This window comes from Bombina bombina, chromosome 6 (genome assembly GCF_027579735.1).
Source record: "Bombina bombina isolate aBomBom1 chromosome 6, aBomBom1.pri, whole genome shotgun sequence".
Lineage (NCBI taxonomy): Eukaryota > Metazoa > Chordata > Amphibia > Anura > Bombinatoridae > Bombina > Bombina bombina.
This window is the reverse complement of record NC_069504.1, coordinates 702,869,923-702,942,011: the sequence shown is the minus strand read 5'-3', so window position 1 is coordinate 702,942,011 and position 72,089 is coordinate 702,869,923. Positions and strand designations below refer to the sequence as shown.

The window sequence follows — 72,089 nt, the reverse complement described above, 5'->3', positions numbered from 1 at the left end:
AAACCCCTCCCACCTTACAGGAAACTAGCCTTGTCTTTGGTGCTGTGTCTGTGAGAAGGGTTCTCAGACTGATTTGAGGCCCAGTTTCCCCTTAGAGAGCTTAGTCACAGGGACCGGACCCTAGCTTTTAAGAGCCAGGTTGTATTAGTATTATGGGCATATCTGTGTGATCGGCCTGTTGCTGTGTTAGCGGTCATCCGATGCTCTATGGGTTATCAATGCTCCTAAAGCCCGCTTTAGTCTCTGGTGAGGGGGTAAGGGGGGTGCCTTGCCTATTATAGGAAAAAGGAAAAGGAAGGTTAAACATGACTCTTCTGGGGTTAGATCCAGTAGTTCTCTGAAAACTACTGTGATCAGTCATGTTCAGCTTTCTATAGAGGAGGCTTTCTCTGACCTCTACGCTGAAAAAACTCAAGATTCAGAGGAAGTACATTTCAGGTTTAAGGTTGAACACCTGAGATATTTACTTAAAGATGTGTTGTCCACTCTGGACGTCTAAGCCAGCTGAGGGAAAAAACAGACTCACAAACTGAACTTTTATATAGACCTATGACAAAGAACCCTGAAGTGTTCCAAATCCCCTCACTGGTAGTGGACATTATTTCAAAGGAATGGGAGAAGCCTGGGGTTCTTTTTTCACCTCCAACATTTAAGAAAATGTTTCAGGTTCCAGATAATCATTTGGAGTTGTGGACTACTGTCCCTAAGGTAGATGGAGCCATTTCCACTCTGGCAAAACGGACTACTATTCTCCTAGAGGATAGTACCTCATTTAAAGATCCTATGGATAGATAACTAGAGGGGTACCTAAGGAAGGTCTTCCTTCAAATTGGTTTATTTTTTTCAGCCTTCTGTAGGTGTGGCAGCAGTGGCTGGGGCTGCCAGTTTTTGGTGTGATTCCTTCACTGAAATCATTTCGGGTGAGTCGCACCTGCAGGATATTCATGATCGAATAAGGGCTCTGAAAACGGGCAATTCTTTTATTTGTGACGCATTTATGAGGGAGAGAGAATATATAGAATATGAGAGCGAATATATAAAATATGAGAGAGAGAATTTATAAAATATGAGAAAGAGAACCTTTCTGTTCCAAACTTCTCATCCTGTGCCAATTACTTAACCTGACTAATTGTCTGCCCTCCGAGGACGCACTCCTCCACCTAAACCTTCAAAAACACACCCTGCCTCAATGCTGTCTACTCATTTTGATTTTAATGGCAGAAACCTAACCCCCCACAATGGAGGGGTCTGATACACCTAATTAATTACTTTTAATCCATGGAAGGATATGTCTACAGCTCTAAACAGCAACAAGACCTACACTTCCTTATCTGGGAACCCTGGGATGCCCTTGGGGAGAAAAATTAAAATGTCTCTTTCCTAATCCTACTCCCTTAGGGATAAAAGTAAATTCTCAGCTAGAAAACAGAGGCACATATATCCCCTATCCTACCCCCTCCCCAATTCAGCCTTAATAAACAGTTCCTTCCCCCTCCTCCCTTTTTTTCTTCTTCACTAGCTCCCTCCCCTTTCCTCCCTCCCTATCCGCCCTTCTTCCCCACTCAACCAGACTCGTAAAGTCCTTCCGCCTCATTCTAATCCACTCAATACAAATCTGGCCAAACATTTGTACAACCCTTCACTTCCTACAATGTTTACCTAAACATTGTGGGGGGGGAGTTAGAGCTTTACAATTCGGAAACTTAAAAGAAAGGGTTAATGGCGAGGCACTGCAGTAAAAATTTGCAGGTAAAGTAATTAAAGTACATATTATTATATTTTGTCTCTATCCAAACTTGTTTTATGTCCCTTTAACAAAAAACTGAAAAATTTGTGCTCTCTTGGTACATTTACCTTACTAAGTTACAGGACCCCATGATTGGAACTCTTAGCCTTTGCAGAAGAAGGCTCATTACAGATGACTGGCCTACTACAGGCCTCAACATCTAGACTAAAGTGTCTTGTATAACTGCCTGTTTTGATATTTTCTGTACTGTTTTGAATCTTTCAATAAAACTCTTACAAGAAAAAAAAAATTAGAGAAAAGAATATATAAAATATGAGAGAATATATAAAACATGATAGGGGGAAGGAACAGGTATAACGCATTATCAAATTGTGCCATATAGTGCACACTTTCAATTTGTTTTTCCCGCACCATCCTTCTCTCCTTTTCGCACACCTTGCGCCCTAAATTGTGCATCAATAGGGTTATACTAGCTAGAAGGCTACGTTATATTATTGCAACTTAAATGTCTTTCTAATTGCAGTGAGAATCCGCAAATTTATGCATTACTGTTGGGCAATACAACACCTGGCCACCAGGAGGAGGCAAAGACACCCCATCCAAAGCTACAGGTATCTCTCCCACTTCCCCTACCTCCCCAGTCATTATTTGACTTGTCTACTAGGAGGAAAGCAGAGAACGTGCTCTGAAGAAATTGGAGTTTAGGCTCCTTAATGGATTGTTTCCTTCAAGAAAGCACTGGGGTATGTTTAGTAGCCATGTAATTCTCTTAGTAAGAGAAGTCGCAGGGAAGCTGCTAACATCCCGCCTGACAACCAGTGTAAGCGTACACTGCTTTCCTTTGTGTCCCTGTCAGAGGAAGGATGGTGCTGTCAGACCTGGAGGTGCTGTGACTTCTCCACAGCAGAGAACCTGGAGGGTAAGTCCTTTTTCTTTATTTAACATTCCTGTGGACTCATACCCTATATTGGAGCATAGGAAGAGGACTGGGAATTATATGGTTCACCGGGTGGCACTTATATCCCCTTCATAAGGTTTATTTGAGTGTTTATTATATCCACATGTAGGGATATCACAGCGGCTTGGGGAGCAGCCTAAGAGTTATAACTCCAGGGTGTAGGGACTTAGCCGTGATTGGCAGTTTTTATCAAGTGATTACTTTTCCTGTATTTCTCTACCACTTGTTGGGAAATGGGACATTTATGGGGGCAATAACATATTTAGGGCTCTTAGCCTTTATTTTTTTTTTAGTATTTGTGGAGTTGGATCGCTGATAGATGCAGCATAGTCAGAGCCCCTCTGCATGCTTTCTTGCAGGGGGCAGGGCCTCATCAGGAGCGTTACAACACAATGTTTGTTGCTCTCTGTTTTTTTCTCAGATTGTTGTCAGAGGTCTTGGCAGTGGTGGCTACTTTCTCATTCGACTGGGAGTCGTATATCTCAATCCGGGAGTTGGTGAGTACCAAGGTCTCAGTACAAGGCAGATAGAGGTGTTGAGAACCGATAAATAATTATTTTTTATTTAATCTCTTGGGTCCCTACATCCAAAAGCTATGGAGGACGATTTTTCTCTTGAGGATGCTAATCCTCCTATTTTAAATAAGTGTATGTTATGTGATGAGGTCAAAGTTTGTCCCCCCGCACAGTTATGCTCAGTCTGTCTGAGTTCTGTTTTGCAATCTAGATCTAAAGGGTCCAATACTACTTCAGCTCCTACTAATCTGATTAACCCTTCAGAGCCCTCCATTTCTCAGGACAATGTTGTCCATTACATGCCGACTCTTTTGGCTCATCCCCTTCTCCTAATGTGTCACATACAGTACCCTGCTAATCAGCTTCTTCCTCCTCTGGGGTTATTTGTCTACCCATGGATTTTGCAGCACATCTCCAGTTGGCTGTTTCTGCAGATCTGAGTGCTTTTTCTGGCCCAAGAAAAAGGAAAAGAAAAATCAAACATGTTTCTTCTGACACAGGAAACAGTAACGACAGGTAGCCCTCAGTTTACTCCGGGGTTAGGTTCCAGAAGGAATGGTTGTAAATCGAAACCGTTGTAAATTGAAACCAAGTTTATATTGTAAGTGAGGGAGTTAGATTCCAGGCCCCTCTCAAAATTATCATAAGTAACACCTAATACATTATTTTTAAAGCTTTGAAATAAAGACTTTAAATGCTAAACAGCATTATAAACCTACTTAAATAATCACACAACAGACTGTATCATCAAACTAAGTTTAGTGAACAAAAACATTTTCTAATATTCACACAACAGACTGTATCATCAAACTAAGTTTAATGAAAAAAACATTTTTTTACTTGCATTTCTTTCATGTAATTGGCAAGAGTCCATGAGCTAGTGACGTATGGGATATACAATCCTACCAGGAGGGGCAAAGTTTCCCAAACCTCAAAATACCTATAAATACACCCCTCACCACACCCACAATTCAGTTTTTACAAACTTTGCCTCCTATGGAGGTGGTGAAGTAAGTGTGTTCTTAGATTCTACGTTGATATGCGCTTCTCAGCATTTTGAAGCCCGATTCCTCTGAGTACAGCGAATGTCAGAGGGTTGTGATGGGAGTATCACTTATTGAATGCAATGGTTTTCCTCACGGGAGATCTATTTCATAGGTTCTCTGTTATCAGTCGTAGAGATTCATCTCCTACCTACCTTATTCAGAACGACGATATACTCTCATATTCCATTACCTCTACTGATAACTGTTTCAGTACTGGTTTGGCTATCTGCTATATGTGGATGGGTGTCTTTTGGTAAGTATGTTTACATTACTAAAGACACTCTCAGCTATGGTTTGGCACTTTATGTATTAATATAAAGTTCTAAATATATGTATTGTACTTATTTGCCATGAGTCAGGTTTATGTGTATTTCCTTTTGCAGACGGTCAGTTTCATATTTGGGAAAAGCATATTTAGGAAAATATTTTTTCTTACCTGGGGTATAGTCTTTTTTTCTATTGACAGTTTTTTTCATTAAATTTCGCGGGCAAAATTAGGCTCGCGACGGTGCAAAATGCAGAAGATTATTGCATAATTCTTGGCGCAAGAATGTTTTTTTTTTTTTTTTTTTTTTTTAATAGTTTTTATTGAGGTTCATTTGTAGGCATACAAACAATTATTATTGGTAAGTAATAAATCAAAACAAAACAACATTTTTCAATGTACATCCAAAATAAACATATAGGGACAGCTCTTGTTCCTATGGTGACTTATACACTTAGTACAAACTATAGTAGCCTAATAGTCTGTATACCCCCCCTGATAACACATGAGGTCACTCTTGGACCTCTTAGGTTTACGAAGAATGTAACACTATGGGAGCAATCTGAAATAAAAGGAGACCACTTATGGGTCCCAGTTGGTGAACCTCTTTTTTTTTATATATATATATATAAGTATAACTTTATGTAACCTAAATGTATATGATCCACAGTGAAATGTACCAGTTGTATAATTATATGAAGTTGGTGGGTTTTCACAGATAGACAGAACATTTGGAAACAATCTGCCACAGAGTATGTGTATCATGCTAGATAATAAGGAAACTAACTATATAGCTGAGTGGGAGCCAGAAGAGATTTAACAGGGTTTAGCCTATATACAGTACCTATGAGAATGTAGAGGGACCTGGAGCTTGTTAATATAGATAATGAGGTGATGAGCATAGTATATTAGGGGTAAAAGTTGATGCTTCTAGTGGGAGGAAGTGCATTGAATTATATCTCTAGACAATGATACCCATTGTTTCTTAAGAATATACACACAGGGCCGGATTTACCATTAGGCACAGTAGGCATGTGCCTACAGGCGCCTTGCAGTGAGGGGCGCCTGCCTGTCAGTAATTTAAAAAAAAAAAATTATTTTTTTTTTGTGAGGGCATTAATTTTAGTAAGAATTGTGCTGCCAGGTTCTTACAGAGTCGAGTGTTTCATTGGGAATATGTTACAGCAGTTGAGGGAGCCATGAAGGAGAGAGGGGCAAAGATTAAAACTATATTTTAGTTATTTTATGTACTTCTGTTGCCTCACACAGCCAAGCTCCATGCTGATGTGTAGCAGACAATTTTTGTTGAAGGAATGAAAGCTTCAGAACAACAGGTTAGGACTGTACAAGGCTTCTAATGCTGCCTAGAATGACAACATAACAAGCAGAGCACTTTAACCCCTTGGCTACCAGAGAGGGTTGCAGTGTATTCACTTGTTATGTGCTGTAGTGCATTTTGATAGCCAGGGGGTTAAATTCTGCTTCAGGATGAATGTTTTTGTTCTATAAAGGCCTTGGAGGTGAGGAGGTTATGTGGGACTAGCTGCTCTGCTCTTTATTACAAGCTGCCAATAGTGATTTACAGCCTTTAGGGCACTTTGACAACAAAGTTTGTAGACTGTAAGGCTGTAAAATGTGTATGTGTGTAAACCACTCACATGGCATATTTGTTTGTTTGTATGTATGTATGTATGTATATGTATGTGTGTAAACCACTCACATGGCATATTTGTTTGTATGAATGTATATATATATATATATACATATATATATATATATATATATATACATACACACACACACATCACATTAAAAATTGTTAATCAGTTCTTCTATCAAGTAAGTGTGGTATGTTTGTGTTTTGTGGTAAATTGAATTTCTAATTTCTAATTTTAAACACATTTGTTGACCCCTGGATTACATATAATCTACAACATTCCATTTTTTCCTTTGAGAGCAACATCATATTATATTTATATTTCAGAACTAAATAAATGTAAGATCTGTGTGTATTTGTACCAAAAATATCAGAGTTCACAAGATTTTTTTCATGTAGTGGAAAAAAGACCTACATTTTATATTTTCTTCCACTGGCTGCACAGGTTGTTGATGAGCTTGCATGCTGCTAGTTTTAATATTGCTATTGTTTACACAAAACTGTGTTTAACTCCAACAAAATGTTAAGCACATAGTCAAAGTCATCTCCAGAAAAGCAATACACTAATGGCTTGTAAGTAAACATGTCCTCTGAGCCCATCTGGGTCTGCACAGATGTGTATTGCTGTCTCAGAACTGGCATTGACTATGTGTTTAACTCTTTTGCAAGAGACTAACACACTTCTGTGCAAGCACTAGTGCAATAATAAAATGCCCTAGCAAACTGTCACATTTTATGTCCCTTTAAATAGGGTTTTCTTTAGAATATTTTGCATTAAAAGTTTAACATGATTTGTTTATGTTATACATAATAGAAATTGTATGGCCATTTGAGTTAAGTGAATATAGATTTTTGGTGTAGCTTCCATTACAAATATTGCAATTGGTGTGTGTATTTGTGTATCTCCATAAAAGGGAAAATGTAATTTTACATCTAATATTTATTTTAGTTGTCCTAAATAATAATAAAAAAAGTCCTCATTTTTTCCCACTTTTTTTTGGGGGGGGGGGGTAGGGGGGGCGCTTCAGGTTTTTGTGCCTACAGGCACCTGAGATGTAAATCCGGCCCTGTATACACAGGGCTGCAAGTTAAGCCATAGTAATATGCAAACAATTATGGCACATCTACAACAGTAAAGGCATCAATTGATCAGCACTGCGAAGGGAAAAAAGCAGCATATTAAATATCACACATTCCTTACAGAGCAACCAGTCAAAAGGTCATATACATGCAAATAATGTCCCACAGTGCTTGAATGCATCTGGAACCCAAGACTGAGCATAGTTCGGTAGCGTAGTAGTGTATAAGTATATGGATATGATCATGTATGGCCCAGATCTCTATGTAAGTACAACATAATTAAAGGCAGGGATGAATATATAGGGGAACAATCTCCCAGACAGTCTGAAGCAAACTGAGAAACATTGAAGGACCACGCTAATGTTAAATAGTCCTGAGCGTGTTAGCAGGTTTTTGGACATGATGTATAGGAATAATTCAGCCGATACCTGCTTTGACAGTTCTGGAAGTATACCAAGAATCTGCCCTCGTTGTCAGATGGGATCTAGTTCCGGAGAACAAATTTCCCGGGAGACCGGGCCCTGCTGATCGCCACAATGCCACCTCTGTCGCGTGGAGTGAAGGTAAGGCGTCGTCACTTAGATTTCTGGGCAGATTAGGTGGGCTACCTCGGAGTGACATCCCGGCCCTCACTGCCGCAAGTAGATGAATGACGAGGACGGTTCTCCCTTCCTCCCCAACAGCCGCTTCCATTGGGATGTTTGTGGACCTGTGGGGCTCGCAGCAGCCAGCGACTGTGCCGCGTTTCAGCGCTTGTATGTTTAGGTGGGTCTCCGGCCAGGTATCCATAGCAATACTTGGAAGCTTCACACGCCGGTCTCCATACTTTATGGTCTGCGTGCTGTCCTCCATATCTACCAGCTCCGTCAGGTGGGGCAAAGTATCAGGCTCCTTCCACCGTCCCACAGGGTCACTAGTGATTAGGACCAGCTCGCAAGGGAGTCGCCGCAGCAGCGCTGCATCTCTAGGTATGCACAGTGCAGGCTCCTCGGCTGAGGCCTGAACAGTGGGCTGGTTCGTCACATCATTTGGGACAGAGATAGATTTGCCATCGTCCTGGCAGGTATTAGAGCCTATTGTCACTTCTGTTACTGCCTTAGTTTCCCCATAAGGGCTGGATGAGTTTGCTGCCTGCGGCTGCTCCATGATTTTCCTACCCTGGGGAGGCTCTGAGCGGAAAGCCCGTTCTATAACATTGCAGAGTCTGAGTCTGTGTTCTTCCAAGAGTAAGGCCAGCTCAGCAAAACAAATGTGAGTGTTCTCCATTAGATCGTGAAGGCTGCGCACTATAGGCACAGTTATTTGTGGGGACAATGTTGAGGCTTCGGTTGTAGGGGAAGGCCCCAAAGTAAGCAGTCCGGTACTGAGGGCTATTAAGCCGTGCCCCAATCCAATACCCTAAATCTCGGATCGGGTCACCAACAGACAAGTCTCTCCACTACTTTAAGTAGAATATTACCCAATCTGCTTGAGAAAATTTATATAATATGGAGAAAACTTGAGGAGCTGAAGCTCAGTGCGACCATTAAGATGGCCGCCGCCGCCCGGAAGTCCCCGCGCAAGAATTTTTTTGGCGCAAAGTTACGTCCGATGACTCAAATTCATAATTTCCGGTGTTTTAGTTGACGCCGAGTTCCTTGCACAAGGTTGCGTCTTCAATGATGCGAGTATGTTATTTCCGGATGTGGTTAGCGCCAAAAAAAAATTCAGTTACGTTGTGCATCTTACTTGATGTCAAATAATTTCATTATTTAAAACCCCATTCCTATGTGCCTCTTTTCTATGTTAGAGGGCTATGCTGTTTGCATTTTTTTTTCCCATTCCTGAAACTGCCATATAAGGAAATTGATAATTTTGCTTTATATGTTGTTTTTTCTCTTACATTTGCAATATGTCTCAATCTGATCCTGTCTCAGAAACCACTGTTGGAACCCTGTTGTCTGATAACAGTTCTACCAAAGCTAAGTGCATGTGTTGTAAATTTGTGGAGATTATATCTCCAACTGTGGTATGTAATAGTTATCATGATGAGCTTTTACATGCGAAAGAGAGAATGTGTCCATCAGTAATAGTACTATGCCTGTTGTTCCTTCAACATGTAATGTACAAGATATACCTGTGAATTTAAAAGATTTTATTGCTGATGCGATTCAGAAGGCTTTGTCTGCCATCCCACCTTCTAATAAACGTAAAAGGTCTTTTAAAACTTCTCATAAAGTTGATGAAATTTCAAATGACTGACAACATACTGAATTATCCTCTTCTGACGAGGATCTGATTTAGGAGATCCTTCTTCAGATATTGACACTGATAAATCTACTTATTTATTTAAAATGTAGTATATTCGTTCCTTGTTAAAAGAAGTGTTGATTACATTGGGTATTGAGGAAACTAGTCCTCTTGATATTAAAACTAGTAAATATTTAAATTCTGTTTATAAACCTCCTGTGGTTACTCAAGAGGTTTTTCCAGTTCCTGATGCTATTTCTGATATGATTTCTAAGGAATGGAATAGGCCTGGTACTTCTTTTATTCCTTCTTCAAGGTTTAAAAAATCATATCCTTTGCCAGCAGTTAGTTTGGAGTTTTGGGAAAAGATCCCCAAAGTTGATGGGGCTATTTCTACTCTTGCTAAACGTACTACTATTCCTATGGAAGATAGTACTTCTTTTAAAGACCCTTTAGATAGGAAACTTGAATCTTATCTAAGGAAAGCTTATTTATATTCTGGTCATCTCCTCAGGCCTGCCATCTCTATGGCTGATGTTGCAGCTGCATCAACTTTTTGGTTGGAAAGTTTAGCACAACAGGAAACGGATCCTGATTTGTCTAGCATTGTTCGCTTGCTTCAACATGCTAATCATTTTATTTCTGATGTCATTTTTGATGAAAATTGATGTTAAATCTATGATTTTAACTATTTTAGCTAGAAGAGCTTTGCGGCTTAAATATTGGAATACTGACATGGTATCTAAGTCTAGATTACTCTCTCTTTCTTTCCAAGGTAAAAAGTTATTTGGTTCTCAGTTGGATTCGATTATTTCAACTGTCACTGGGGGGAAGGGAGTTTTTTTGCCTCAGGATAAAAGACCTAAGGGTAAATCTAAAGCTTCTAACCGCTTTCGTTCCTTTCGACAAAATAAGGAACAGAAACCTAATCCTTCCCCCAAGGAATCTGGTTCCAATTGGAAATCTTCTTCAAGTTGGAGTAAATCCAAACCGTTTAAGAAACCAAAGCCAGCCCCCAAGTCTGCATGAAGGAGCGGTCCTCATTCCAGCTCAGCTGGTAGGGGGCAGATTAAAATTCTTCCAAAACATTTGGGCAGATTCTGTCCAAAATCATTGGATTCAGAGTATTGTCTCTCAAGGATACCGAATAGGATTCAGAGTAAGACCTCCTGTGAGAAGGTTTTTATCTCTCACGCATCCCAGTAAAGGCTCAATCTTTTCTGAAGTGTGTTTTAGACCTGGAGCTTTCAGGTGTAATCATATCAGTTCCATTTCAGGAACAGGGTTTGGAGTTTTATTCAAATCTATTCATTGTCCCAAAGAATGAAAATTCTTTCAGGAAAGTTCTGGATCTGAAAATTTTGAATCGTTATGCAAGAGTGACAACTTTCAAAATGGTGACTATAAGGACTATTCTGCCTTTTGTTCAGCAAGGGCATTATATGTCCACAATAGATTTACAGGATGCATACCTCCCAAAGAGATGGTTGGAGGATCAATTTACCAAAGAGTTTCTTGATTCCTCAGACAAGGGTCACCATTTTAGGTTTCCAGATAGATTCAGTGTCCATGACTTTTTCCTTAACAGACAAAAGACAAATGAAATTGGTTTCAGCTTGTCGAAACCTTCAGTCTCAATCATTCCCTTCAGTGGTTATGTGCATGGAAATTTTAGGTCTCATGACTGCAGCATCGGACACGATCCCCTTTGCTCATTTACAGCTTTGTATGCTGAATCAATGGATTATACTCGGATATCACAATTAATATACTTAAATCCCAACAACTCTGACTTGGTGATTAGATCACCATCATTTAATTCAGGGGGCCACTTTTGTTCATCCTTCCTGGACTGTGATCACGACAGATGCAAGTCTTTCAGATTGGGGAGCTGTCTGGGGATCTCTGACAGAACAAGGGGTTTGGAAACCTCAAGAGGCAAGGTTACCAATCGATATTTTAGAACTCTGTGCTATTTTCAGGGCTCTTCAGGTTTGGCCTCTGTTAAAGAGAAAACCATTCATTTGTTTTCAGACAGACAATATCACAACTGTGGCATATGTCAATCATCAGGGTGGGACTTGCAGTCCTCAACTATGAAAGAAGTATCTCGGATACTTTCTTGGGCAGAATCCAGCTCTTGTCTAATTTCTGCGGTGCATATCCCAGGTGTAGACAATTGGGAAGCGGATTATCTCAGCTGTCAGACCTTACATCCGGGGAGTGGTCTCTCCATCCAGATGTATTTTGTCAGATTGTTCAGATGTGGGGTCTTCCAGAAATAGATCTGATGACTTCTCATCTAAAAAAGAAACTTCCCAGGTACCTGTCCAGTTCCTTGGTTTTATCAACCTGTTTATATCTTTCCGCCTCTAGTTCTTCTTCCAAGAGTGATCTCCAAGATCATTATGGAACAATCTTATGTGTTTCTGATAGCACCAGCATGGCCTAACAGGTTTTGGTATGCGGATCTTGTTCGGATGTCCAGTTGCCAGCCTTGGCCACTTCCATTAAGACCAGATTTTCTCTCTCAAGGGCCGTTTTTCCATCAGGATCTCAAATTGTTAAATTTGAAGGTATGGAAATTGAACGCTTAGTGCTTAGTCATAGAGGTTTCTCTGACTCAGTGATTAATACTATGCTACAGGCTCATAAGTCTGATTCAAGGAAGATTTATTTTCGAGTGTGGAAGACCTATATTTCATATGGTGTTCTTCTCATAAATTCTCCTTGCATTCTTTTAGAATTCCTAGATTTTTACAGTTTCTTCAGGATGGTTTGGATAAAGGTTTGTCTGCAACTACTTTAAAGGGATAAATCTCTGCGCTTTGTTTTATTTCATAGAAAGATTGCTAAGCTTCATGATATTCACTGTTTTGTTCAGGTTTTGGTTCGTATCAAGCCTGTTAAATCAATCTCTCCTCCTTGGTGTCTTAATTTGGTTTTGAAGACTGTGCAGGCTCCTCCTTTTGAGCCTATGCATGCTTTGGATATTAAACTACTTTCTTGGAAAGTGTTTCTTTTGGCTCTCTCTTCAGCTAGAAGAGTTTCCGAATTGTCTGCTCTCTCTTGTGAGTCTCCTTTTCTGATTTTCCATCAGGATAAGGCTGTTTTCGGGACTTAGTTAGAATTCACAACCTTAGGAAGAAATTTAAACAACATTAGTAGGGAAATTGTTGTTCCTTCCTTGTGTCCTAATCCCAAGAATGCTCTTGAAAGATCTTTGCATTCTTTGGATGTTGTAGGAGCTTTGAAATATTATTTTGAAGCTACTAAAGATTTCAGAAAGACTTCTAGTCTTTTTGTTGTCTTCTCTGGTTCTAGGAAAGCGCAGAAAGCTTCTGCCATTTCTTTGGCATCTTGGTTGAAGCTTTTGATTCATAAAGCTTATTTGGATGTGGGACAGTCCTCACCTCAGAGGATCACAACTCATTCTACTAGAATCAGTCTCCACGTCTTGGGCTTTTAAGAATGAAGCTTCAGTTGATCAGATTTGCAAAGCAGCAACTTGGTCTTTGCATACATTTACTAAATTTTACCATTTTGATGTATTTGCTTCTTCTGAAGCAGTCTTTGGTAGAAAGAATGATTATTCTGCTAATGTTTTAAGTTTTGTTTTTTTTCTTTCAATTTATGAGAAAAACGTATTTGTTGTGGATTTATTTTTTTCAGCGGAAAATGGCTGTTTTTATTTTATCCCTCCCTTTCTAGTGACTCTTCTGTGGACTTCCACATCTTGGATATTTTTATCCCATACGTTACTAGCTCATGGACTCTTTGCCAATTACATGAAAGAAAACATAATTTATGTAAGAACTTACCTACTAAATTCATTTCTTTCATATTGGCAAGAGTCCATGAGACCCACCCTTTTTCTGGTGGTTATGATTTTTTTATTTTTTTTTAACTCCTTTTTCTATCACCCCACTACTTGGCTATTCATTAAACTGAATTGTGGGTGTGGTGAGGGGTGTATTTATAGGCATTTTGAGGTTTGGGAAACTTTGCCCCTCCTGGTAGGATTGTATATCCCATATGTCACTAGCTCATGGACTCTTGCCAAAAAGAAAGAAATGAATTTATCAGATAAGTTCTTGCATAAATTATGTTTTTCTTTTCTGTAATTGGCATGAGTTTATGAGCTAGTGCCGTATGGGGTAGAAATACCCAAGATGTGGAAGATCACAGAAGAGTCAGAGAGGTAGGGATAAAATAAAAAATTTAATCCACACAAAAAAAAAAAAAAGTCTCAAATTTCACATAAATTACAAGTAAAAAAAAATTAAATCATAAAGCAGAAGAATCAAACTGAGACAGCTGCCTGAAGTACATTTCTACCAGAATGCTTCAGAAGAAGCAAATACATCAAAATAGTAAAATTTTGTAAATGTATGCAAAGAAGACCAAGTTGCTGCTTTGCAAATCTGATCAACCGAAGCTTCATTCTTAAAAGCCCAAGAAGTGGCGACTGATCTAGTAGAATGAGCTGTAATTCTGAGGTGGAGACTATCCCGCCTCCAGAAAAGCCTTGTGCATCAAAAGCTTTAACCAAGATGCCAAAGAAATGGCAGAGGCTTTCTGACCTTTCCTAGGACTAGAAAAAACAACAAATAGATTAGAAGTCTTCCTGAAGGGGGGTTGGACTTCCTGTTGGGGGTGGAGCTAATCACGCTGGCTGTGATCCTCCGTAGCGGACGCATGTTTGCTGTTTCCGCGCTTCATCTCCCCCCGCTTACAGCCCCGTGGCCCTACGCTCCTAAGGGCTTGTTTGGGCATTGAGCTGAACAATAGCTCCAGCCGTGGAAGTTTAAGAATTGCGGTGTAACCGCCAAAGCCACAGTACTGGTGGAGAGCTGAAGCAACAAGAAGAGGCTCCGGTTCGAGCATTGCTGTACAACTGACAGCGGATCCTGTGGTAAACCCGCGTGTAAGTTCCTGGTGCCTAAGACGAGTGGAATTTGTAGTACCCGCTAGTAGAGAGGGGTTGCTGATTCTCAGGGGATCCCGGGAGTCACCTCCGGTCTCGGTGGGAATCCGTCTTACTGCCGATGAGGTAACAGATGTGCAGCAATATCTACCGTGGGTGCCTCATACTGCTTTGTACATGCTTACCTGGATTTAAGTGGGTGGAGCCTGAAGTGTGTCACTGTGTCATCTGGAAGCCGCAAGTATGATATAAATATATACATTCACTGGTTATATGGAGATAAGAGGGCACTAAGGATCTGTTCCTGGAAAGCTTTTTGTGTCCCTTTCTCATAATTGACATAATAATCTTTGAAAATATTATTTTTGTCAAGGAACTCTCAAGTACTCAGTATGCAACATAAGGGATTCTACTAAGCTGTATATTACTGTTGCTAGTTGCATGACGACCTTAAACTTTTAAATCTATTTTTTGGATAATTACGCCAAAGCGGGAAATGTGTGTATGGACGCTGTCCAGAGCTATCCTTATACAGGAACTGTGGGAGAGTGTATATATTTGCACCAGTGCTCCTTTTTCAGCAGAGGGGCATACAATAATCCTTTGTTTGAAAATCCTCTATACTGCTTTGCTCACAAGAAGTAATAAGTGCTGAAAATACACAGCTTTTGAGAACTCTCTCTAACCTGATAAATAATATTGGAACTGTTCTTCTTAATAATTATATCACTGTATGATGTGTACTGGTTTCGTTAAGATTGTCAGAGATTTTACAGCAAAGCTAAAATATTAATCTGAGTTTTTTTTGTATCTGTCTATAGGAATCTAGAAGGATATATGCATTGGTTTATATGTGTGTCCTATTAACATTTTATTCTCAAATATGCAGATGCTGTGGGTGTCTAGGTTTGTGTAATACCGCATTAGACATAGATATTTTGAGTGTTAAATTGGGTCAAAATTTGGTGCCATATAACCCCGGTACTCCCGTTAAATTAGGTTATACACTGAACTTGTCTGTATATCTCTATTCAGAGGGAGGTGGTATTATCCATATCAGGAAGATTATCTGTTTAATACTTATAAAGCAGTGACTGTGTCCTTTTATACATTAGAAGGTATATGTTAAATGATAATTAACCTGCTTTATTTACTCATCTAACTTGGTAAATTAAATAGGCTCTATTGCAGTCTATAGGGTGCATAAACAGGTGGGTAGATATTCCAATTATTGCACCTAATCAGTAGAAGAGGAAAACTATAAGTGTGATTTATAAAAGGGAGGCATTATTCGAATATATATATTACACTTTCACTAAAAGAGGGGGGGGGGAAGAAAGGGAATAAAAGGGGGGGGAAAAAGCAAAAAAAAAAAAAAAAAAAAAGGTATTTTTATAGAGTTGCCAGGTGTTGTGCTGGCAAGGATTTTGCACATACTTTTTTAAGAAGCTAAATATCAATTAGCTTCAGTAAATTCCACGTGAGTTGTAGTGGTTCACTTAACTGATTTTTTTTGTCACTAGTATTTTGATTTACTTCTTTTTATGGAAAGATTTATCACGCAAGGGAAACATAGTTCACCTACAATGCCTCCTAAAATAAAAGATTGAAAAGCGAAACTATTGGATGTCAGCTCAGAAGTTAACGTAGAGATGGTTAACCCTACAGTAGATCTCCAGCCAATATTGTCCCAATTAACGGAGCTTATATCGCCCCAATTTAATGATATCAAAAAAGAGTTAGTTAATATTTCTACCAATATTGTCGCTCTTTCTACTGAAGTAAGACAATTCTCAAATAGGCTATCAGAAGCCGAGAATAGGATATCGGATTTAGAGGACCTTACTAACTCGCAAGACGCCCAAATTCATGTACATAAATCTCAAATTAATATTTTACAAAGTCGTCTGGAGGACCTGGAAGATCGTTCCAGATGAAATATCATTAGAATAGTAGGGATCCCCGAAACGAATGGATATAATGATTTGCTGAATTTTACATCTATAATTCTACCCCAGGCATTAGGCTTTCCGGCCTCTCAATTGCCTTTAGTAGTGGAAAGAGCCCACAGGATTGGTCCTCCTAATACAAAGGTGAATGGATCTCCCAGAAATAGGATGTGTATAGCTAAATTTCTTAAATTCCAAGATAAACTAGAAATATTGAAACTATACAAGAAATTTGACTCCTTCACAATAGCTAACAACAGATTATTGCTATTTCAGGATTTCTCGAATGAGACCTCTGCAAAGAGGAAATTAATGGTTCCGTATTGTACACAATTTATTAACAACGGTCTTAAAGCTCGTTTAATTTATCCAGCTAAAATTGTAATAGATATTAATGATATCTCAATAATACAACTGAAGCACAGGAATTTGCAGCAACCAACTCGTATGATGTATAGGTACTCCTTTGTCTTAGAAGCATATAACTGATACCCGTATGTATACGTCTGCAGAATCTTGGTGGTCAATGCGGCCCATTTGTATGAAATGTCAATTTCTTTCATGTAATTAGCAAGAGTCCATGAGCTAGTGATGTATGGGATATACATTCCTACCAGGAGGGGCAAAGTTTCCCAAACCTTAAAATGCCTATAAATACACCCCTCACCACACCCACAATTCAGTTTTACAAACTTTGCCTCCCGTGGAGGTGGTGAAGTAAGTTTGTGCTAGATTCTACGTTGATATGCACTTCGCAGCAGGCTGAAGCCCGGTTTTCCCTCTCATAGTGCAGTGAATGTCAGAGGGATGTGAAGAGAGTATTGCCTATTTGAATACAATGGTCTACCTCTAGGGGATCTATTTCATAGGTTCTCTGTTATCGGTCATAGAGATTTCTTCTCCAACCTCCCTTTTCAGATCGACGATATACTCTTATATACCATTACCTCTACTGATTCTCATTTCAGTACTGGTTTGGCTATCTACTATATGTAGATGAGTGTCCTGGGGTAAGTAAGTCTTATTTTTTTTTTTTGTGACACTCTAAGCTATGGTTGGGCACTTTATATGTAAAGTTCTAAATATATGTCTCTAAACTTATATTTGCCTTGATTCAGGATAATCAGTATTCCTTTTCAATACAGACTGTCAGTTTCATTATTGGGATAATGCTTTCAATTTATTTTTTCTTACCTTGAAAAAATTTTTATTTGACCATTTTTTTCCTGCGTGCTGTTAGGCTCGCGGGGGCAGAAAATGTTTCTTTTTATAACGTCATTTTTTGGCGCAAAAAAAAAAATGTGGGCGTCGTTTTCGACGTCAGAGGATGTGGCGTCATTTTTGGCGCCAAAAAATATGGGTATTGTATTTGGCGCTAATAATCTTGGTGCCAAAAAATGTGGGCGTTTTTTTTTGTCTCACTTTTTTACTCACATTATTTAAACATCTCTCTTTCATTGCTTCTGGTTCCTAGAAGCTTATTATTTTGCATTCTTTCCCATTCCTGAAACTGTCATTTAAGGAATTTGATAATTTTGCTTTATATGTTGTTTTTTCTATTACATATTGCAAGATGTCTCATCCTGACCCTGAATCTCAATCCACTAGTGGACAGACGCTGCCTGATATTGGTTCTACCAAAGTTAAGTGCATATGTTGTAAACTTGTGGTAACTGTTCCTCCAGCTGTAGTTTGTGCAAGTTGTCATGATAAACTTTCCAATGCAGATTGTGTCTCCATCAGTAATAATTCTTTACCTGTTGTTGTTCCTTCAACATCTAGTGTTCAGGATGTTCCTGTTAATGTTAAAGAATTTGTTTCTAATTCTATTAGGAAGGCTCTGTCTGTTATTCCTCCTTCCAGTAAACTTAAAAGGTCTTTTAATACTTCTCACATTTCAGATGAATTTTTAGGTGACCGCCATCATTCTGACTTATCTGTTTCTGATGAGGATTTTTCTGGTTCAGAGGATTCTTCCCCAGATATTGATACTGATAAATCTTCATATTTATTTAAAATGGAGTTTATTCGTTCATTACTTAAAGAAGTTTTGATTGCATTAGACATGGAGGAGTCCAGTTCTCTTGATACTAAAACTGCTAAACGTTTAAATTCGGTTTATAAACCTCATGTGTTAATTCCGGAAGTTTTTCCAGTTCCTGATGCTATCTCAGATGTGATTGCTAGGGAATGGGATAGTCTGGGTACTTCATTTACTCCTTCTCCAAGGTTTAAGAAATTGTACCCTGTGCCATCTGATAGATTGGAGTTTTGGGATAAAATCCCTAAAGTCGATGGGGCTATCTCTACTCTTGCTAAACATACTGCTATTCCTACGGCAGATAGCACTTCGTTTAAAGATCCTTTAGATAGGAAAATTGAATCTTTTTTTAAGAAAAGCTTATTTATGTTCAGGTAATCTACTTAGACCTGCTATCTCTTTGGCTGATGTTGCTGCAGCTTCAACTTTCTGGTTGGAGGCATTAGCGCAACAAGTGACAGACCATAATGCTTATAGCATTGTTAAACTTCTTCAACATGCTAATAACTTTGTCTGTGATGCCATTTTTGATATAATTAGAGTTGATGTCCGGTATATGTCTTTAGCTATTTTAGCTAGAAGAGCTTTATGGCTTAAATCTTGGAATGTAGACATGACTTCTAAGTCAACTTTGCTTTCTCTCTCTTTCCAAGGTAATAAATTGTTTGGTTCTCAGTTGGATTCAATAATTTCAACTGTTACTGGGGGGAAGGGAGCCTTTTTGCCCTAGGGCAAAAAATCTAAAGGTAAATATAGGACTGCTAATCGTTTTCGTTCCTTTCATCAGAGTAAGGAGCAGAAGCCTGACCCTTCTCCTAAAGGAACAGTTTCCGGTTGGAAACCTTCTCCAGTCTGGAATAAATCCAAGCCTTTTAGAAAGTCAAAACCAGCTCCTAAATCCGCATGAAGGTGCGGTCCTCATTCCAGCGCAGCTGGTAGGGGGCAGGTTACGATTTTTCAAAGATGTTTGGATCAATTCGATTCACAATCTTTGGATTCAGAACATTGTTTCACAAGGGTACAGAATAGGTTTCAAGGTAAGACCGCCTGCGAGAAGATTTTTCCTCTCACGCATTCCAGTAAATCCAGTGAAGGCTCAGGCGTTTCTGAAATGTGTTTCAGACCTAGAGTTAGCTGGGGTAATTATACCAGTTCCAGTTCTGGAACAGGGTCTGGGGTTTTATTCAAATCTATTCATTATTCCATAGAAAGAGAATTCTTTCAGACCAGTTCTGGACCTAAAAATATTGAATCGTTATGTAAGGATACCAACATTCAAAATGGTGACTATAAGAACTATTCTGCCTTTTGTTCAGCAAGGGCATTATATGTCCACAATAGACTTACAGGATGCATATCTTCATATTCCAATTCATCCAGATCACTATCAGTTTCTGAGATTCTCTTTTCTAGACAAGCATTACCAGTTTATTGCTCTTCCATTTGGCCTAGCAACAGCGCCAAGGATCTTTTCAAAGGTTCTCGGTGCCCTTCTCTCTGTAATCAGAGAACAGGGTATTGCGGTATTTCCTTATTTGGACGATATCTTGGTACTTGCTCAGTCTTTACATTCTACAGAATCTCATACGAATCAACTTGTGTTGTTTCTTCAAAGACATGGTTGGAGGATCAATTTACCAAAGAGTTCCTTGATTCCTCAGACAAGAGTAACCTTTTTAGGTTTCCAAATAGATTCAGTGTCCATGACTTTGTCTCTGACAGAAAAGAGACGTCTGAAATTGGTTTCAACCTGTCGAAACCTTCAGTCTCAATTGTTCCCTTCAGTAGCATTATGCATGGAAATTCTAGGTCTCATGACTGCTGCATCGGACGTGATCCCTTTTGCTCGTTTTCACATGAGACCACTCCAGCTTTGTATGCTGAACCAGTGGTGCAGGGATTATACAAGGATATCACAATTAATATCCTTAAATCCCAATGTTCGATCATCTCTAACTTGGTGGATGGATCACCATCGTTTATTTCAAGGGGCCTCTTTTGTTCGTCCAACCTGGACTGTGATCTCAACAGATGCGAGTCTATCAGGTTGGGGAGCTGTATGGGGATCTCTGACAGCGCAGGGGTTTTGGGAATCTCAGGAGGCGAGATTACCAATCAACATTTTGGAACTCTGTGCGATTTTCAGAGCTCTTCAGTTTTGGCCTCTTCCGAAGAGAGAATCGTTTATTTGTTTTCAAACAGACAATGTCACAACCATGGCATATGTCAATCATCAAGGTGGGACTTACAGTCCTCAAGCAATGAAAGAAGTATCTCGGATACTTGTATGGGCGGAATCCAGCCCCTGTCTAATTTCTGCGGTTCACATCCCAGGTGTAGACAATTGGGAAGCGGATTATCTCAGTCGCCGGACGTTACATCCGGGCGAATGGTCTCTTCATCCAGAGGTTTTTCTTCAGATTGTTCAAATCTGGGGTCTTCCAGAAATCGATCTGATGGCCTCTCATCTAAACAAGAAACTTCCCAGGTATCTGTCCAGATCCAGGGATCCTCAGGCGGAAGCAGTGGATGCGTTGTCGCTTCCTTGGAATTACCATCCTGCTTATATCTTTCCGCCTCTAGTTCTTCCAAAAGTAATTTCCAAAATTCTAATGGAGCGTTCATTTGTACTGTTGGTGGCTCCAGCATGGCCACACAGGTTTTGGTTTGCGGATCTCGTTCGGATGGCCAGTTGCCAACCTTGGACACTTCAATTAAGGCCAGACCTTCTATCTCATGGTCCATTTTTCCATCAGGATCTCAAATCATTAAATTTGAAGGTATGGAGATTGAACGCTTAATACTTAGTGATAGAGGTTTCTCTGACTCAGTGATTAATACTATGTTACAGGCTCGTAAATCTGTATCTAGAAAGATTTATTATCGAGTTTGGAAGACTTACATTTCTTGGTGTTCTTCTCATAAATTCTCTTGGCATTCTTTTAGAATTCCTAGAATTTTACAATTTCTTCAGGATGGTTTGGATAAGGGTTTGTCTGCAAGTTCTTTGAAAGGACAAATCTCTGCTCTTTCTGTTCTTTTTCACAGAAAGATTGCTAATCTTCCTGATATTAATTGTTTTGTACAGGCTTTGGTCCGTATCAAACCTGTCATTAAGTCAATCTCTCCTCCTTGGAGTCTTAATTTGGTTTTGAAAGCTTTGCAGGCTCCTCTGTTTGAGCCTATGCATTCTCTGGATATTAAATTACTTTCCTGGAAAGTATTGTTCCTTTTGGCTATCTCTTCTGCTAGAAGAGTTTCTGAGTTATCTGCTCTTTCTTGTGAATCTCCTTTTCTGATTTTTCATCAGGATAAGGCGGTGTTGCGGACTTCATTTAAATTTTTACCTAAGGTTGTGAATTCTAACAACATTAGTAGAGAAATTGTTGTTCCTTTATTGTGTCCTAATCCTAAGAATTCTAAGGAAAGATTGTTACATTAATTGGATGTAGTTAGAGCTTTGAAATACTATGTTGAAGCTACTAAAGATTTTAGGAAGACGTCTTGGTTAAAGTCTTTGATTCATCATGCTTATGTGGAGTCGGGTAAATCCCCGCCTCAATGGATTTCGGCTCATTCTACTAGGTCAGTTTCTACTTCCTGGGCTTTTAAGAATGACGCTTCTGTTGATCAGATTTGCAAAGCAGCAACTTGGTCTTCTTTGCATACTTTTACTAAATTCTACCATTTTGATGTGTTTTCTTCTTCTGAAGCAGTTTTTGGTAGAAAAGTACTTCAGGCAGCTGTTTCTGTTTGATTTGTCTGCTTATAATTTCAGTTTTTTCATTATAAAGATCAAAACTTTTGATTTGGGTTGTGGATTATTTTTTTCAGCGGAATTGGCTGTCTTTATTTTATCCCTCCCTCTCTAGTGACTCTTGCGTGGAAGCTCCACATCTTGGGTATCTGCTATCCCATACGTCACTAGCTCATGGACTCTTGCTAATTACATGAAAGAAAACATAATTTATGTAAGAACTTACCTGATAAATTCATTTCTTTCATATTAGCAAGAGTCCATGAGGCCCACCCTTTTTTGTGGTGGTTATGATTTTATTGTATAAAGCACAATTATTCCAATTCCTTATTTTTGATGCTTTCGCTCCTTTCTTATCACCCCAATTCTTGGCTATTCGATAAACTGAATTGTGGGTGTGGTGAGGGGTGTATTTATAGGCATTTTAAGGTTTGGGAAACTTTGCCCCTCCTGGTAGGAATGTATATCCCATACGTCACTAGCTCATGGACTCTTGCTAATATGAAAGAAATTAATTTATCAGGTAAGTTCTTACATAAATTATGTTTTTTATACTTATACAAGGAACTTCGCACAGGATTCTCTGTTCTACATGTACAGATAGGTGTTTTAAAAAAAAAAAAAAAAAATTCTTCTTTGTTTTATTTTTTGGTTCTTTTCCTCTCTCCCCCCTCCTCTGCCTCAATTTACCCATATTTATGGAATTACTACACCTCTCAGATTTTAAATGACTACTGATATATTTCAAAACCTTAAGGTTCTTTCTTGGAACGTAGGAGGTATTACCTCGCCAATGAAACGTAAACTTATTATAAAATCCCTTGCTTCCCACTGTCCACATGTGGTGTTTCTGCAGGAGCCTCACTTAAAAGATTCAGAGATAACGAAACTAAAGATAAAATGGGTAGGTGAGGTTATTGCTACCCCAGTTAATAACAGAAAAGCAGGAGTTGCTATATTATTGCATAAAAATTTAGAGTATAAGATTAAAAATGTTGAATATGATCCCAAGGCTAAATTTATTATTTCGCAAATTACGATCAATAATGTTGACTTTGTATTATGTAACATTTATGGGCCAAATGTTCACACTCCCATATTTTGGGAAAAAATTAAAGTTACATTATTCCCGTTTGTCTCTCAGAATCTTATCATAGGGGAAGATTTTAATATTGCAATATGCCCGGAGTTAGATAGACTCTAAGGGGAATAGACAAGGGAGTATAATAAACGAGCAAAATGCCTGAAACAATTTTGTCAGAAACTTAAGCTTCTAGATATTTGGCGCGTTGAAAATCCAGATGCTAGAGGATTCTCTTGTGAGTCCAAAGTACATAGAACTTTCTCGAGAATCGATATGTTTTTTATCTCAGAATCATTATCTATTTTAAAAATTAAAGCAGAGATTGCTGATATAGTTATCTCTGATCATGCTATTATTTCTTTAGCCTTCCCCTCGTTATCTAGACCCAAAGATAAAAGTCAAAACTTCATATTCCCGCGATTTTGGCTTAATAATCCTAGATTTAATGCATGGTTAAAACAAAAGTGGACAGACTATGTTACTTGTAATATTTCGCATATTAACAATATTGAAGTATTTTGGGAAGCCTCAAAAGCGGTATTAAGAGGGGAAATTAAATCATACCTAAATGCCTGTAACAAGAAAAAAAAAGAGCAGTTGAGATACAGTTTGCACATCAGGTTAAAAATGCTCTTAGGAGATATTATAACGAAAGAACGTCAACTAATTGGAAGAAATACTGTGATGCCAGAAATAACCGTGAGGTATTCCTTAATAAGAAATCACATATAGAAGATCTTAAATTAAACCTAAAATTTAAAGGATTTCATGGTGTGTCAGCAAAACATCTAGCCAGCTTAATTAAAAATAGAAAAAGTAAGAATTATATCTCAGCAATTAAAGCAGGCAATGATAGATATACAGATTCTAAAAATATTTTGAAAGTATTCCACAGCTTTTATCAAAATCTCTATAATAAAACTCATGTTAACAGGCCAAATCTTGATAACTTTCTGTCTAAAATTTCATTTCCCGTTTTCTGAAGAACGACTATCAGAGTTAAACGCTCGTATTACAGGGGAAGAAATTGCAAAAGCAATAGAGAGTAAAATTAAATAAGGCAGCCGGGCCTGATTTTTTACCCCCAGAATATTATAAAATTTTATCCCAAGAAATTAATTATACTCTTGAAAGGCTTTATAATGAGTATTACTCCCATAGCAATACAATGTCTAACTATTTTACAGCAGCTAATATAACTTTAATTCCAAAAAAAGACAAAGAAAGAGAGGATCCAACTTCGTATAGACCAATATTGGTCCTCAATGTGGATTATAAAATCTTGACGTCAATCATTGCAGCAAGGCTAGCATCTGGCCTATCTGAGATTATACATCCTGATCAGACTGGGTTTTTTCAGGGAAGAAATTCTGCTAAAAATATTCGAAAGGTGATTATGCTTCTGGATTATATTTGGAATATAGATAAAATAAAAAAAAAAGGAAACTTATATTGACTTGGCTCTTATTACGGTAGACGCAGAAAAAGCCTTCGATTCTATCACGTGGCATTATCTATTCAGGGCCTTAGAACAATTTGGGTTCCAGGAGCAATTTGTGCAGTTTGTCCATAAGATTTATCGGAATCCAAACTCATATTTACTGATCAACGGTATGCTTTCACCCAAAATAATACTGGTTAAGGGAAAACTTGAGTGGTATCTCAGTAGGGTCACAACTTGAAAATCCTGCTTTATGCAGATGATCTCTTACTTTTCTTAGATAAAACGGCATCTAATATACCATTAATTCTACAAATATTTGCTGATTTTAGTTCCTTCTCGGGTTATAAAATTAATTATGGAAAAAGTGAGTTATTGTGGAGAATTAAATCAAGAGTGAGTTGCTCAAGCCTTCCCTTTAAAGTTGTAGACCGGCTGAAATATTTGGGCATAATATTGCACAGAGATCCTCAAAAATGGTATAATCTAGATTGTTCTTAACCTTCTGTAATAGGGGAGAAAAATTCAGAAGTATGGGCTTCCTTCCCACTATCTATATCCGCCCGTGTGAACTTAATAAAATCTATTGCGTTTCCTCAGATCTTGTATCCGTTACAAAATTTACTGTTATTCTTTACTAACAGTGACCTGAGGAAATTTGATCAGTATCAAACTAAATTTATCTGGGGTAATAAGAAAGCTTGTATTTCCCTGATCAGATTGAGACAAAAAAAAAAACGCAAGCAGGTTTAGCCCTTCCCAATCTAAGACTATATAATATTGCCACTTTAGTTAAATTCACTCTTGATTGGATAACTGATTCTAATAATTTTGCCACCATTGAGCTAGAAAGACAATGTATTGCTCCCTTCTCTCTGAAAGCTGTTTTACACAGTGTAATTAAACATCTTCCATCAAAAATTTAATAGCATGGCAGAAATTGTGTAAAATCATGGAAGTAGATCCACATTTTTCCAAATTTCTTCCCATAAAAGGTAATCCAGAATTTATGCCAGGAATACAATATAAGGCATTTAAAAACTGGGAGGAAAATGGGCTGGTATTGGTGTCCCAGGCTATATTGGATAGCCAGCAAATATATCCTTTAAATACTTTTTTTTCAACAATTCAATCTGGCCAGGAACAATATGTACACTTATTTTCAACTTCGGCATTTCTTGTATAAATGCTTCCTTGTTGGGGATTGGGAATCCAAATGGGATGAGATTAATATATGCATAGATAAATTTAGAAGTGGCATCACCTCAATCTCTCTCATATATGATATAATGCTCGCTAAACAAGGTACCTTAATCGTAGAGAAAATTTGTAATAGCTGGACAGGTATCTTCCCCTCTGTGGACCCAGATCTGATCAGTCGGAGTTTTCATACAGTAAATAAATGCATGATCGCGAGGTCTTTAAAAGAGTCTCAAACTCATTAATAAATATTATGTGATGCCGGCTAGAATGGCTCAATTCTATCCTACACAAGCTTTTGTTTGTCCCTGTTGTTCCCTTGTCAATGCTAATTTAATGCATATATTGTGGACTTGTCCCAAAATAAGGCAATTTTGGTCTAAAATACAATATTGGGCTAACCTACTATTTAATTTATCTGTTCAACTTTCTCCTGAGGTGGTATTCTTTCTCGGATTACATAAACAGATAAATATTTTTTTTCACTCATACACAACCATTATACTTATAGCTAGGTTTCTTATATTTAAAAATTGGCGAATGCACAAGGCACCACCCTTTTTCTCAAAGAAATTCAGGCCCAAATTATCTTTGAAGAATTTCACACGCAATTTACGTCAGAAAAACGTATTGGTAAATTCATTCACAGCTGGCTCCCAATTATTAAGTCTTACTCTTTGGAAGTCCAGAAAAATATTCTAATGCCGTTTCTAAGCTCTCAGAGTTTTGCAGATTTAGTTGTACATGGGCTCTTTCCACCGTTATGGGTATCCAATTTTAGGGAATCGGACTAAGTGGAGGAAAGGGTTTCAAATTGAGGTGGGGGAGAGAGGAAGACAGGATGGGTACAGTGTGTTCCCCCTTGTGTCCTCTCTTTTTTTTTTTTTTTTTTTTTTTTTTTGAGTACATATTCTTTGTCTGGTAAGAATAAACCATGTTAAAGCTTAGAAGTACGATTATGATTTGGTTCAGTTGATTATGCCAGTCATTGTCCTGCATTTAAAACACAGTGTAAAGTGCTTTTCGCAGTTATATTTATGTTAGAATTATTGCTGGTAAGACTTTGTAATATGAGGTAATTCTTTGTTAGCATATTGCCCCTTGTTTAGATGTTCATATTAAGCATGTGAAATTTAAGGGAAAGGGGGGAAAAGGAATAAAAGGAGAAAAATGATTTTGTACAGGATATCAAGTGTACTCGAAATGGCACATGTCGATAAATTTTGTCTTAGTTACTATGTTAACGGTAATAACCAAGGTATTTGTTTTATTTTTATTTTATTTTTTTTCCTTTTCTGACATTGTCCAATATATCTTATTTTTTGTGTTATAAAAATCAATAAAAAGATATTTAAAAAAAAAAAAAAAGTCTTCCTGAAATCTTTAGTAGCTTCAACATAATATTTCAAAGCTCTTACAACATTAGGATTAGGACACAAGGAAGGAACAACAATTTCCCTACTAATGTTGTTAGAATTCACAACCTTAGGAAGAAATTTAAACGAAGTGCGCAAAACAGCCTTATCCTGATGGAAAATGAGAAAAGGAGACTAGAGAGAGCAGACAATTCAGAAACTCTACTAACTGTAGAGATAGCCAAAATGAACAACACTTTCCCAGAAAGTAGTTTAAAGGGACAGTCTACACCAGAATTGTTATTGTTTAAAAGATAGATAATCCCTTTTTTACCCATTCCCCAGTTTTGCATAACCAATACAGTTATATTTATATATCTTTTACCTCTGTGATTATCGTGCATCTAAGCCTCTGCAATCTGCCCCTTTATTTCAGTTCTTTTGACAGACTTGCAGTTTAGCCAATCAGTGATGGCTCACAGGTAACTTCACGTGCACAAGGACAGTGTTATCTATATGAAAAACATGAACTAACACCCTCTAGTGGTGAAAAACCTGTTAAAAATGCATTCTTAAGAGGCGGCCTTCAAGGTCTAAGAAATTAGCATATGAACCTCCTAAGTTAAGCTTTCAACTAAGAATACCAAGAGAGCAAAGAAAAATTGGTGATAAAAGTAAATTGGAAAATTGTTTTAAAATTACATGCCCTATCTGATTCATGAAAGTTTTTTTTTTTACTAGACTGTCCCTTTAATATCCAAAAAATGCATATGCTCAAAAGGAGGAGCGTGCAAAGCCTTCAAAACCAAATTAAGACTCCAAGGAGGAGAGATTGACTTAATGACGGGCTTGATACAAACCAAAGCATGAACAAAACAGTGAATATCAGGAAGCTTAGCAATCTTTCTATGAAATAGAACACAAAGCGCAGAGATTTGTCCCTTCAAAGTACTTGCAGACAAACCTTTATCCAAACCATCCTGAAGAAAGAAGAATACCAAGAGAATTTATGAGAAGAACACCATGAAATATAGGTTTACCAAACCTGATCATAAATCTTCCTTGAAACAGACTTACGAGCCTGTAGCATAGTATTAATAACTGAGTCAGAGAAACCTCTATGACTAAGCTCTAAGCGTTCAATTTCCATACCTTCAAATTGAACGATTTGAGATGCTGATGGAAAAACGACCCTTGAGACAGAAGGTCTGGTCTTAAATGAAGTGGCCAAGGTTGGCAGCTTGACATCTGGACAAGATCTGCAAACCAAAATCTGTGAGGCCATGCTGGTGCTATCAGAAACATATGCGATTGTTCCATTATGATCTTGGTGATCACCCTTGGAAGAAGTAGAGGTGGAAAGATGTAAGCAGGTTGGTATGGCCAGGGAACTGCTAACGCATCTCCGTCTGAGGATCCCTGGACCTGGAAAGATACCTGGGAAATTTCTTGTTTAGATGGGACCCACATGAGATCTATTTCTGGAAGACCTCACATCTGTACAATCTGACAAAATACATCTGGATGGAGAGACCACTCCCCTGAATGTAAAGTCTGATGGCTGAGATAATCCACTTGCTAATTGTTTACACCCAGGATATGTATTGCAGAAATTAGATAGGAGTTGAATTCTGCCCAAGAAAGTATTCAAGATACTTCTTTCATCACTAAAGGACTGCGAGTCCCACCCTGATGATTGACACATGCCACCGTTGTGATATTGTCTGTCTGAAAACGAATAATTGATTCTTTAGTAGGGGGCAAGCCTGAAGAGCCCTGAAAATAGCATGGAGTTCTAAAATATTGATTGGTAACCTCGCCTCTAGGATACCAAACCTCTTGTGCTGCCAGAGACCCCCAGACAGCTCCCCAACCTGTGAGACTTGCATCTTTTGAAATCACAGTCCAGGAAGGACGAACAAAGGAGGCCCCTTGAATAATAAGGTGATGGTTTAACCCCCAAATCAGAGAGAGAGTTGAATGTTGGGATTTAAGAATATCAATTGTGATATCAGAGTATAATCCCTGCACCATCGATTCAGCATGCAAAGCTGCAGAGGTCTCATATGAAAACAAGCAAAGGGGATCGCATCCGATGCTGCAGTCATGAGACTGAAAACTTCCATGCACATAGCCACTGAAGGGAATGAATGATTGAGACTGAAGGTTTTGACAGGCAGAAACCAATTTAATTAATCTCGTCTGTTAAAGAGTGAGCAATGGACATTGAATCTATCTGGAAACCTAAAAAGATGACCCTTGTCTGAGGAATCAATCATTTTTTGGAGAATTGATCCTCCAAGCATGTCTTTGAAGAAACACCACAAGTTGATTCATGTAAGATTCTGCTAAATGAAAAGATTGAGCTAGTACCAAGATATCGTCCAAATAAGGAAACACCACAATACCCTGCTCTCTGATTACAGATAGAAGGGCACCTAGAAACTTGGAAAAGATTATTGGAGCTGTCGCTAGGCCAAATGGAAGAGCAAGAAATTGGTAATGCTTGTCTAGAAAAGAGAATCTCAGAAACCGATAGTGGTCTTTATGAATCGGAATGTGAAGATATGCATCCTTTAAGTCTATTGTGGACAAATGACCTTGCTGAACAAAAGGCAAAATAGTCCTTATAGTCACCATCTTGAAAGTTGTAAGGGACCCTTACAAAGTGATTAAAAAATGTCAGATCCAGAACTAGTCTTAAAGACTTTCTTCGTCGAGACAATGAATAGATTTGAATAAAAAACCCAAACCCTGTTCCAGAAGTGGAATGGGTACAATTACCCCTGAAAGCTCCAGATCTGAAACACATTTCAGAAAAGCCTGAGCTTTCACAGGATTTGTTGGAACGTGAGAGAGAAAAAAACCTTGTCACAGGAGGTCTTATTCTGAAACCTATGCGATACCCTTGAGACACAAAATACTCTGAATCCAATGATTCTGAATGGAACCTGCCCAAACATCTTGAAATAATTTCAATCTGTCCCCCACCAGTAGAACTGGATTGAGGGCTGCACCTTCATGCAGTTTGGGGGCTGGCTTTGGTTTCTTAAAAGGCTTGGATTTATTCCATCTCGAAGATGGCTTCCAAATGGAGCCAGAGTTCTTAGGGGAAGGAGTGGTTTTCTGTTCTCTAATCTGACGAAAGGAACGAAACGATTAGAAGCTCTAGTTTTACCCTTGGATTTTTTTTTTTTTATCTTGGGGCAAAAAAAAAAAAACCTTTCCCCCCCCAGTAATTGTTTCAATAATAGAATCCAACTGAGAACCAAACAAATTATTACCCTGGAATCATATAGATAGTAACCTAGATTTAGATACCATGTCAGCATTCCATGACTTGAGCCATAAAGCTCTTCTAGCTAAAATAGCCAAAATACATTTTTAACATCAATCTTAAGGATATAAAAAAATAGCATCACAGAGAAAATGAATAGCATATTGAAGCAAACTAACAATGCTAGACAAATCAGAATCTTTTTCCCGTTGTGCTAAGTTATCCAACCAAAAAGTTGATGCAGCCGCAACATCAGCCATAAAAATGGCAGGCCTGAGAATATAGCCAGAATGTAAATAAGCTTTTCTAAGATAAGATTCAAAGGATCCTTAAAAGAAGTACTATCTTCCATAGGAATAGTAGTACATTTAGCAAGAGTAGAAATAGCCCCATCAACCTTAGGGACTTTTCCCCAAAACTCTAAATTAGCCACTGGCAATGGGTACAACCTTTTAAACCTAGAAGAAGGAACAAAAGTACCAGGCTTAGACCATTCCTTAGTAAATAACATCCGAAATAGCATCAGGAACAGGAAAAACCTCAGGAGTAATCGCAGGAGGTTTATAAACAGAATTTAAACGTTTACTGGATTTGTTATCAAGAGGACCAGACTCCTCAATATCCAAAGTAATCAATACTTTTTCAACAAAGAACGAATATACTCAATCTTAAAAGGTACAGTTAACACACAAAATAAACTTTATTCAATCATTTACGTTCCACACGATTATGGCACACATCCTTCTTCCTATTCTGCAGTCCACAGTATCATTTTTTTTTTTAATTGAATTGTAGCCGTTTTGAAAAAAAAAAATGGAACCCAAACTCATCCTCCCATTGTTTTCTTCCCCGGAGCTTGTTTTTCCAATATCCTCGTGCACGCCAAACTTGATTACGAGCCTTTAGCTAAACGCATGCGCAAAATAGGAACCTTCTTTCAGTTCCTTAAATTGAGGCTGCTAGCGACTATACAAAATAAATGCGCGTGAACGTTGACTTGTGGCCGACACATGTAATTTGCTGTTACAGTCAGCTTCAAAATGACATCAACTTAGGAGTTTAGCTTCCATTTTTTTTCTAGAACGGCAGTTGGGTTTTTTAAAAAAAAAAAAAAAAATAATAGCAATTCACTGTGAACTGCAGAATAGGAAGAAGGATGTGTGCTATAATCGTGTGGCAAGTAAATGATTGAATCAAGTTTATTATTTTGTGTTTTAACTGTCCCTTTAAAAAGATAAGTTGATTTATCAATGTCAATGTCGGAAGCAGGATCTTCTGAGTCAGAGATCCTCATCAGAAGTAGATATCAGTATGTTGTCGGTCATTACAAAATTTATCAGTAACATGAAGTTTTAAAAGACCTTTTACATTTATTAGAAGGCGGAATAGCAGACATAGCCTTCTGTATCGCATCAGCAATGTCATTTTTCATATCAACAGGAATATCATGTACATTAGATGTTGAAGGAACAACAGATACTGTACAAGTAGAAACATTTTCTGCATGCAAAAGCTTATCATGACAACTGTTACATACTACAGCCGGAGATATAATCTCAGCTAGCTTACAACAGATAAACTTAGCTTTGGTAGAACTGTGTTCAGGCAGCATGGTTCCTACAGCAGCTTCTGAGACAGGATCAGATTGAAACATCTTGTAAAATATAAAAGAAAAAATATTAAAAAAAATATATATATCTTATTGCCTCATATAGCAATTTCAGGAATGGGAAAAAATGCAAATGCTAAAAATAGGCCAAAAGGCAAATAGCATAGCCCTCTGAGCATAAAGAAGGCAAGAAGCATATAGGAAGTGGTGTAAAAATAAACCAACATTTTTTTTGGCGCCAAGTATGATGCATGACGCAAAAGGAAGTATAATCATTTTTTGGCATCAACAACATCTGGAAATGACAACTCTCGTCATAACAACCTGGCGTCAACCAAGTCGCAGGAAATTACAAACTTGCATCATCAGACGCACATTCACACCAAATAAATTTGCCCATGAATTTAAAAGAAACAAGTCAGATTGGAAAAAGACTAAACCCCAGGTAAGAAAATATTAAAAAAAAAAAAACATAACTTCCTAAAAAATTATTCCCATACTGAAACTGCTAGACTGCAAAGGGAAATACACATAGACCTGACTCATGGCAATTAAGTAAATACATATATTTAGAACTTTATATAACTACATTAAGCACCAACCATAGCCGAGAGTGTCTTAAAATAATGATACTTACCGAAAGACACCCATCCACATATAGCAGATAGCCAAACCAGTACTGAAAAGTATCAGTAGAGGTAATGGTATATAAGAGTATATTGTCAATCTGAAAAGGGAGGTAGGAGATGAATCCCTACAACCGATAACAGAGAACCTTTGACAAGATTTCCCACAAGGGAAACCATAAAAAAAAAAAAAAATATATCAATAGGTGATACTCTCTTCACATCCCTCTGAGAAACACTGTACTCTGAGAGGAATTGGGCTTCAGAATGCTTAGAAGCGCTTATCATAGAAGAAATCATAAAATTCAAGCACAAACTTACTCCACCACCTCCATAGGCAAAGTTTGTAAAAATGAATTGTGAGTGTGGGGAGGGGTATATTTATAGGCATTTGAGGTTTGGGAAACTTTGCCCCTCCTGGTAGGATTTTATATCCCATACGTCACTAGCTCATGGACTATTGCCAATTACATGAAAGATACATTTTTATAAAAATACTCCCAGATGGGCTATATAAATGTATCTACAAAACATTTATGCAAAGAAAAAAAAAAATCTAGTGTACAATGTCCCTTTAACAGTTTTAGAGCAGAAAACAAAAATTTATGCTTACCTGATAAATTTATTTCTCTTGTGGTGTATCCAGTCCACGGGTTCATCCATTACTTGTGGGATATTCTCCTTCCTAACAGGAAGTTGCAAGAGGACACCCACAGCAGAGCTGTCTATATAGCTCCTCCCCTAACTGCCACCCCCAGTCATTCGACCGAAGACAAGCAAGAAAAAAGAATAAACTATAGGGTGCAGTGGTGACTAGTTTAAAAATAAAAAACACCTGCCTTAAAATGACAGGGCGGGCCGTGGACTGGATACACCACAAGAGAAATACATTTATCAGGTAAGCATAAATGTTGTTTTCTCTTGTAAAGGTGTATCCAGTCCACGGGTTCATCCATTACTTGTGGGATACCAATACCAAAGCTTTAGTACACGGATGAAGGGAGGGACAAGGCAGGAACTTAAATGGAAGGCACCACTGCCTGTAAGACCTTTCTCCCAAAAATAGCCTCCGAGGAAGCAAAAGTATCGAATTTGTAGAATTTAGAAAAGGTATGAAGCGAAGACCAAGTCGCCGCCTTACAAATCTGTTCAACAGAGGCCTCATGTTTAAAAGCCCATGTGGAAGCTACTGCTCTAGTAGAATGAGCTGTAATTCTTTCAGGAGGCTGCTGGCCAGCAGTCTCATAAGCTAAGCGGATTAAGCTTCTTAGCCAAAAAGAAAGAGAAGTTGCCGAAGCCTTTTGGCCTCTCCTCTGTCCAAAGTAGACAACAAACAAAGCAGATGTTTGACGAAAATCCTTCGTAGCTTATAAATAAAACTTTAAAGCACGAACCACATCAAGATTGTGTAATAGACGTTCCTTCTTTGAATAAGGATTAGGACATAATGAAGGAACAACAATCTCCTGATTGATATTCTTATTAGATACCACCTTAGGAAGAAACCCAGGTTTGGTACGTAAAACTACCTTATCTGCATGGAAAATCAGATAAGGGGAAATCACACTGTAAAGCAGATAACTCCGAAACTCTTCGAGCCGAAGAGATAGCTACTAAAAACAGAACCCCTTGAAGAACTTTAAGAACTAAATTTAAACTCCATGGCGGAGCAACAGGTTTAAACACAGGCTTGATTCTAACCAAAGCCTGGCAAAACGCCTAAACGTCTGGAACCTCAGCCAGACGTTTGTGAAAAAGAATAGACAGAGCAGAAATCTGTCCCTTTAAGGAACTAGCTGACAATCCCTTCTCCAATCCTTCTTGGAGAAAGGATAATATCCTAGGAATCCTGACTTTACTCCATGAGTAACCCTTGGATTCACACCAATGAAGATATTTACACCATATGATAGATTTTCCTGGTGACAGGCTTTCGAGCCTGAATTAAGGTATCAATGACCGACTCGGAAAAACCACGCTTTGATAAAATCAAGCGTTCAATCTCCAAGCAGTCGGACGCAGAGAAATAAGATTTGGATGTTTGAAGGGACCTTGAAGTAGAAGGTCCTGCCTCAGCGGCAGAGTCCATGGTGGAAAGGATGACATATCCACCAGATCTGCATACCAAGTCCTGCATGGCCACGCCGGAGCTATCAAAATCACTGAAGCTCTCTCCTGCTTGATCTTGGCAATCAGACGAGGGAGCAGAGGAAATGGTGGAAACACATAAGCCAGGCTGAAGGACCAGGGCGCTGCTAGAGCATCTATCAGCGCTGCCTGGGGATCCCTGGACCCGTAACAAGGAAGCTTGGCGTTCTGACGAGACGCCATGAGATCCAGTTCTGGTTTGCCCCATAGTTGAATCAGCTGGGCAAATACCTCCGGATGGAGCGCCCACTCCCCCGGATGAAAAGTCTGCCGACTTAGAAAATCCGCCTCCCAGTTCTCTACTCCTGGGATATAGATAGCTGAGAGATGGCAAGAGTGAACCTCTGCCCATAGAATTATCTTTGAAACCTCCAACATTGTCAGGGTGCTCCTTGTTCCCCCCTGATGGTTGATATAGGCTACAGTCGTGATGTTGTCCGACTGAAATCTGATGAACCTGACCGCAGCTAGCTGAGGCCAAGCCTGAAGAGCATTGAATATCGCTCTTAGTTCCAGAATATTTATCGGAAGGAGGGCTTCCTCCTGAGTCCACAAACCCTGAGCCTTCAGGGAGTTCCAGACTGCGCCCCAGCCCAGAAGGCTGGCATCTGTCGTCACTATAGTCCATTCTGGCCTGCGGAAACTCATTCCCCTGGACAGATGGACCCGAGATAGCCACCAGAGAAGAGAATCCCTGGTCTCTTGATCCAGATTTATCCGAGGAGACAAATCTGTGTAGTCCCCATTCCACTGATTGAGCATGCAAAGTTGCAGTAGTCTGAGATGTAGGCGGGCAAACGGAACTATGTCCATTGCCGCTACCATTAGGCCGATTACTTCCATACACTGAGCCACTGACGGCTGAGAAGTGGAATGAAGAGCACGGCAGGAAGTTAGAAGTTTTGAGAACCTGACCTCTGTCAGAAAAATTTTCATTTCTACTGAATCTATCAGAGTTCCTAGGAAGGAAACTCTTGTGAGAGGGGAGAGAGAACTCTTTTCTTCATTCACCTTCCACCCGTGAGACCTCAGGAATGCCAGAACAATGTCCGTATGGGACTTGGCGATTTGAAAAGTCGACGCCTGTATCAGAATGTCATCTAGGTAAGGAGCCAACGCTATGCCTCGTGCCCTTAGAACCGCTAGTAGGGATCCTAGAACCTTCGTAAAGATTCTTGGTGCCGTGGCTAACCCGAAGGGAAGAGCCACAAACTGGTAATGCCTGTCTAGGAAGGCGAACCTGAGGAACTGATGATGATCTGTGTATCGGAATGTGGAAATAAGCATCCTTTAAGTCCACGGTAGTCATATATTGACCCTCCTGGATCATAGGTAGGATGGTTCGGATAGTCTCCATCTTGAAGGATGGGACCCTGAGAAATTTGTTTAGGATCTTGAGATCCAAGATTGGTCTGAAAGTTCCCTCTTTTTTGGGAACTATAAACAGATTTGAATAGAAGCCCTGCCCCTGTTCCTCCCTTGGAACTGGGTGGATCACTCCCATAACCAGTAGGTCTTGAACGCAACGTAAGAATGCCTCTCTCTTTATCTGGTTTGCAGATAATTGTGAGAGATGAAATCTCCCCTTTGGAGATGAAGCTTTGAAGTCCAGTAGATATCCCTGGGAAACAATCTCTAATACCCAGGGATCCTGGACGTCTCTTGCCCAAGCCTGGGCGAAGAGAGAAAGTCTGCCCCCCACTAGATCCGGTCCCGGATCGGGGGCTACTCCTTCATGCTGTCTTAGAGTCAGCAGCAGGTTTTTTGGCCTGCTTCCCCTTGTTCCAAGCCTGGTTAGGTCTCCAGACTGGTTTGGACTGGGCAAAATTTCCCTCTTGTTTTGCATTAGAGGAAGTTGAAGCTGCGCCTCTCTTGAAGTTTCGAAAGGAACGAAAATGAGTCTGTTTGGTCCTTAATTTGTTGGACCTATCCTGAGGAAGGGCGTTACCTTTTCCTCCAGTAATATCAGAAATAATCTCCTTCAGTCCAGGCCCGAATAGAGTCTGCCCTTTGAAGGGGATGTTGAGAAGCTTAGACTTTGAAGTAACGTCAGCTGACCAGGATTCTTAGCCGTTAGCTTGGTTAAATGAAAAACGGCGTCAGAAATAAAGGAATTAGCTAACTTAAGAGCTTTAATCCTGACTAGAATATCATCTAACGGGGTCTCCACCTGTAGAGCCTCCTCAAGAGACTCGAACCAGAAAGCCGCTGCAGCAGTGACTGGGGCAATGCATGCAAGAGGCTGGAGAATAAAACCTTGTTGTATAAAGATTTTCTAAAGGAAACCCTCTAATTTTTTATCCATTGGATCTAGGAAAGCACAACTGTCCTCGACGGGGATAGTTGTACGCTTAGCTAGGGTAGAGACTGCTCCCTCCACCTTAGGGACCGTCTGCCACGAGCCCGTGTTGCGGCATCTATGGTAAACATCTTTTTAAAAGCAGGAGGAGGAGAGAACGGTACACCTGGTCTATCCCATTCCTTAGTAATAATTTCTTAAAACCTCTTAGGGACTGGAAAAACATCAGTGTAAACAGGCACTGCAAAGTATTTGTCCATTTTACACAATTTCTCTGGGACTACAATGGGGTCACAGTCATCCAAAGTCGCTAAAACCTCCCTGAACAAGCGGAGGTGTTCAAGCTTAAATTTAAACGCTGTCATTTCAGAGTCAGACTGAAGTAACGCCTTCCCTGAATAAGAAATGTCACCCACAGATAGAAGCTCTCCTGCATATTGTGAGGGTATATCGGACATAGCTACTAAAGCGTCAGAAAGCTCTGTATTTGTTCTAGCGCCAGAGCTGTCTTGCTTTCCTTGTAACCCTGGCAGTTTGGACAATACCTCTGTGAGGGTATTAGTCATAACCGCCGCCATGTCTTGTAAGGTAAACGCATTGGACGCGCCAGATGTACTTGGCGTCACCTGAGCGGGAGATATAGGTTCTGACATATGGGGAGAGCTAGGTGGTTTAACCTCCCTTTTGTCAGTCTGAGAAACCTCTGGTGATAAATCTTTAAATGCCATAATATGGTCTTTATAACTTATAGAAATATCAGTACATTTGGTATATATTCTAAGAGGGGGTTCCACAATGGCTTCTAAACATAATGAACAAGGAGTTTCCTCTATGTCAGACATGTTTAACAGACTAGTAATGAGACCAGCAAGCTTGGAAAACACTTTAATAAATGTGAAACAGCAATTAAACAAAAACGGTACTGTGCCTTTAAGAGAAAAAAACTACCACATAAACTGCAAAACAGTGTTAAAAAGTAGTAAACTATGAAATTTTTACAGTGTGTATAAGGGACTAAAGCAGCATTGCACCCACTTGCAAATGGATGATTAACCCCTTAGGCCCCAAACCAGATTTGAAAAACCGTTAAACAGTCAAACACACTGCCACAGCTCTGCTGTGGCTCCTACCTGCCCTTAAACATGATTTTTTTACAGGAAAAAAACCCTCTATAGTGGTCCTAGATGCGAGAGGACTCCTTTAGGGAAGCTGGATGTCTCAGTCTGAATATCAACTGCGCATTTAGAGCGCGAAAATAGGCCCCTCCCACCATGCACTCGATGTCAGAGGGCCTTAAAAAAGTACTCCTAGGAGTAATCTGACTAGCCATGTGGAAAACTAGGACCCAAATAAAGATTTATCACCCTCAGAGAAAAAACGTTTTTTCTATAAACCATGCAAACGTTTTGACACTAAGTAATACGAGTATTAACATGAATATTACCCTTTTTTGTAAGCATGATCCCAGTCGTTAAATCACTGCATCAGGCTTACCTCAAATATACAAGGCTCTGTCAGCATTTTCTAGACCTTATCTCTCTAGAAATAAATATACTGAACATACCTCAAAGCAGGTAATCTGCAAACCGTCCCCCCAACTGAAGTTTTCTTTCCATACTCTTCAATTATGTGTGAGAACAGCAATGGACCTTAGTTACAAACCGCTAAGATCATCAACCTCCAGGCAGATTCTTCTTCCAATTTCTGCCTGAGAGTAAAACAGTACAATGCCGGTACCGTTTAAAAATAACAAACAATTGATTGTAGGTAAAAACTACACTAAGTCACCACGTCTCTCTTACAATTCCTATCTTGTCGAGAGTTGAAAGAGAATGACTGGGGTGGCAGTTAGGGGAGGAGCTATATAGACAGCTCTGCTGTGGGTGTCCTCTTGCAACTTCCTGTTGGGAAGGAGAATATCCCACAAGTAATGGATGAACCCGTGGACTGGATACACCTTTACAAGAGAAAAATGAATTTTTTCAGACCTGCCATAAATGCCAGTTGGCTCCACATGCACTATTTTACAGCCTCCTAGAAATGTACAATGTGTATCTGGCCAGGAACCATACACACAATCTGACATTCCTGAGACTAGTACCATTATGAGGCTTTCTTGACAACAAGACTATTTCTGCATTACTTATAAATTCAATATATTGGCCCCATCCACAATGTAGCACTCACTAGGACCCTGTTCTGTGTTTGGCTAGAAAACAAAACTACCTTCTGTGGGGTTTTACACGCCCATAGGGATAGAAACTTTGCAGTGCTAGGTTTCCTATTTTAGGTCTCTCTAGAAGAAGAGAAAAAAATTCAACTGAGACTCTTTCCAATAAATCATAGTCCTCATTACTGTTGGAGCAAAAAGATAGATATTTAGGTTACAGTAAGTTAAAATAGGTCTTGTTTTTAAAGCCACTAAGTAAAGCAGTCCAATTTGTTTTTATTTTTTTTTGTCCTATTTTGTTACAAGATATTTTTTGTCAATTAAATTTTAACTTTAATCCTGATGAAAAGTAACAATGATGGCGTGTACATGGTCTAATGTGACTATTTTCTTAGGGAGAGAATTTGCTAACTCCCCCCCTTCCCTTCTTCATATGATCCCAGCTTTAGTACAGATGTGAATATACAACAGCCTTAGCAAAACCAGTAGGAAAGCATACAGTACTCATGATTGACTTTTTTTATGCTTGCGTTCAGGGTTAAACCCCTCTTTCTTTTCAAATCAATACTGATTAATAAAACCTATTTAGTGTGAATACATTGATTTATCTGTATCAAAAAAGAAACACTGAAATCAATCTAATTGTGCTGAATGAGATTAACCTGCAATGACTCTAGAAACAAAAAGTTCCAACACACAAAAAAAATTTACAAAAAAAAAAAAAAAAAAAAAACTTTATTGGATAAAAAGAAAAAAAAATTAAAAATTTGAAGATAACATTGAGAAGGGATTACTTCAGAAATTATTTCCGGTTTAGTAAAATAAAAATGTCACAAATCTGCAGCCCTAATTAGAAATGTATTATTTAAGGGTAGCATTGAAGTGCGATTGTGCAAGATTTAAATAAAAAAAAAATTGTCTTGCTGTCCTGAACAGAAACCTAATGGGCCAGCCATTTCATGTGACAATTTAATTAAAACCAGAGAGTCTTTCATGTTCATTCCTCTCCAAGTTTTCTAAGGTGACTCACATAAAGCCTCAGCTTCTCCCTCAACAGGAAGGTTAACAAGAGTTACCTCTGGCTGGTTGGTAGATAAATCAGAAGTCAATGACTCAACACGGAAAACTGGTTTTGGAGGAGCCTCAGGAACCTTTGTCTCTGGAGGTAGAGATTTGGCAGTGGGGTCTTGTGCAGTATCCTGAAAAGGGTAGCCAGACAAATCTGAGGTAGAGCTATTGGAACGTTTGATCAGTGTTGTACGACTTCCAGGAGGCACAAACATAGTAGAAAGGGCGCTGGAAGAGGAGAATGGTGAGGGCCCCACACCTGGAAGTAAACGTGAGAGGAGCGGAAAAGACCGGGGAAGTGTATCCTCATTCATCTCCTCTATGTCATCAAGAGGCTGGTACTGCATGTCATCCTTTGGCAATCTGAAAGAGAAAGAACACAAAAATCAGAGGAATAGAAAATAAAAAGGGACAAAAAGGCATGCAAAATTAATAAGGAATGGAAACAATGGTGGACAGAAAGGGGAGAATAATTGATTTACATAATAAAAGTTATCCTTTATTAGGTACTAGTACTAAAGCCTGTGTACACGGGCCATTTTTTGCAGTACAGCGGTCCCACCCCTTGCTCTCTACCCCCCCTCTCTTTTGCGCTCTTTCCCGCCCCCCCCCTCTCTTTTGCGCTCTCTCCCGCCCCCCCCCCTCTTTTGCGCTCTCTCTGCCCCCTCATTGGCTCTCTCTCCCCCCCCCCCCTCTCTTTGGCGCTCTCCCCCCCCCCCTCCACTCTCTTTGGCTCTCTCTCCCCCCCCCTCCTCTCTTTGGCTCTCTCTCCCCCCCCCCCTCCTCTCTTTGGCTCTCTCTCCCCCCCCCCCCCCTCTCTCTTTGGCTCTCTCTCCCCCCCCCCTCTCTCTTTGGCTCTCTCTTCCCCCCCCCCCTCTCTTTGGCTCTCTCTTCCCCCCCCCTCTCTCTTTGGCTCTCCCCCCCCCCTCTCTCTTTGGCTCTCCCCCCCCCCCTCTCTCTTTGGCTCTCTCTTCCCCCCCCCCTCTCTCTCTTTGGCTCTCTCTTCCCCCCCCCTCTCTCTTTGGCTCTCTCTTCCCCCCCCCCCCCCTCTCTCTTTGGCCCTCTCTCCCCCCCCCCCTTCTTTGGCTCTCTCTCCCCCCCCCCTTCTTTGGCTCTCTCTCCCACCCCTTCTTTGGCTCTCTCTTCCCCCCCCCCCCTCTCTCTCTTTGGCTCTCTCTCCCCCCCCCCCCCCTCTCTCTTTGGCTCTCTCTCCCACCCCTTCTTTGGCTCTCTCTCCCCCCCCCTTCTTTGGCTCTCTCTCCCACCCCTTCTTTGGCTCTCTCTCCCACCCCTTCTTTGGCCCTTCTCCACCCCTCTCTTGCTCCCTCTCTGGCTTTCTGTCTTTCAAACCATTTGCCTCTCTGGCCATGCCCCCATTCCGGCACCCCGCCCGGCGACACCCACCCGCGCCCCTCGCCGCACCCATCGCCGCACCCAGCCACGCCCCTGACACTCCGCTTCAGCCTTGCTCTGTGCCAGGATCCAAACGGCCAGGTATGTTTGTCACGTGCAGTCTCTACTGCGCATGACTGCATCTGACAAACATACTTGGCCATTTATTATATAGGATGACTATCAATCTACCATCTAAAAATTCCCAAAGGGAGATGCAAGGTAGTGGAAAATAAAAAAATAAATAAATAAAAAAAATTGTAGAGTTCCTTCTCGAAGGTACTTACGCCATGTCAAATGTGGAACCCTGAAAGGAAGGATGGTGTTTCTGGAATAATGTAGCTGCAGTGTATGGAGGGCGAGGGTCAGAATCATTCCAATAACGATCCTTCTCCAGGAGCGGAATGTCAGAATACATTTCATCCACAGCCAGCATGGACACCTAAAAAGGGTAGGAAAAATAGAAAAGAAAAAAATATAACTGTTGTAAAGTGGTTATAAAGATCAGAAATAGTTCAATGATGACTAGATGTTACCTGAAAGTTTCTGTCAATCAAGAAGTTTGTCTCAAAGTCATCATCATCCTCACCAAAAGGGTTAATGAGCTGCTCTGCCACCTGTAAGAGAGAGAAATTAAACCATAAGATCATTCTGAAGAGGGTGAGGACTTAAAGGGACAGTAAACTAAAAAAAAAAAAAATCTTTCATGATTTAAATAGGGCATGTAATTTTAAACTACTTTCCAATTTACTTTTATTACCAATTTTGCTTTGTTCTCTTGGTATTCTTAGTTGAAAGCTAAATCTTAGGAGATTCATGTGCTAATTTCTTAGACCTTGAAGGCCACCTCTAATCTGAAAGCATTTTGACAGTTTTTCACCACTACAGGGCATTAGTTCATGTGTTTCATATAGATAACATTGAGCTCAGGCACGTGAAGCTCCTAGGAGTCAGCACCGATTGACTAAAAATGCAAGTCTGTCAAAAGAACTGAAATAGAACTGTGTTGGTTATGCAAAATTGGGGAATGGGTAATAAAGGGATTATCTACCTTTTTAAACAACAAAAATTCTCAGTGTTTCCTGTCCCTTTAACGCTCAAACTCTGTGCATATTTAGAGTATATGTGCATTATTTTGTCACTTGCTAGTGGAACAAATGCAGAAAATGACTGCAGTCTAAGAAATTCAACTAATTCTGGAGTCAGATTTATTAGAATAAAAGTGCAAAACACAAATGTCCCTATTTGTAGAGAGATGTGTGTTGCGCTTTACTTTAATCTGGCACTGAAATTAAGTGAATGCAGCCGAGTGACTGACTATGGCTATTTTCCTCATTTGTTTAGCCATCAAATTAATGCAGAAAAAAATGCACAAATCTAATCAAGATCTGTAACACTATCCACTGCTTTCTGGTGTTTCTCCTTTCCTATGTAACTCTTTTGGTATGTGAATAGAGGAGTTCCTGTACATCTAACACTATTCACAGCTTTCTGGTGTTTCTACTCTCCTGCTACTGAAAAATAAGTTTCTGCCCTTATATCCTCCTAGACCAGCTGTTATTTGTTTTTGTGCTGGTGGCTATGGAACCTTTTTAATATTGTTTCAATAAAGTTGTTATGTTTTACTATTTGATGAAAAAATCCGCTTCCTTTGTTTGAATTCTTATATCCTCCTCTCACCTTGATCCCATCCCCTCACAAACTACTGCCCTCCGTCTCTCTTACTCCTATCCTTACACATTTTAATACCTCTCTTATCCCTTAAACATGCACTAATTACACCTATCCTCAAGAAATCTTCTCTCGATCCATCATCCCTATACAACTACCGCCCTATTTCCCTTCTCCCCTTTGCCTCAAAACTTCTGGAGAGGCTTGTATATACACATTTATCACATTACCTCACATTAAACTATGGTGACCAAACGTTCACAGTCCCCGGATTGAGGAGAGACTGTCCCCGGCTCCTGTTGTACTGCAGCCAAACGCTGGGAGGAAGTGATCGTCCTGATAACATCACTTTGTCCCAGTGTATACCAGGCAGCACGCAGGTCAGGAGGGAAGAGAGTATGTGTGCACGCACATGTGTATACTTGTATGTGTGGAAAATAAATATATATATATATATATATATATTTCATACAATCACTGCATAAACCCATACCAGATACACTGCATATATCATTTGAGGAAAATATGCTAAAAAATTTTTACCATTTGCCAATAAAAAAAAAAAAAAATATGTCCCCGGATTTCATTTTAAAAATCTGGTCACCTTAGATTAAACTCTCTCCTTGATCTATTGCAATCTGGATTTCACCCCAACACTCCACAAAAACTGCAATCCTCAGACACTATTACTTTCTGTTGGGGTACCACAAGGCTCTGTCCTTGGTCCTCTTCTCTTCTCAGTTTATACATTAGGCTCCTTATTACAGTCCCATGGGTTTCAATATCATTTGTATGCTGATAATACCTACATCTCTGCAGCAGACCTATCCCCTTCCTTACTAACTGATATCACCAATTGTCTTTCTAATATATTTTATCCTGGATGTCCTCTCAGTACCTTAAGCTAAATCTCTCCAAAACTGAGCTCCTTATTTCCCCCCCTTCTTTTAAAATCCCTGCCCCCCCCCCAACTTTCTCCATTTATAACAAAAGCATTACCCCAACCCGATTTCTTGGGGTCACACTCTCTCACTCCCCACATCTAGTCTTTGGCCAATTCCTGCCATCTATCTCCCTTACAATCCATAATAAATGCCTCTGCCAGGTTCATCTTCCTTACATGTCGCTCCTCATCTGCTTCTTCTAAGCTCCAGAATAAAACACAAAATCCTGACTAATTTTTAAAGCTCTTAACTCTGCTCCACCTATATCACCGACCATCTCCAGATACTCTCCCTCCCATTCCCTTTGCTCTGTTCATGACCTCCTTCTCTCCTGTTAACTCCTTACATTCCTGTCTACAAGACTTCTCAAGACTGGCCCCTATTATCTGGAACTCTCTGCCTCGCTCCACAAGACTCTCCCCTAATTTTCAAGCGCTCCTTTAAGACTCTACTGTTCAGGGATGCAGACACTATACACTAACCTTTTCTTATCCAAGTTCCTTTCCTCCTTTAGTTATCACCTTGAACCCCCTTAGCATGTAAGCCTACGAGCCTAGCTGTTTTGCATATCACCTTCATGAGATCTGATTTACAAACAGTGAAACTCTTGGAATATTATTATTATTATTATTATCCTATAGCTGCACTATAATAAGCAAAGGTGAGCAGTCAAAGCCATTAAAAAAAACAATTAGATTTGGAGAGAAAGGTTTAAAATTATGATGCTAAAAATTTTGTTTTACATTAAAATTTCCACTGAGGTCCAAAATGGACTATGTAATTTAAGTGTGTATGGGTGCTAGAATTGTATACATTGCTAAAGGTTTGAAGCACAGTAGATTGAATTGGGTTTCACCACTGTACCTTAAGCCATCCTGCGTAGAAGAAGAACTGAAGAAGGGTAAAGACCGGGACATAGAGATCCAGATCATGACCAGAATAGCCTCGAGCTGGATCCAGGAACTGACGTCCAATCAGACATACCACAAAAAAGCTGTATACAGCGATTGTCACCACCTGTTAGAGATATCAAACATGATAAATGCATCTCAAAAATATAACTGACAGCGAGGGGTTACAGAGAAGTTATATTAGAAACAGACGCTGGGGTAGTGATCCATACATGCTGAGGAACAAGAACTTTTATCCAAGATATTATTACCTGAGTATAAACCAGTGGGACACTGATCCAATCATAGTGAAACAACATTCCACAGTTACCACGAAATGTGTTGAGCTCCTGGTGTAAAAAAAACAAACAAACTATTACATCCATGCTGCCAGTTGTCATAGATCCTGTTAACTTTCAAGTATCTAAACAGCAATGCCCAGAGTCTTAAATTATGTAGATATTCCAGCGCTACAGAATTTGGCAGCTCTATACAAATAAATGATAATAAATAAATATTTTCTTACCTTAATGAGCATTTCAAAAGTGTGGTCATCTCTTATTCGTCCCTCACTTCTTGCCTGTGCTGCCAGATTACAGAACCACACACAAGGTACCCAGTATTTATTGTAAGAGGAGCGGAGATTCTCAAACTTCTTCCTCTCGTTTCGAGTCATAAACCCTGGGAATGAGAGTTTCATTTCACCAACCAGTATATGAATGGAATTAAACACTAGCCAATAAGAGACATGGGCCCAGTAACAGTATATATATAAAAAAACACAACAACAACACACACCACCTAAAACCTATATATTGCCTACTTTCATACTGCACATCCAGAAATTGAGAAAACTAATTACAGATCTAAAAAGTAATAGGAAAAAACAAAAAAACAAAAAAAAAACAAAAAAAAAAACAAACTCTATTGCTCACCTGCTTCAACCACATGGTCTATGGTTGGGAACCTCTTAAAGACTGCAGTACTGACAGACCGCAAGATAAGGAGACCTGACAGACTGCAGTAACGCATGAGGGTGCGCCGGTAAAGTCGTCCCGTCTCATCTGTTCCATGCACAGTTCCAGAAATAGCACACATGACCCGGTCTGGGAATGGTATACAGAGATACTGGTTCCACCAGCGGTTTACCACCAATGTGACATAAAAACCTATGTGAGCGAAAGCAAGGACATGAGCAGGCAAGAGAACAATATGGCATTAAAGGGGATATTTTTATTCATACATTATAATCATCCCATGTAAACTGGCACTCAGGATTTTTTCTTAAAATATGCTTTATAAAAAGAGTCAAAAAGATTAAAAAAGATCCCCTTTTTGCCTAATCTCAGCCTTTATCTAGGTCGACAGACGTACACTGAGTCAGAGTTTAAGTTATTGAAGCGAGGAATCTTTTAACAGCTACAAGGGAGTAATGGATGCTCCAAATATACATAGTAAGTGTAACAACCTGGAAACCATAATCTTTTGCATTAAATTGCATAAGAATCTATTCATTCCTTTTAATAACAAAAAAAAAATAACAGTATGAAAATATTTTGAATGGCTCATTATTTGTTTAAAATGTTAATCTGCTTTCTGATAAACATCAGAATGACATAAAATTGGCATGAATTTAACAGACCTGTAGGGAGGGGGAAGGAGTTGTAGTAGTGTATGTACACATTTGATGGGATATATTGGTCTCCAAACATATTTATCTGGTTAAATGCATTTTATTTATTTATATGGGATGAGAGTTGCATCCACACTCACGCCTTAAACATTGAGAAAATAAAAGGTCACAAACTGTCATGGAAAATATGTTTGTTTTTTTTTTGTTTTTTTTTTAAAAAACAAAGTTTCATTTTACTTCTATTATCAAATTTACTTAGGTAGGTTTAGGAGCAGCAATGCACCACTGGGAGCTAGCTGATTGGGGATTACACACATTTGTCTTTTGTTATTGGCTCAACAGATGTGTTCCACTAGCTCCCAGTAGTGCCTTGCTGCTCTGGAGCAGACGTTGACTATTTGTTTAACCCTTTTGAAGAAGTTAAACACAGCCAGCAATAGCGCAATAAAATATTCTAACACATTAGATCATTTTATTTTCAACATTTATGTCCCTTTAAAAGGGACATGAAACCCAAAGAAAATTCTCCCATGATTTAGGTAGAACATACAATTTTAAATAACTTTCCTGTTCACTACTTTCATCAAATTTGCTTCATTCTCTTGGTATAATTTGTTGAAGGAACAGCAGTGCACAACTGGTTTTTAACTGAACACATGGGTGAGCCAATGTCAAACGGTATATATAAGCAGCCAATCAGCAGCAGCTAGAACCTAGGTTCTTTGCTGCTCCTCAGCTTTCTTAGATAAACCTTTCCGCAAATTATAACTAGAGAAGGAAGCAAATTAAATAATGGAAGTAAATTGGAAAGTTGTTTAAAATTGTATGTTCTGTCTAAATTTTAAATGTCTGAATTATTACTTTACTGTTCCTTTAAGTTCCACCATAAAATAAAAAAATAAAAAAAATAAAAAAAAGAGTGCGAACACTAAATAAAGTGAAGTGACAGACGATAGAGCAACTTACCCAGTACAAATGAAACCGGAATAAGACTTGCATAGTTATTACAGTAAATGGCAACTTTCTCAAAATAAAGCTTTTGCTCCTCTGACAGAAGGAACCTGAGGGAATATCAAACAGGTTACGTTTCACTTTATGTGATACACATTAAAGGACTAGTAAATACAGTAGATTTGCAAAATCAACAAACGCATGATAAAGAGACAATGCAATAGCACTTAGTCTGAACTTCAAATGAGTAGTAGATTTAAAAAAAAAAAAAAAAAAAAAAAAAAAAATCTATGCTTGTGATGCACGTCACTGTTCGCCAATTAAACAATAGGGGTTCTGCTTATTAGCCAGCAAGCATTCCGTCCTTATAAACTGAAATGCACTTCCTGCTAGTTTTAAAAAAAAAAATGCCTATTTGCTTTTGAAACTTAAAAGTACTCATTTTATATACTCACTAGATTGCAATTCAGTGTTATTGCATTGTAATCAATGGTATTTCAAGAATCTGTTAACCCCTTCCCAGAGCATTGCTCTCATCTCACCTGTATGTGATGCTGAGGGTCAGATACATGAGGAAAAACACCAGCAGTTCCTTGTACAACAGTTTGTAGATGCTGCCTCTCCATAGCAACAAGAGCTTGTAAAAGCCTCCAAACCGGGCTTTTGCCACACGGGCTGTGTACGTAACAGTCATCTTTTTACTAACAGCTGCACAGCAAGAAGAAGGATGATCTAAAATGTGAGAGAGACAATAAGACACAACGTTAGGAGATGATCCAGGAGCTGGAACAACTCATCACTGTACCCCAGTTTAATACAGAAACAATGTTACACATAACACATTACGTATTGGAAATAATACAACGGGGGCCCAAATGCAATAAAATGTTTTTTGGGATCCCCATATTTTATATCCATTGGTAGCTACAGCAAAAGAAGAAAAAAAAAAAAGACAAGTGAATATATTAGTGCATTGATTAAAATTAAACATGTTAATGGATTTACTTGTGTACAGCCAAACAAAATAAAAAATTTTTTTTTACCTATCTCAAAGAGTTACTAGCCTGATTTTATTTCATGCTGATAATTTAGCCACTCTACAAGGACAGATACAGAACAGATATGCATCTAGTCCAATGTTGTGGCTTCTTAAAGGGACATGAAACCAATTTTTTTTTAATTCCTAACAGAGCGTGTAATTTTAAACAACTTTCCAATTTATTTCTATTAAAAAAAAAACAAATTGCAGTATTATGTTGGTATCACAATGCACTACTGGGAGCTAGCTGAACACATTGGGTGGGCCAGCCCAAATCAGCAGCCCCTTTATGACCACATCAGAATGGCTGCTGCTCTCACCTCTTTATAGGCGATCCCTCATATTAGAGATTTTTGCAGGGTCAAGTAAGGGGGTAATTCTAGCTACTACAAAGACAAACCTACTAGGATCCATAATACAGCAGTACTGGTACAAACTACCATGAAAAGTTGCAGCTGCCCCCTCCTACCCACCTGGGAATGTGAGAGTGTGGGTGGCGCCTATAGGCTGCTTAAATGGTGACTTTCAAACACAAATACAGGGAGTGCAGAATTATTAGGCAAGTTGTATTTTTGAGGATTAATTTTATTATTGAACAACAACAACAACAACAACAACAACAACAACAACAACAACAACCATGTTCTCAATGAACCCAAAAAACTAATTAATATCAAAGCTGAATAGTTTTGGAAGTAGTTTTTAGTTATAGCTATTTCAGGGGGATATCTGTGTGTGCAGGTGACTATTACTGTGCATAATTATTAGGCAACGTAACAAAAAACAAATATATACCCATTTCAATTATTTATTTTTACCAATGAAACCAATATAACATCTCAACATTCACAAATATACATTTCTGACATTCAAAAACAAAACAAAAACAAATCAGTGACCAATATAGCCACCTTTCTTTGCAAGGACACTCAAAAGCCTGCCATCCATGGATTCTGTCAGTGTTTTGATCTGTTCACCATCAACATTGCGTGCAGCAGCAACCACAGCCTCCCAGACACTGTTCAGAGAGGTGTACTGTTTTTCCTCCTTGTAAATCTCACATTTGATGATGGACCACAGGTTCTCAATGGGGTTCAGATCAGGTGAACAAGGAGGCCATGTCATTAGATTTTCTTCTTTTATACCCTTTCTTGCCAGCCACGCTGTGGAGTACTTGGACGCGTGTGATGGAGCATTGTCCTGCATGAAAATCATGTTTTTCTTGAAGGATGCAGACTTCTTCCTGTACCACTGCTTGAAGAAGGTGTCTTCCAGAAACTGGCAGTAGGACTGGGAGTTGAGCTTGACTCCATCCTCAACCCGAAAAGGCCCCACAAGCTCATCTTTGATGATACCAGCCCAAACCAGTACTCCACCTCCACCTTGCTGGCGTCTGAGTCGGACTGGAGCTCTCTGCCCTTTACCAATCCAGCCACGGGCCCATCCATCTGGCCCATCAAGACTCACTCTCATTTCATCAGTCCATAAAACCTTAGAAAAATCAGTCTTGAGATATTTCTTGGCCCAGTCTTGACATTTCAGCTTGTGTGTCTTGTTCAGTGGTGGTCGTCTTTCAGCCTCTTTTACCTTGGCCATGTCTGAGTATTGTACACCTTGTGCAGTTATTTTGCGCCTTGGTTTTTCCACACGCTTCTTGCGACCCTGTTGACTATTTTGAATGAAACGCTTGATTGTTCGATGATCACGCTTCAGAAGCTTTGCAATTTTAAGAGTGCTGCATCCCTCTGCAAGATATCTCACTATTTTTGACATTTCTGAGCCTGTCAAGTCCTTCTTTTGACCCATTTTGCCAAAGGAAAGGAAGTTGCCTAATAATTATGCACACCTGATATAGGGTGTTGATGTCATTAGACCACACCCCTTCTCATTACAGAGATGCACATCACCTAATATGCTTAATTGGTAGTAGGCTTTCGAGCCTATACAGCTTGGAGTAAGACAACATGCATAAAGAGGATGATGTGGTCAAAATACTCATTTGCCTAATAATTCTGCACTCCCTGTAATATTACGATGTATTCAGTCTAAGTTGTTCTAACATACAAATAGCATTACTAAATTGGCACTAATAGGTAACCAATCCGAATATCTTTGTTTTAAAAAAAAAAACAATAAAAATATTTAAATAGCACAAATCTTTAAAAACAATTCTAAAACCAATATTACTGACACCGGTGTCAAATTTTAACACTTGATACACTTAATATGTTTACAATTTCATTTAAAAACAAATTTTGCCATTTGTAATAAATTTTGGGGAAACCTAAATGTTACCACTAAACATGAACCAGGAGCAGTTACAATAATTGTGTAGACTTATTTCTCATATAATGGCAGTTTGTATATGAAACTAGTCTTAGATCAGGGATTTGCCCCTATATAATTACGTCCTGTGATAAACCCAAAAGTTGTTGTTACAAAGTAGATGAATGTGTAGTATTGGTTGTATTAAACCATAGGCAGTTGTTATATCTTTGTAGCACTTATTTGTGAATATTGCACCTTCGATCCCAAGACTATGTTCTTTAGTGGTTGTATAGTACTCACCGTTTCTTCGGCGTCCTCAGCCAGTCTGCACGCTCTTGCGGTTAGACATTGCGTATTGGAAATGACCAATCGTTGACGGTTTCTTAGAGTGCGCACTCTTACCAAAAATACTTGTAAGTCTTCGAACTCCTACCACTCCGTTCTTAGAAATATTTTCAACATTGTAGTTATGGGAGTAAATCCAGGGTCTCAGTTCAGGAGCGCCACGTTGTAAATATTTCTAAGAATGGAGCGGTAGGAGTTTGAAGACTTACAAGTATTTTTGGAAAGAGTGTGCACTCTAAGAAACCGTCAACGATTGGTAATTTCCAACATGCAACGTCTAAGCGCAAGAGCGTGCAGACTGGCTGAGGACGCCGAAGAAACAGCGAGTACTATACAATTACCGAAGAACCGGTTCTTGATGTATATTGTCTGAGCACAGGAGCGTGCAGACTGGAGGAGGAAGTCGAAGAAACAGTGAGTACTATACAACCACTAAAGAAAGTAGTCTTGGGATCGAAGGTGCAATATATTCACAAATAAGTGCTACGAAGATATAATAACTGCCTATGATTTAATACAACCAATACTACACATTCATCTACTTTGTAACAACAACTTTTGGGTTTATCACAGGACGTAATTATATAGGGGCAAATCCCTGATCTAAGACTTGTTTCATATACAAACTGCCATTATATGAGAAATAAGTCTACACAATTATTTTAACTACTCCTGGTTCATGTTTAATGGTAACATTTAGGTTTCCCCAAAATTTATTACAAATGGCAACATTTGTTTTTAAATGAAATTGTAAACATATCAAGTGTTAGAATTTGACACCGGTGTCAGTAATATTGGTTTTAGAATTGTTTTTAAAGATTTGAGCTGTTAAATATTTTATTGTTTTTTTAAACAAAGATACTCATATTGGTTACCTATTAGTGCCAAGTTAGTAATGCTATTTGTATGTTAGAACAACAGACTGAATACATCGTAATATTATTTGTGTTTGAAAGTCACCATTTAAACAGATAGCCTATAGGCGCTACTCTCACTCTCACCTATACTCATTCTTTGAAATCAGATCATACTCTGTGAGAAGTATGATCAGTGGGTAGGCAGTTGATCTGTGTTTGTTTAAGTTCTTGAGAAAACATTCCTATCTCACCTGGGAATGTGAGTAAGCTGTACATGCCACCCACACACTTACTAGCACCATTGTTTTGTACCCGCACCACCAATCAGGTTTATGACCTTGAAGGTATCAGGATTCATGGAAGAAAACTGGCCGACTTCCTAACGCATGGGGACTGCGGATCAGTATTTTTAAAAACCTTTAGGGCTGCATATAAATGCATGGTTATTAAATAATATAATAGTTCCTGAAAACACCCAGTGGCACAGGGCCAGATTTAGGCAAGTTGCAGAGTACCCTATGTATGCTGTGCTTCCCTCCAGCAGGGCCGTCTTTAATATTAACTGGACCCTGGGCAAACATTTTCTTGCCCAAACCCCCCCTCCCCCCGTAAATTTCACTCTTCACCTCAACATCCAAAAAAACAACTAAATCAATGTATGTTATGGGCTAATCATTAAAAAAAAATAAACAAAAATAAAAAAAATTGAAACTGGACCTAAGCAGTACTAATAAAAATATACTCCTCCACTGTGGATTAATTTAATTTACTAAATAAATGTTGACTTTTAAATTTATTTATATATATTTTTTTTTTAAGTACATAAATATTTAATGCAATGCACGGCATCGCATAGTAAAAAACAGTGACGGACCTAATGTCTACAGGGCCCCGGTGCAAGAATTTATTTTGGGCCCCCTAAAGCATCTCACCAAATATTCACTACATATTTATTGTTTAGCCAGCCACTGTACAGCAAAATTACCACTTTCATGAATACCAAGGGAATGCCTAACATAACAAACTCCCCTAACCCATATACACACACTCCAGAGTACAAATACACAAAAACCATGTACAAACACAATGTAGGTGTACATTGTGCAGTATACTGAGGTGTGTAAGACCTGTAAGGGGGAATCCTGACATTTGGGAAGAACAAGATTAGCTATGAATCATCTAATCAATCAAGCTGATGCTTTTGAATACGATTCTGGTGTGAGGTTGGCTAAAGAGATTTAGGGCAGCCAACAGGAGCAAAGCAAGGTAGAGACTGAGGGGGAAGCATGGAGGTGCAGACAAATATAAGTTTACTGACTGAAACAGCAGAACTACTATGGGAAGCTGTCAAATCTGAGACAGAGAGAAAAAAAAAACAGCTGCAGTATCAGCATGACACATACATCAGCCACAGCAGCACATGTCACTTCTCTGCTAGGAACAAGTTCCCTCTCACCCTGCACTAGACGATGCTGCATGTGTGCACTCACTTATTCTTCCCACTGACACCTTTCCATAAAGTACTGTTCCCCTAACAAAACTTCAGTTAGCTGATCTGAGGGCCACAGCAGAAAGAGTGGGGCTAAGGGGACAAGCAGACTGGATGCTGTCTGTCCAAGGCTGCATGGATACAGTGTGAAATGAGTTACACAGCCTCAAGACTGAAGAGAGCAGTGTGTGCAGCTGCACAGATGTTCAACTCCTCACGTGCCTGCCGCTCCAGCTTTCTGCTGCATGCTCCTACAGTCAGCCCTACCCTGAACACTCCCCACCACCAGAGCAGTTACCTGGTAAACGTGGTAACCCCAGCAGGACCTTTTCTGATGCAGTGGGATTGGCTGGATGCCAAATTAGGGTTTAACATTCAGTGCTGCACAGTGCACACCTAAAACAGCACATGGAACTAGCTTGACATGTCACAATTTCTCACAAATATAAGCTGAGAACTTTTGACTGTGACACTATTAGGACTGATTGTGTGCCCCCAATGTCACAAGACATTAGCAGTTTGGCATGAACCTGCCCCTTTTGCCTTGTGTCAAAGATGGCCCTGCCCTCCAGAGTGCTTTTTTGAGATGTAGTCAAATCAAAGCACACATTTTTAAATTCCAATTTTTCTCTGGGGCCACAAAATATAGGATACACATTGTTATGTTTTTTTCCTGGGGCCACATGTAGCTCTTAAGCTAGCATTTGACCATCCCCAGTCTGAATCATGAAAGTTTAAAAAGGGACAGTTTAGCGTAAAATTGTTTTCAATAACTTGTTACCATCAGCAGAGTATAACGTTTATGAGAAAGCTTCTTTTGGTTCATTTTTGTATATGAAGTAGCTGGTTTTTGATCTTTGAAACCACAACCCATTAAAATGGGTTGAGCTTGCAGGGAAATCAGATCTCCTTATTTTAGAACTTTCTGTACACACAAATGATTTTTTATATTATCTCTGTATGTAAACCAAAGGCAAATACCTAGAAAGAACAATTGAAAATTAACATTTTATTACTCATCTCTCCTACCTCCCACTGGGAGTGTATTTTATTCTGCTGGTTGTGTTTAGACAGATTTTTTAGGCTATACTATATAGGCGCTCAGTTTAGGTAGAGATACCACGGGTAAAATCAGATATTTCAAATGCCTGTATACAGTAAAATGGTAAAGGAGCTAATTGTAAACAATTTAAAACAATCCAGCAGGTAAAATTAATCATTGGAAACAAAATAAAGGGGAGAAAGTGTAGGGTAAACTTCCCCTTTAAATTTGACTTGTGTCCCTTCAAGAGACTTTCCAATTTACTTGATACGTTCAAGGTCATCAAAATGATTGGTGCAGCTGTATAAAAACAATGGGGCTAAGTAACAGAGTGTAAGTGGCACGTGCCACTTACCCACATTCCCAGATATGAAATCTATGGCAATCTGTCACTTTTTCCTTTAACTAACATTTCTATAGTTTGCATCCTTTCCCAGCAGCCAGAATGTTACAGCTCACACGTTAATAAAGTATATAAACCAATAACAGATTAAAAGGGACATAAAACCCAAACATTTTTATTTAGGGATTCAGAGAGAATACAATTTAAAATAAAAATTAAATTTAAAAAAAAAAAAAAAAGTTATCAGTTTCTTCGTTCTCATGGCATTCTTTGTTGAAGAAATAAATAAGTTGGTAGTGTGCATGCATCTGAAGCACTATATAGGAGGAATACTGCCTTCATCTAGTGCACTCATAAATGTATAACATTCTTCCAAAACTGCAACCATATAGTTCTACAGACACGTGCACGCTCCTGAGCTTACCTTCCTGTTTTTCTACAAAGAATTCCAAAGGCTCGATTTATCATCCACGGGCAGACAGGGGCATACATATTCGCCCCTATACACCAGGCTTCTCCTCTGGCGGGCAGCAATCCACTGCCCCTATTTACTATTGCACACAAGCTCTCCTGTGCCGTTGTGTGAAACCCCACCCGCCCTACCCACGCAATCACAAGTGGGCAGGAGCTGTCAATCTCCTCAGACAGAAGAGACCAGTGAGATTGAAATTCTCTACCAGAGACTTGATAAATGTGATTCAGATAGGAGCAGCAATTTTAAGCAACTTCCTAATTTACTCCTATTATCAACTTTTCTTCATTCTCTTACTATCTTTATTTGAAAAGCAAGAATGTAAGTTTAGATGCCTGCCCATTTTTGGTGAACAACCTGGGTTGTTCTTGCTGATCGGTGGATAAATTCACCCACCAATAAACAAGTGCTGTCCAGGGTCTGAACCAAAAAAAAAAATTAAACTTAGATGCCTTTTTCAAATAATGATAGCAAGAGTACGTAAAAAAAATTAATAGGAGTAAATTAGAAAGTTGCTTAAAATTGCATGCTCTATTTGAATCATGAAAGAAAAAAAATGTGGGTTCAGTGTCCCTTTAAGAAAATTGTAAAAATAAAGAGAGATAGAAGCAGAGATAGAATCATTTGTGTATTTTTTAATATGCAACAGTTTAGGGAACATTCTAGCGCAAAAAAAAAAAATCAAAATGTAATGAGCATGTTATTTATAAACATTTATTTTATTACGTGTTTAGTCTCTGGAAAGGAATTTATCACAGACACAAAACTGTGCTGCTGTGTCATTCTAGATAAGGAGACAACAGGTGAGCAAATGAGATGCAGACATACATAGGTATGCCCCTATCAATGGTTGTATTTACAGCTAGAACAGAATTGGAGGTTTCCAGAAATGTAGTTTTGACTACAAGATTCAACCTTTTCTATAAGTTAATGTTGCTCTGTTTAACACCCCCACTCTACTCCAGCTGAGGATACAGCCAGTGATTGGGGCATATGCACATATGCCCACCAGCTGTATGCTGACCTGGAATGGCGCAGGATAACAACTGTGACATTGTATGTATCCCCTATGAGAGGTTAAACACATAGTAAAAAAGTTAAGGCACTGGTTTATAAATATAACAGGTCAGTCACAATCCTTCAGAAGCTTCTGAAATGATATATTTATGTACAAAAATCCCCCTAGATATTGATGGAGAATTTTATATAAAAATCATTAGATAAGTTTTTCTATGGGATTGTCATTGACCTCAAAATGATGTAAGGAAATTGAACATTTTATTTTACATTAGAATACTCCTATTTAAACCGGATTTGTGTTGCCTTTGCACAATAACTGCACTGAAATTGAGAAAGGATTAAACACTGGAATATGCACAGCCTTTGAATAGATTCTGCCCCAAATAATTGGAGGAGAGAGAGAAAACAAAAATTTGAATATCAAAAGAAGAACACATGGTGTCACTAAAAAGTCTGTAAATGGATGCAAATCCAACTGCAACAATCCATCTTATTGGCACATTAAAGACAACCCACTGGCACTTTGAATGTGTTGTTTTTTTACCCTTTGATGACAGGGTTAATTTGTCTACATGGGAACACCGTTCTGATGTAAACAAATTGAAATCCTGCGATCATAAGGGCGCTAAATGGTTAAAAACACCTAACTTAAAAATTTTTTTAAAAAAAAAAAAAGCCATTAAAAGTTGAAAAATGTCATGCTCTAATCTGTTAAAGCATGTAAAGGCAAGTCTATTGACACTGCACCTCTTTTTTTTTTTTTAGATACTGGGCAGTAATTCAATAAGATTTACAATCACCTTAAATGCATAATCTTAAATACAGGGGGCACTTTAATTCATTGAAAGTTTGAAAAACAGTAAAAACACTAAATTTTTAAAAATAATTTACCATTGAGTGATGGTAAACATACCGCTGTTCCTCCACCCGCATCTCCCGTTTTCTTTAGCATCTGGCTTCCTCCAATCGTTGTGTGCCCCATGAGCTGGACGCCAGATGGGGCACACAATGATTGGAGGAAGCCAGAATCATCATCGATCTGCTAAATACAGTATGAAATGTGGATGGAGGAACAGTGATATGTTTACCCATCACTCAATGGTAAATATTTTTTAAATGAAGCGTCTTTCAAAATCTTAATGAATTTAAGTGCCCATGTTTTTAAGTTTATTTTTTAGATACTGGGCAGTAATTCATTAAAATTTACAATCCCTTTAACCCCGCAAATTGGTAGAAGTACATAGTACAAGGATCAGGAGCAGTAGAGCACTGCCGACTGGATCATAGTCTACTGACTCAGCTGTGCAAATAGTGCTGCTGAATGGGTCGGCAGCAGTTTCCTCTTGGAACCAGCAGTTCTCTGCGGGTCCCGAGCAGTACTACTGTGTGTTTAGCCCCTTTGCATGAGGTTAAACTCATAGTAGTGCAGGATCAGAAGCCTTAAAGATATACTGTATGTTCTAATGACTTACAGCATTTCTACACCCCCCTATAATGGTCCTTTAAATATATACTTGAAAGTACTGCCAATGAGACCACATAGCTACATAGACAAAACAGGGGGTATTAGAGCACATACAATTATAAACAAAAACTTTTTAAAATGCTGCAATTAATTGCCTGTATAAAATCACTAATGCTTTTATAATAAAGCAGATCTTAGTTACCCGCTTAGCAGAGTATGGTTATATTGTGCGACTAACTTACAAGGTGCCCCAATATTGACTGATCCCAGCATTTAGTTTTTAGTATGTGGATGTGTCAATACCACCTGTTTTATTTACATGTAGTAAACACAAGGTACAATTATTGCAGTTTCCCTCCAGAGTAGGTTATCAATAGATAACAGCTGCTTAGACTTCCCACTAGATAAGGAAGTGAGTAGCCGTTGCAAGAGATTTAGTTGTAAAACTAATACAAAACAAGAAGCACTAGGTATCTGCTCATTATAGATATGTAAAATAGCTTCTTTTTTTCAAACCACCCCCTACAAGAGTTCTATACAGTGTATACATTTTTGCCTTAAAGGGACATAAAACCCAAAAATGTTCTTTCATAAGATAGAACATACAATTTTAAACAACGTTTCAATGTACTTCTATGAGCAAATAGTCTTTGTTTTCTTGTTATCCTTTGTTGAAAAGCAGGAAGGCAAGTTCATGAGTGTGCATGTGTCTGTAGCATTATATGACCGCAGTTTTGAAACAATGTTATTCATTAACAAAAACACTAGATGGCATCGCTATTTCCTACCATGTAGTGCCCCAGGCACATGCACGCTACATATCTAGGTATCTCTTCAACAAAGAACAACATGAGAACAAAGCAAATTTGATATAGAAGTAAATTGGAAACTTTTTAAAATTGTATTCTCTATATGAATCAGACAAATGTTGGGTTTTATATCTAACTTAAACAGGGCACTGTAGTGTACTTTTTTCTTTCATTAAAGGGACATAAAACCTACATTTTTTTTCTTTCATGGTTCAGATAGGGCATGCGATTTTAAATAACTTTCAAATTTACTTCTGTAATGCAATTTGTTTTGTTCTCTTGATATCCTTTATCAAACAGGATACCTAGGTAGGCTCAGTAGCTGCTGATTGGTAAATGCACATATATGCCTCATGTTTATTGGCTCACCAAATGCATTTAGCTAGCTCTCAGTAATGCATTGCTGCTTTCCCAACAAACAAAGCATAAACTTTCAAAATCCAAAAAAATGAAAGAAAAAAAAAAACAAAACTGCATCATTTCCTTATCTCTTTAGTACAGTCCGCTGGCTATAAGATATTCTTTTAAAACAGACATTAGTTTATTCATTTTTCAGCATCTCAAAGAGAGCTTTTGAAAATGTATTACAGTCACTGTTTCTTGTATTAAGAAAAAAGAAAAAAAGAACTTTGTATTATATTTTTGCTTCTGGGTCACATCATTGTTCACCAATATGAGCTGTGAATGGAACAACAAAAGCACTACTGGGAGCTAGCTGATAATGGATACACATACTGCCATTTAATCATAGCTTACCCGACATGTTCAGCTAAAATGACAGTAGTAGTGTATGAGTTAGTCTCTTTTGCAGGGGTTAAACTCATAGTTGCAGTATATGTGAGCAAAACTACAATTATAAACTGCTGTAAAACATTTTCATTCTGTACGTCAATGTCCCTTTAATGCTCATAGGTCTTGGGAATACCCAGAGGTACTAGACAAACCATCCCATCTGCTCACTGCTGTTTCACAAAACACACAATACAAATGGGTCCATACTATTATTTTTACTTTCAAGAAGAAGAAATTAAAGACTTTGAGATTAAAATATTGTTGCACTAATACAGTTTTAAAACGAGACAGATGAAAGGGATTTCCTATAAATTGGCATTAACCTCGTGTGTCTCTATACACAGCCATTGTCACATATGCAAAAGTCCCTAATCATTGTGCTTTGCCTAATAGGATACAAAAAACTGAAGCACAACTGCTCAGCATATGAACCGAGTATTGTTCTACAAGACCCGGCAACAATGAATTTCAGGGTCATATCCCATTCACTTAAAGGGCCACTAAACCCAAAATCTTTCTTTCATGATTCAGATAGAGAATACAAATTTAAACAACATTGCAATTTACTTCTATTTATTTTTCTTTATTTTTTAGATATCCTTGGTTGAAGAAAAAGCAATGCACATGGGTGAGCCAATCACACAAGGCTTCTATGTGCAGCAACCAATCAGCAGCTACTGAGCATATCTAGATATGCTTTTCAGCAAAGAATATCAAGATGAGATAATAGAAGTAAATTAGAAAGATGTTTAAAATTGCATTCTCTTTCTAAACCATGAAAGAAAAAAAATGTGGGTTTCAACAGGAATAGAAAAACTTGCAATGTTACTGCTCTTTATTAATGGGCAATGGAGAGGACTGAGCAAGATAATTACAGTAACTATTTAGATTGCATTTTATATATCCACATAAGCATTGTCTGTGTGTTATGTTATATTTCAGGTAAGTGTTGCTAACAATGATACACTGTAAGGTTGGTTTTGAACAAAAACCTAGAATGTAACAAGAACAAAAATGTATCTGCTGGTTAGTCTCAAGTTATTTTAGTATATGGGAAGTGATAGAGACTGAGAGCAGGTGGTGTTGTGGGAAGATTATACATATTCTTTTGTATGGATTTGTAACTAAAGTTTTTGCATAGATCCACCAGAGTGTGTAGAGTATAGAGCAGATCACTGCAGAAATAAGTTCAAAATGACCTTGTTTTTGAGAACGTGCACCAATCTTATTTAAGAACTTTTAAAACTGATCACAATTTTGTGCCTGCAAAAAACCCAAAAGGTGCACTTTATGTTTAAACAGCACAGTGATCCAATAAGAGCTGTGGTCTATGTATGAAGTAAATTATATGAGAAATGAAATAATGACATTCACACAGTAACATTTCAATAGATTTTGCTTCTGTCTAAATTTGTGACATTTTGCAGCAAATAAAAATCTAAATCAATGAAAATATAGAATGATTGGATAAAACATTTTTGTACTCACTTTGGTGGGGAGGCAGAGCATAATTGAGCAGTATTCTAGAGAGAGGATATCCTCAAGGATTAAAAAGTCAATTATAATAGAAAAATAAATGTATTTTTTTAAAATATATTTTGATCCCACTTAAGTTAAAGACCATAAATCTGCCACACACAAAAAAAACAAGATTTAAATTACAGCTGTGAAGTTGTTTTTTTTAATGCAATCACTGGGAGAATTTTAACACCAACTGATATATACACACACATGACTGAACATGGTGTAAATGGGTTTATTACAATGACTCAACTATAGAAAATTCCTCACTAAATTGCAAAAAGTAATTTGAGTCCCAGATCAGGTTGTAATTTACCTTAAATCACTGCATGGTCAGGTTGTCCTTCCTTATCCCAGTGTCAGACAGAGAAGGGTTTCTCCAAATTATACAAACAACCCCCTCTCTCTCGTTAAACATACCTCCTGCTTACCCATGCACCTCTGCTTTCCACCCCTCCCAAAATCACACTTCCCCTGTCTGCCCCAGCATCTAATTGTACAGGTGAGGGGGAGGGGGCTTGTGTACACACAGTATAAGTGTCTGACAATCACTGCCCACACAAATAAATATTTACTAATTTTTTTAAATCAAACATTTTAAATACAATTTTTGATAATGTTGATGTGTATCCCTTAAGCCTTTTTCATATATAATTTTTTTGTCTGAGCAAAATCACAAAAGTATAAGACCTACTAGCTCTATTAATTTCAAGAAATTATCTTTATTGGAAATCATAGGATGGGGTAGGGCGGCTATTTCTCAGTGCCGTTCAGTATCTATTCAAACTAAATATTTCCAGTATTTTTCTATTATCTCTCAATTGGATAACATTTTGACATCCTTAATATTTTATTTATGTATTTTAATGGTATTGTCGCAGCACATTGCATACATTTATATTATTAACTATCAAAATAGGTGTCTTTATTTACTTTAAAAATCCAGACATTGGGCTGCCCTTGAGTCTAAAGTCCAAAATGCTTTTTAAGATCTATATAACTTTTTCCCCCATTTGAAATATATATTAACATTTAAATGGATATAATAGTCCAATCATAAAATGATCGGACTAAAAGGAACTGCCTAACCAGATATTCTATGCGTTTAACCCTATTTGCAAGGGTTAAACACATAGCTTGAGACAGTCATTTAATCAATAATAAAATGCTTTAACGCGTTTTAGACCACAGATGTCCAACATTTTGTTTATCAAAACCTAGTTTATAAAACAAAATGTATTGTCCTTGTCTGACATGTCATGCTGGCATATTTGCATTGATAACAAATCCATGTTATAGCTACACCGAAAGCAAATTGTTCAGTTCACAAAATAGAAGATTAGAAATGATTTAAGTGAAAACAATAAACATAAGTTATTGGTGCACACAGCCCTGGGGCAAAGTGTGCTAGGCAGGTGCTGATGTGGTACAATGGCAGACAGGCTGCAGCAGCAATGCGAGATATAAGGAGCTATATACAAGCTGTGCAGATCTATAGGAGTCAGAAGCCAGTTCACTAGGGTTTGCCAACTCTTCTTTATTTCCAGGGATCTCTCTTATTTGCCCAAATATTTGTTAAATATTTGTTAAAGGGACACTGAGCCCAAATGTTTTCTTTTGTGATTCAGATAGAGCATGCAATTTTAAGCAACTTTTTAATTTACTCCTATTATTAATTTTTCTTCATTCTCTTGCTTTCTTTATTTGACAAGGAAGACATCTAAGCTAAGGAACCAGCCAATTTGTGGTTCAGAACCATGGACAGCACTTGTTTATTGGTGCTGTCCAATCAGCAAGGACAACCCAGGTTGTTCACCAAAAATGGACCGGCATCTAAACTTAAATTCTTGCTTTTCAAATAAAGATACCAAGAGAATAAAGAAAATTTGACAATAGGAGTAAATTAGAAAGATGCTTAAAATTGCATGCTCTATCTGAATCATGAAAGAAAAAAATTGGGTACAGTGTCCCTTTAAAGTCTCACAGGCTCCTTTATTTATCTCCTCTTAGAACATGTCTCTCCCTTTATTTGTATAACATTCACAATCTTAATTTCAAACATTTTATTTTGCTGTATCTGACAATTTAATGTCTTACGACCACTGGGCCTGAAATGAAAAATAAAATTCACTGGCTGTGTGACAAGAATTTTGTTGTATCACATGGTATCAAAATGTAAAATAAAGTTTTCCCATATTTTCTTCAAAAAAAAGTTAGCAACCCTAAAAGGAACTAAAGAAAAGGAGCTTCATACTGATGTATAAACAAGGGACACGAGGAATGGGATTGTGATTAACCTTTAGTTTTTTTAGTTAAAGGTCTGGTGAACATTTGCTCCTGATATAGAAATAACCAGCTCTATATAAACATATTTCAGGTGAACAATGTTTTGTCATGATCCATGGCATTGACTATGGTTGCATGTGCTATAAAAAAAATTACAGATATAAAACAGTCAATGGCAGTAATTTCACCTTGAAGGGCCCCAGAGCAATAGCTGTTGTGGGGTCCCCGTTTCAACAGCTCCCTTTCTGGCTGTTAGCAATCAGCTGAGCTGGCAGCCAGCTAGGACTAAAGGAGACTTCTTCTCTGTAAGTCAGCTTTACCCCCACCTGGTTAGTCGGTGCCAGAGGATATGCTCTTGCACAGTCTTTCTGTAAAAATATGGTGAAAGGAGTTTCCTACAGCAATACTGTAGCTGCCATCTTGGAAACCCTAGCACCTTATTGTAAAGGCAAGTCAATATACTTTATTAAAAATGTGAGGCCTTTTATCAGGGCAACTCAGAAGGGCCACACAAGATGCAGGAAAATCCCAGAATCCCATGCAGTGACCACTAATAACTGCAGAGCCAGATGATGCCTGAGAGGTGCAGACCTCCTCTCAATGTAGAACTCTTAGATCCCTGTAGTTACACCCCTGAAAAAGACAGTGAAAGATATATTGCTTCCTCCCAGGCATGAGCCAGGTGCATCATGGTAGATCATCTTTGTGGTGCAAATATAGAGATGTAAATGAGTAGTGCTAATGTAGTGAATCTGTTGCAAAACACCTCCATGATTCAAATGCAAATAAGGGGAAGTGATAGCAAATAGGTTAAAAAAAACACTGGGAAAGGGGACTTACTGTAGTGATCAAGACTTTCTTATGACATAGAGTTCTGTTTGTAATAAACTCACTGGGTAAAATACTTGGTGCTACTAAGTGTGCCAAGGGTGGCATATATACAAATCCAATCTTGACATTAAGATATAACCCAAGAAATAAGACACTCATAAGATGGGTATTATATTATCATTAGAGGGGCAATATGTTATTCAGGAGTCAGAGTTTTTTTGCTATGCATTTAGGTGTCTGTTCAGTTACTGCAATAAGATGTTACAGTGCAATAAGGCACTCAGGAGCTGGGTTACTGCAATAAGATGTTACAGTGCAATAAGGCACTCAGGAGCTGCGTTACTGCAATAATCTGTTACAGGGACAATAAGGCACTCAGGAGCTGCGTTACTGCAATAATCTGTTACAGGGACAATAAAGCACTCAGGAGTTGGGTTACTACAATAAGATGTTACAGGAGAATAAGGCACTCAGGAGCTGGGTTACTGCAATAAAATATTACAGGGCAATAAGGCACTCAGGAGCTGGGTTACTGCAATAAGATGTTACAGGGCAATAAGGCACTCAGGAGCTGCGTTACTGCAATAAGATGTTACAGGACAATAAGGCACTCAGGAGCTGGGTTACTGCAATAAGATATTACAGGACAATAAGGCACTCAGGAGCTGGGTTACTGCAATAAGATGTTACAGGGACAATAAGGCACTCAGGAGCTGGGTTACTGCAATAAAATGTTACAGGGACAATAAGGCACTCAGGAGCTGGGTTACTGCAATAAGATTTTACAGGGACAATAAGGCACTCAGGAGCTGGGTTACTGCAATAAGATGTTACAGGACAATAAGGCACTCAGGAGCTGGGTTACTGCAATAAGATGTTACAGGGGCAATAAGGCACTCAGGAGCTGGGTTACTGTAATAAGATGTTACGGGAGCAATAAGGCACTCAGGAGCTGGGTTACTGTAATAAGATGTTACGGGAGCAATAAGGCACTCAGGAGCTGGGTTACTGCAATAAGATGTTACAGGACAATAAGGCACTGAGGAGCTGGGTTACTGCAATAAGATGTTACAGGGAAATAAGGCACTCAGGAGCTCAGTTACTACAATAAGATGTTACAGGGCAATAAGGCACTCAGGAGCTCAGTTACTACAATAAGATGTTACGGGAGCAATAAGGCACTCAGGAGATGGGTTACTGTAATAAGATGTTACAGAGGCAATAAGGCACTCAGGAGCTGGGTTACTGCAATAAGATGTTACAGAGGCAATAAGGCACTCAGGAGCTGGGTTACTGCAATAAGATGTTACAGGACAATAAGGCACTCAGGAGATGGGTTACTGTAATAAGATGTTACAGAGGCAATAAGGCACTAAGGAGCTGTGTTACTGCAATAAGATGTTACAGGACAATAAGGCACTCAGGAGCTGGGTAACTGCAATAAGATGTTGCAAGACAATAAGGCACTCAGGAGCTGGGTTACTACAATAAGATGTTACAGGACAATAAGGCACTGAGGAGCTGGGTTACTGCAATAAGATGTTACAGGACAATAAGGCACTCAGGAGCTGGGTTACTGCAATATGATGTTACAGAGGCAATAAGGCACTCAGGAGCTGTGTTACTGAAATAAGATGTTACAGAGGCAATAAGGCACTCAGGAGCTGGGTTACTGCAATAAGATGTTACAGGACAATAAGGCACTGAGGAGCTGGGTTACTGCAATAAGATGTTACAGGACAATAAGGCACTCAGGAGCTGGGTTACTGCAATAAGATGTTACAGAGGCAATAAGGCACTCAGGAGCTGTGTTACTGAAATAAGATGTTACAGAGGCAATAAGGCACTCAGGAGCTGGGTTACTGCAATAAGATGTTACAGGACAATAAGGCACTCAGGAGATGGGTTACTGTAATAAGATGTTACAGAGGCAATAAGGCACTAAGGAGCTGTGTTACTGCAATAAGATGTTACAGGGCAATAAGGCACTCAAGAGCTGGGTTACTGCAATAAGATGTTACAGAGGCAATAAGGCACTCAGGAGCTGTGTTACTGAAATAAGATGTTACAGAGGCAATAAGGCACTCAGGAGCTGGGTTACTGCAATAAGATGTTACAGGGACAATAAGGCACTGAGGAGCTGGGTTACTGCAATAAGATGTTACAGGACAATAAGGCACTCAGGAGCTGGGTTACTGCATTAAGATGTTACAGAGGCAATAAGGCACTAAGGAGCTGGGTTACTGCAATAAGATGTTACAAAGGCAATAAGGCACTCAGGAGCTGGGTAACTGCAATAAGATGTTGCAAGACAATAAGGCACTCAGGAGCTGGGTTACTGCAATAAGATGTTACAGGGCAATAAGGCACTCAGGAGCTGGGTTACTACAATAAGATGTTACAGAGGCAATAAGGCACTCAGGAGCTGGGTTACTGCAATAAGATGTTACAGGACAATAAGGCACTGAGGAGCTGGGTTATTGCAATAAGATGTTACAGGGCAATAAGGCACTCAGGAGCTGGGTTACTGCAATAAGATGTTACAGGACAATAAAGCACTCAGGAGCTTGGTTACTGCAATAAGATATTACAGGGACAATATGGCACTCAGAAGGTTGGTTACTGCAATAAGATGTTACAGAGCAATAAGGCACTCAGGAGCTGGGTTACTGCAATAAGATGTTACAGAGCAATAAGGCACTCAGGAGCTGGGTTACTGCAATAAGATGTTACAGAGCAATAAGGCACTCAGGAGCTGGGTTACTGCAATAAGATGTTACAGGACAATAAGGCACTCAGGAGCTGGGTTACTGCAATAAGATGTTACAGGGCAATAAGGCACTCAGGAGCTGGGTTACTGCAATAAGATGTTACAGGGCAATAAGGCACTCAGGAGCTGGGTTACTGCAATAAGATGTTACAGGACAATAAGGCACTCAGGAGCTGGGTTACTGCAATAAGATGTTACAGGGCAATAAGGCACTCAGGAGCTGGGTTACTGCAATAAGATGTTACAGGACAATAAGGCACTCAGGAGCTGGGTTACTGCAATAAGATGTTACAGGGCAATAAGGCACTCAGGAGCTGGGTTACTGCAATAAGATGTTACAGGACAATAAGGCACTCAGGAGCTGGGTTACTGCAATAAGATGTTACATGGACAATAAGGCACTCAGGAGCTGGGTTACTGCAATAAGATGTTGCAGGACAATAAGGCACTCAGGAGCTGGGTTACTGCAATAAGATGTTACAGGGACAATAAGGCACTCAGGAGCTGGGTTACTACAATAAGATGTTACAGGGGCAATAAGGCACTCAGGAGCTGGGTTACTACAATAAGATGTTACAGGGGCAATAAGGCACTCAGGAGCTGGGTTACTACAATAAGATGTTACAGGACAATAAGGCACTCAGGAGCTGGGTTACTGCAATAAGATGTTACATGGACAATAAGGCACTCAGGAGCTGGGTTACTGCAATAAGATGTTACAGGGGCAATAAGGCACTCAGGAGCTGGGTTACTGCAATAAGATGTTACAGGACAATAAGGCACTCAGGAGCTGGGTTACTGCAGTAAGATGTTACAGGACAATAAGGCACTCAGGAGCTGGGTTACTGCAATAAGATGTTACAGGGGCAATAAGGTACTCAGGAGCTGGGTTACTGCAATAAGATGTTACAGGACAATAAGGCACTCAGGAGCTGGGTTACTGCAATAAGATGTTACAGGACAATAAGGCACTCAGGAGCTGGGTTACTGCAATAAGATGTTACAGAAGCAATAAGGCACTCAGGAGCTGGGTTACTACAATAAGATGTTACAGGGCAATAAGGCACTCAGGAGCTGGGTTACTGCAATAAGATGTTGCAGGACAATAAGGCACTCAGGAGCTGGGTTACTGCAATAAGATGTTACAGGGACAATAAGGCACTCAGGAGCTGGGTTACTGCAATAAGATGTTACAGGGGCAATAAGGCACTCAGGAGCTGGGTTACTGCGATAAGATGTTACATGGGGCAATAAGGCACTCAGGAGCTGGGTTACTACAGTAATTGTATTGTAGTGACCCAGATCCTGAGTGCCTTATTGCCCCATGTTGATATTGATCACAGGGACAGGGTTAATAAGGGACTCAGTATAATTTGAGATAATGGTGAACCAGCATGGTGCCAGGTTGCAGACATTTCAGATGAGTTATGTAAGGGATTTGGCGCCTCTCTAACTGTGTCTGGAACTTTGTTTTTCAGTTATGTTCTCCATCCTTTTGCTTCATCACAATTTGCTTTGAAGGAAAGTAATTAAGCATGAAAATGAAAACAGAGGGAAAGGGCCATGTCTGCCTGGAGTGGGGGACAGCAGGTGCCCTAGGTGTCCATAGCAGGGGATAAATTCGTACCATTGTGTTTGACAATAGTGGGAAAAGGTAAAGGTAAATCTGTTGCTGACACTGGTGTTAGTTTCTGCCTCTTTGAATAACAATAACTTTCTGGGATTGATTGAATTAATTATTAACACATGTTCATTTGTAGAAAGATTAAAAAAACAATGTAGTCATTTTGTTTAATCTAAAACAGGAAATTCCAAAATTTGTAACAGTTTTTTTTCTTGTATTCCCTCTGAATATTGGTGAATAAACCCAGCAAAGGAGGATTATCTTCTCCATAGGCTCCTTCCTCTCTCATTACCGCATCTGGATAGTGATGTCGCGAACTTAAAAATTTGCGGACACGGCAAAAGTTTGCGAACCGGCGAACCGCCATAGACTTCAATAGGCAGGCGAATTTTAAAACCCACAGGGACTCTTTCTGGCCACAATAGTGATGGAAAAGTTGTTTCAAGGGGACTAACACCGGGACTGTGGCATGCCGGAGGGGGATCCATGGCAAAACTCCCACAGAAAATTACTTAATTGATGCAGAGTCTGGTTTTAATCCATAAAGGGCATAAATCACCTAACATTCCTAAATTGTTTGGAATAACGTGCTTTAAAACATCAGGTATGATGTTGTATCGATCAGGTAGTGTAAGGGTTACGCCCGCTTCACAGTGCGCAGTGTAGGTGATATACCTGCCCTGACCATGCTTTGCAGACCAGGTATCAGTGGTCAGATGGACCCTTGCCCCAACACTGTGTGCCAGACATGCCATTATAGCAGACTTATATGGCTTTGGCGTTGCTTTTTGGTAATTAGAAGGCTGCTAAATGCCACTGCGCACCACACGTGTTTTATGCCCAGCAGTGAAGGGGTTAATTAGGGAGCATGTAGACAGCTTGTAGAGTTAATTTTAGCTTAAGTGTAGTGTAATAGACAACCCAAAGTATTGATCTAGGCCCATTTTGGTATATTTCATGCCACCATTTCACCGCCAAATGTGATCAAATAAAAAAAATTGTTCACTTTTTCACAAACTTTAGGTTTCTCACAGAAATTATTTACAAACAACTTATGCAATTATGGCATAAATGGTTGTAAATGCTTCTCTGGGATCCCCTTTGTTCAGAAATAGCAGACTTATATGGCTTTGGCGATGCTTTTTGGTAATTAGAAGGCTGCTAAATGCCACTGCGCACCACACCTGTTTTATGCCCAGCAGTGAAGGGGTTAATTAGGGAGCATGTAGGCAGCTTGTAGAGTTAATTTTAGCTTAAGTGTAGTGTAGTAGACCAGTGTTTTTCAACCAGTGTGCCGTGGCACACTAGTGTGCCGTGAGAGATCCTCAGGTGTGCCACGGCAGACTGACAACAGTGTGACATATTTTTTAAACTTTGCTTGTTTTTTACTCCCAGTGCAGGGGTAGTTTGTAGGAGGCATGGCATAACAGCACAATACATACAGTATGTGTGTGTTTGTGTGTATGTGTATATATATATATGCTGAATTAGGCTACAATGTGTGATTTTTTTTTAAATTTTGGGATGGTGGTGTGCCACAGGATTTTTTAATGTAAAAAAGTGTGCCACGGCAAAAAAAAGGTTAAAAATCACTGTAGTAGACAACCCAAAGTATTGATCTAGGCCCATTTTGGTATATTTAATGCCACCATTTCACCGCCAAATGCGATCAAATTTTAAAAAAAATTAAATTTTTTCGCAATTTTAGGTTTCTCACTGAAATTATTTACAAACAGCTTGTGCAATTATGGCACAAATGGTTGTAAATGCTTCTCTGGGATTCCTTTTGTTCAGAAATAGCAGATATATATGACTTTGGCGTTGCTTTCTGGTAATTAGAAGGCCGCTAAATGCTGCTGCGCATCACACGTGTATTATGGCTAGCAGTGAAGGGGTTAATTAGGTAGTTTGTAGGGAGCTTGCAGGGTTAATTTTAGCTTTAGTGTAGAGATCAGCCTCCCACCTGACACATCAGACCCCCTGATCCCTCCCAAACAGCTCCCTTCCCTCCCCCACCCCACAATTGTCCCCGCCATCTTAAGTACTGGCAGAAAGTCTGCCAGTACTAAAATAAAAGGTTTTTAAAAAAATTTATTTTTTTTTAGCATATTTACATATGCAGTGGTGTAGCATCGCCCCTTAGCCCCCAACCTCCCTGATCCCCCCCAAAACAGCTCTCTAACCCTCCCCATCTGCCTTATTGGCGGCCATCTTGGGTACTGGCAGCTGTATGCTATTATTTCACAGTCAAAAAAGTGTTGTTTTTTTTAAATGTACACTACTGTTACACCAGATATGAGTGGTGGCACTGGGCAAGTGGGCACAGTATACGCTGTGAGCCTGACACACACGCTCGCAGGCAGGCAACTGCAATTAGATTACACAGGGAAAAAAAAAAAAGAAGACTGATGTTCTAGCCCTAAAAAGCAGCAGAGATCAGGTGAGTCCTTCAGGACTGTAGTGGACACTGAATACACTAGCCTAGCTATCGATTTCCCTATTAAATCAGCAGCAGCTACACTGTCCCTCCTCTCACTAAGAATGCAGCTTCCAAATGAATCTAAAATGGATGCTGTCCAGGAGGTGGGAGGGTCTGGGAGGGAGGGTCTGCTGCTGATTGGCTGTAATGTGTCTTCTGACTGTGAGGTACAGGGTCAAAGTTTACTCAATGATGAGGAATAGGGGGCGGATCGAACATCGCATATGTTCGCCGTCTGCAGCGAACGCGAACATGCTATGTTCGCCGGGAACTATTCGCCGGCGAACTATTCGCGACATCACTACATCTGGACCCTCCTGTAAAGTCCAGTCTAAGGTCTGTAATGATTTTGTTTTGCACAATCTCCTCTTGCCATATTGTATTTGTGACACTCTGAATATTACAGGATAAACCCAGCAAGGCAAGATTACATTCTGTCCATGCTTGTTCACCGCTCTGTATCTGGGTAACATTCAACTTTCATTATTTAGATAGAGTTTAAAATTCTAAACAACTTTCCAATATACTTATATTATCGTATTTGCTTATCTTTGTCTCATTGTTCAATAGCATACCTAGGTAGGCTCAGGACCAGCAACATACTACTGAGAGCTAGCTGCTGATTGCAGGCTGCACATATATATGCCTCTTGTCATTGTATCATCACCCAATGTGTTTATCTTATACATAGTAGTATATTACTGCTCT

General features: G+C 39.1%; 1 protein-coding gene across 1 annotated transcript; it reads right to left on the bottom strand.

Moving 5' to 3' along the window:
- Positions 1–40,095: 40,095 nt before the first annotated feature.
- On the bottom strand, positions 40,096–48,646 carry BEST2 (bestrophin 2). Its single transcript, XM_053716031.1, has 9 exons — positions 48,472–48,646; positions 47,945–48,039; positions 46,281–46,514; positions 45,872–46,026; positions 45,618–45,695; positions 45,320–45,472; positions 42,377–42,457; positions 42,128–42,282; positions 40,096–40,811 (listed from the first exon to the last, which is right to left on the bottom strand). The coding sequence occupies exons 1-9, from the start codon at positions 48,621–48,623 to the stop codon at positions 40,397–40,399; spliced, it is 1,518 nt and encodes a 505-aa protein (XP_053572006.1). The 5' UTR covers positions 48,624–48,646; the 3' UTR covers positions 40,096–40,396.
- Positions 48,647–72,089: the final 23,443 nt, after the last annotated feature.

What these genes read in the sequence shown, in the direction of transcription:
- BEST2 (XM_053716031.1), bottom strand. Translation starts at nt 48,623, where the DNA reads ATGACTGTTACGTACACAGCCCGTGTGGCAAAAGCCCGGTTTGGAGGC. An exon ending in TCCGGTTTCATTTGTACTGG is followed by an intron (nt 46,515 to 47,944) that starts GTAAGTTGCTCT and finishes TCGCTCACATAG; the next exon opens with GTTTTTATGTCACATTGGTG. An exon ending in AGACCATGTGGTTGAAGCAG is followed by an intron (nt 46,027 to 46,280) that starts GTGAGCAATAGA and finishes TCTCATTCCCAG; the next exon opens with GGTTTATGACTCGAAACGAG.